Raw genomic sequence first — 72,089 nt, forward strand, 5'->3', positions numbered from 1 at the left:
ATCTAAATATTTTAGCCATGAACCTTTACTTTGAACATACAACCTTACGAAAGGGTTAAGGGTGCCTAACACCTTCCCTTGACCTGATTATAATAATCTTACCCAGATCTTTATACTGCGTAAGGCTTCCTATTCGCCCTGGTAGAATAGGTGGCGACTCTAAAAAAATTTATTTTTAAGGCAGGTTGCTACACAATGTTACCTTTATCGTTACGAATACACCAGCCTCGATTCATAGTCCCTAAACTCTAATTAAAGGCGACATTGACATTCCATTTAAACCAACCATTAGGAGGCGGGATCCAATTAATCAAATCCACGATATCACCTTGCGTTTCCGTTAGATTTTGAGCTGAAAACTAATCTTGCCACTTATGAAAGGCTAGCCAACCAAGCTTAGATGCTTCTTCCTTCTCATTGTGCCAAACAAAGTCGTTTCTATTCTTCCATAACCCTTCCAACATAACCGCAACTCTCCCAGTATTTTTCCTATCCTCATTAGCACATACGTCAAGAATAAGGGACTTGGTATCATGAAAAGTTTGGAGACGTGGATAAATAACATCGAGTAGTCCTTTTGTCTGCCAACAAGAATGAGTTTCCAAAGACCCCAAAAAAACATGCCAATCGTCCTCGTAGTTATTATCACAAAGTTGACAGACTGGAGCATGGCACATGATGATGAACAAGGCGCACCTTCGAAGGGAGGCAATCACTGTAAATTCTCAATATGAGATGTTTGACCCTAGCCGGAGCTATTATTTTCCACAAACTACTCCAATTTAACCCTTCCCTATCTGAATCGACCCTTTCCTGGTGCTTCCTCCAAATTCTATATCTCGACCGAACACTATAATTATTGTTATCATCTTCTTTCCAAACCATACGGTCTTCCCCCACCTCTTCAGCCAATAGAACTAGTAAGATTTCTTTAACAACAGTATAGTCAAACAAGTCGGATAAAACTCACATATTCCATTGTTTAACATTAGGAAGAAAAAGACCATTAACAGTTATAGTATACACACCTTGATTTTAAGGTCCCATCGAGCAACCCTCTCTACTTTCTCACAGCCAAGGTTCGTTCATAACCTTTATGTTTCTACCATCACCAATACACCACCTACAACCAAGAGTTAGGACCTCACCTCACGAGCTTTCCAAATACTTCGCCATACAAAACTAGGATTGTAACCCAACTTAGCATCGAATAAATGAGTTCTCAGAAAATACACTGCTTTAAAGACCCTGGACACTAAAGCATGCAGGTTTGCCATAAGAAACCATCCTTGCTTGGCAACCATGGCCATGTTAAAAGCCTTAAAATTCCGAAAACCCAAATCATCTACCTCTTTCGAACAAGTTAGTTTATCTCAAGCCATCTACCTTATCCCTTTACTATTAGGCATGTTTTAAAAATCACATTAAATAAAATTTCCATGACATTTATCAATATTGATCAATGCCATTAAATACAATGACGTGGTGGTTGCCAGGATTTTGTACGTTATACGCCAATGACGACAACTACGGTGATTTCATTATTGATGTATGAAGTATATCATATTATAATAATTAATTTTTAAATTAAATAGCAATCTGTTACGCACCTAAATTTTTTAAATATAAATATTAAAATATATTGCTCAAACACTACTAGAAATACTCTGTTTTCCTGCGGATTTACCTGCGGATTTGAGCAAAGTTTCCGCAGGAAACGTGTTTCCTGCGGATTTTCCTGCGGTTTCTGCTCCCCAGCTAAAACCTTCGTGGGTAATATCTTCGGCAGGAAAGTCCGCAGTAAAATCCGCAGGTAAATCCGTAGGAAATATCCGCGGGTAAATCCGCAGGAAATATCCGCAGGTAATGTATTTCTAAATTAAAAAAAATCTAAATTATTATTTGTTTCTATCCCTATACAAAGAAAGGTTTATACTAGAAATAATATCTGGTATTACGATGCATGAGATCTAGTATTAACATCTACAATCACATACATAATCCCACCTGAATATCATCATCTAGCACAAAACAACAAGTTCTCATCCAGCTAAAACATTCATTAACAACTCATGTCAAAATTAGGCATACAAACACTCATATTCTAATTCTAATATTCTAATTGCAGAAAATTGAATTTGAACTTGAAACCTCTGAATCATAACCAGCTTTAAACTTGAAATCTTCACCGTAAGTATGCTTGCAGACAACACTCCAATAGTTGGAATCACAATTATACCAGTAACTATCCATAAAGCATTTTAAGAGACATGTCAGCAAGGAGACTAGGTTATTATTTTAAGGGTCTTCACCTTTCTAAATTCTAGCACAACACCTTCTTTCATTCTATCCTACATATGGAACCATTTAATGTCTTATATGATAATAACCCATCCACCAAACCTAATTATTTGGCTGGAATAGCTAAAATGGATGTTTTGGACTCATGTATACATCAATTTTAATAAATTTTAACTAAGTTATATGAGAACTTAAATAAACTAGATAGAAAAATGAAGGTACATGAAAATTAGAAAAGAATTGAATAATCTTATAATTAACTCATGCTCGTTAAAATTACTTAGTTTCTCCCGAGTCATTTTTATTTTTGTCTAACTTACACACTTTTCATAAAAGCATGAAACACTTAACCACAAAAGATTTAAACACCAAATACAGGATTTTACAAAACTATTTCACAATCCATTTAGTTAAACATTTAACATGAACAACAAGGTGCTACATGAGTTTTACTAATAGCCCCAAAAATACAGATAATTAATTTAGAGGAAAATCAAACACGGCAAACTCAAGTTTTCAAGTATAAAGCTCAAACATCCCCTTAACCTTTATTTATGTTGTTTTACTATATGTACTACTAACAACTCAAAGACTCAAAGCATGTAAAATAAATAGAACAATAGAACATATTGATGTCAAGACAAAGAGGAATGAAGAGAAAAACCTGACTCAACAGGTTCCATAAGCAACTTTTAAGATTGAGTTTTGTGTAAATCTTCAACCAACAATTTACTTTGCAAATCTTGAACATAACGTGATAAAAGAAAACCTGCTTCCGAAGCTCCTGAATAGGGATCCAAAGCAGAACGTAAACTATACTTTTTTTTGGGTATATTCTTTCTAAATGGCATCTTCACAATGTAAGGAGGAATAGAATGGAAAAACTACCTGAATCAATAAAAGCTTACAGCTGCTCGACATTTTGCATCAGATATATAAGCATAAAAACGGTCAGTCATCGGGCTTTCTAAATTGTCATGTGAGCTAGACTCAAGAAGATCTCTGCCAACTTCAGTTGTTGAAGCACGCTCATTTCTGTTTTAACAGTACGAGATCATCAACAGCAACACAATCATCTTACCACCATATTCAATACGTTTACGTCAAAAGAAATTAACTTCAAGAGTATCGTATATCTAATTGTTAATAAGTACAATTAACACAAATCTTAAAGATTGAAATTAAATATTTCCTCAAAATAAACAATGCCTAAGGTAGTTAGTAAGGCAAAGAACAGAATCTCAAACAAAAACCATTTAAACAAGTCATTATTGCACCAACTCTGTTTAACAACAGATTAAGAATAACGATTCAGAGTGTATCTAGCAAGTCAAGTAAGTACCTTTTGAGACCAAGAATATTGACAATGGAATCATATCCAAACAGTTCCAGTTTAGATTCTTGCTGGGGTTCATTAGGTTGAGGTTTTTCGAGGAGAGTTCCCATCTTTAGCTTCTGAACTTACATTTATTTTTCTAAGAACAATGACACCAATCAGTAAAGCTGTTCTCCAAAACAAATATACAAAAAAACAAAATCAACTAATCAGAAACACCAAAGCTAATCATACATATTTAAACACATTTTCATCAAGCAACAGAGGTGCAAATAAGTAGAACCATCACCATATAACACTAATCAAATCCAAGAACATGAACCATCACCATATAACACTAATAAAATATGTTAAATAATATATATATTAAGTTATTTTTGGATTTAACAACTAATAAAAAAATAGTTTACATCACCAACAAATTATTCTTTTAAATGAAAAAGATTTACAAATTAAGCAAAATCAATTTGATAAATCTTACTTATTCATTAAAATTTTAATATATAAAACTAATTTTTTTAAAATTTAACATAATTGATACATCACTAACAATTATTTTGATTTGTCTTATTAATTTAAACATCTAACATATCCTCAATTATTCTGGCTTTCTATAAAATGGTGGACAATCTTCAATCATCAAGAGTAACAAAAAAACAATTATGTTCTGGTCAATATTTTTCCAGCATCTCCATGAATAACAATAACCCAATAATGATTGTCAACCTGTATATTCCTATTCTATATATCTACATTTAAAGTGGGCTTAAAACTATCCCTAAATAAAATTATCATAACACAAGATTGTTTAGAAAATAATAATTACAGTTAAGAAACAATTGATCCAAGTTTGTTTTTAAAGAAAAATAACATACAAAAAATAATAATTACTGTTACAAAATTGAATCTACTCTTAAAGTGATGTAGAATGAAAACAATGAGAAATTAGAGACTCATCTCTTTGTTTCCTAACAGACAGTGCGTGTTTCGTATCACGGATTTGCCACCATAGTTTTGTATAAGATACACTCTATAATTTTTGCAAAATCACAGTAGCTCGCTGCTATTCCGTCAAATTCGCCACAAATCCAATCATGCAGAGTCTTAGTATCAATCACATCACACCTTCATCCCAAATCATTTTGCTTGCTAATGCTTTCTATTAGAAAGGCTTCGATCAAACCTTCAGGTTTGCATGCCATTGCAATAGCATTCATACTATTGAAGTTCCTATTAGTAACATGAGATTAGGTTAGATATTAAAATGATTCATGTTTATGGTCATGAACTAAAATGATATGAACGGTAAAATTGATGTTAAAATTCATGTTTGGAGGTAAAAGTTCCCAATCCCAGCATCAAATTAGAACCTATTTTAGAACAAAATCAGTTTTCTTTCCGAAGAGGTTCTAGTTGATAGAGGGGCAGTGAGACTTAGCAAACTACTTAAATATTCCCGACTACAACTTCACAAAATTTTCTAAAGAATATTGATCTTTATATGGACCAAAATTGACCACATAAGTTCATTCCTGGAACAACAATAGCAACAAATTTTAATAATTCTAGGATACCTCTAATGATTTAAAATTGGCCAAATAAGTTTGATCTCCTATTTAGGCGTTCTTGTTCTAACTTGTCAGGAAAGCTGCACATTTTTACTAACAGTTGTAAAAATACAAACGATTGTTGAGCCACAAGTATTCATATGTGCTTTTTCTGTTATTCAGTGTTATACTTAACTATGATGATGCAATGTTATGAATAAATTTATTAAAATTATTCAAACATTGAGAGTGAACAAATTATGTTAAGTGCAGAAGTTGTGCATAACATTTATTGTAATTTTTAACTTGTCCATTCTTAATGTCTTATAAACATATTGAGAAACAAATTGAAGTAAATTCTGATTCATACTTTTTAAAAGGCAGAGAAACTATTTATTAGCTATTGTTGTTTTACGGATTTGAAAAATTTGAGACTGAAAAAATTACCAGGGCGGAACATCTTTTACAGAACAAAAATACACTAAATAAAATCAAAAAATCTAACCCATTTCTGCAGATTTCAACTAACGACCGGACCGTTCAACATCAACAACGTGAATCATCAGTTTTAAAAAACGCAAGCAACATCATCATCAGTCCTCAAAAACACAAGCAACATCATCATCAGTTCCCAAATTGTGAATCATCACCGCCGCCACCGTTAGTGAATCGGAAGGAGAGAAGATGAAACGAAGGTTGAGATCGCCGGAGAAGATGAAGAGAGCCACCATCGCTCTTGAGCTTGAGAGAAGGAGGACAGAAAGGATGAGTCGCCGTTGTGATTTGATCGGAGAAAACGGCGGAGGGTGAGGTTTTTATAGCGTCGTCGCAGTTTCAGTGGTTAGGGGTTTGTTGGAGAATGAATTGTGATGCTCCCAATATTTATAGACTATAAAAATACACTGGAAATAGCTTCCCAATTGATGTCAGATGTAGTGAATCGATTCACCGAAGCATTTGAAAACATCAAAAATTTGATGAATCAGGAATTGGAAAAGAGAAAGCATTAATTTACGGAAGACCCGAGGATGATTGGAAGTAGAAGGGATGGATTCAGTTGTTGATGTCTTCAAGAACACAGGTTTCAAGCGTGCATATTTTCTTTTTGGGTGATGATTATTTGCTTGGAGAAGGTGAATCAACACAACAATATTTTTAATACAAAAGCCAATAATTAAGATAAAGTAATGTAATAACAAATAATTAATAATTATTTTAATAAGATTAATATAAATAGAAACATTTTCTATAATAGAAATAACAAAAATAGAATACTCTCTAAAATGATGACATTTGGCAAACTTGCCAAAGTTCTCATCTTGCTTTTTTATTATGAATGATTCAATTAAATGATCAAATAAAATTAAAAAAGTTAATAAAAATTTTATTTATAAATTAATTTATTCATTAACTTGTTGGATATAAGTTTAAAATATAAATGGAAATTAAAATGACTCATTTCATAATAACGAGAATCCTAATTAACCATCAACTTATATATAAGCTATGGTCCTAATATATCATACAGAAAATAATATCTTATTCATGTCTGAATTGAATTCAAGAAGGAATTAGAAGTACTAGTTGAATAAGAAACATGCAGCCAACAAGTGCCAATAGTTTGTCTCTATAATTTCAATTTAGTACTGCAAGAGATATCGCCATAGATGTATTCCCGCACTCATATCTTTAATATAATGCTATAGATCCTATAATTTTATTCATGTATTTTTTTTAATTTTATTTGCACCAAAACCTCTCATCACTCTCCACTTTATTTCAATTTAATTATATTATAATTAATTATATAATAATTACTTAAACTCTCTTCCCACATTTTTTATTATTTCTTTTAATTTAATTATATTACATTTAACACATATAATAAATAATAATAATTAAATAATACTCTTTCGTCTTACAATAGGTGTCCTCTTTGCATTTTTTACACTTTTTAACATAATGATTAAGTGTATTGATTTTAATGATAAAATGAACATTATTTACTAAATAACCTTATTAATAATACATAGTGGAATAGTTATATGAATTAAAATACAATAAATAAAGGCAAGTTAGTGGAGATAAATAATAAATATTACATTGATATTCTAAAAGGACAAATAATTGGAGACAAATAAAAATTAGAAAGATGACACCTATTGTGAGAAGGAGGGAGTAATTATTAATCTTAAAAAATGAAAAAAAGTTTATTTACACTTAATAACTAGTAATAATAAAATAATAATTATTAACCTTTAAATATAGCAAAATTTATAAAACAAACATAATTTGATAAGTTAAATAAACAAATAATCATAGCCACTAACCACTCTCTTAACCTCTCTCTACCCTCTCTCTTAACCTCTTTCCATATTTCATCAATCTATATGTAATTTTATTAATAAGTAATTAAGAAGTAATTTAATGTTTTATTTTTTGTCATAAAAATTTCCCATACAAAATAATAACATTCCATATAATCCATTATACCTCATGAGTTTGTTATTGGATATAAAATATTTAATTTTACTTTATGAATTTGTTATTAGATATAAAAGAATTTAATTAATAGTTAAAATATAAATTATTAAATTATTTTATAGCTTTTATGATGCCACACTTGAAATTTTACTTATTAAAATATTTAGTGATTCAATTTCATCTATTTTTTATAACATTTATTTATTTACAATAAGTATTAGTGTTTTATTAGAATTATTTATTAATTTTTATTGAAGGCAATTTAGAGGTCAATTCAAGAGAATATTTTACATTTGAGATACACATTTGTTAGAGAGATATCACATATTCATCCACAATCTTAAGGTGATAGATCCATGAATTTTCTCTTATATAATTCTCAATACTCCCCCTCATATATATATATATATACTCCCTCCGTCCCAAATTATAAGAGAAAAAAACAAAATCACGTTTATTAAGAAAAGTAAAAACACAATCATTTAATTTATGGTTTTCTTGAAATAAAGTGTTTTGAAAAATGTAAAAAAAATTCTAATTGGTTGTTGGTTATAGAAATGATGAGAGAGAATGTAAGTTAAATGCAATTTGCATTTAATTTTACCTCGAAAGAAATGAAAGATGATTTCTTCTCTTATATTTTGGGACAAGAAAAATGCATTTTTTTCTCTTATATTTTGGGACGGAGGGAGTATATATATATATATATATATATATATATATATATATATATATATATATATATATATATATATATATATATATATATATATATATATATATATATATATATATATATATATATATATATACTTGATCCGATATACTTAATTACCGTCATTAATACTCCCATATTTCCACAATTTTCTCTAGCTAGCAGTTAATGTCCCACTTAATCCTTCGTCCAGATCTTAAGCAATACGCCACCTAACGCCTAAAAATCAAAGACACAAAAAATATGACAAAGATGCTTTCAAAGTACAGTGACACAAGCAGATGTTTGGACCGGCCACAAAATTAATGTACTGTCATATGTCTTCAATGTCACATGGTCTCTCGGAAAGACAATCCTAAGAAAAAAATAATGCACATGCATTGATCCAACCTGTTGGGGTAAATATAAATACATGATTCTTGTTACAAAAAACCAAACATATTAATATTAATCAAAACACAGTTAACATAAAGTTAACATATAAACACATTAACATAATCTTACACATTCAATTCAACCCCATTATCCACGCGCACTATACTCCTATATGTAAGAAATGTGACTAACCCGTGACCAACCCCATTATTGATTTGTGTGACATAAAAAATTTACTTTTGAAAAATAATAATGAATTGAAACTATAGAATATGCATTTTATTAGAGTCTTGTTTAATTTAGGGGTGGCAAAACGGGCCGGGGTCCGCCGGGCCGCCTGCGCACCCGCCAAAAAATGGCGGATTGGGTTGAGATTTTAGGCTCGCCGCTCGCCAAAGCCCGCCCCACCAAAGCCCGCCGCCCGTCATACCCGCCCCACCAAAGCCCGCCACTCTTCAAAACCCGCTCCTCCTCGAAAACTCACTTTTTTTTTAGTTAATCTAGTAATTGCAATTTTTGATGGTTTATTTTATACATTTATTTATAAATATATGTAATATTTTTTAGAGTAAATTTGTTAAAAAGTTACTTTTATAAAAAATTGTTTTAAAAAATAAGTGAAAAGTTTAATTAAAAGGTAAAAAAAACATATTAATCTATTAAAAAAATATAAATAAAAATAGGCGGATAAGCCCGCCGCCCGCCAACCCGCCATCTTGGCGGGACGGACATGATTTTGATGCCCATTTTACTTGGCGAGCATGCCCGCCCCGCTCGTTTTTTGACGGGCATAAGACGGGGCGGGCGGCTGGCGGGGTGGGCGGCCCCGTTTTGCCACCCCTAGTTTAATTGAGTTTATAGCTGATTCAATGTATATGTAGACCTAGGAAAAACTAAGGAGCTTTATTGATGACCGTTATAATTGTGAGTAATAGAATTAGTTATGACAATTGTAATTTCCATAACAGTTATAAATCTAGTTCAAAATGTTTAGTGCAAGAGTGGAAAATAGGATTCATAGCAAGTATGGCATCACTTATGTTGTCATAGTAGATTATAGGTGGTGTGGAGGATTTGAGATGAAGCTCATACAAAAAGAGATTGAAGCCAAGAGATTTCAGATGAGACACCTGCAAGGCTACGGTATTTATCATTAATACTTGATCTATAAACCACTGGCTGCATTTTAGAGAACCAAGAGACAAGATTGTTGTCCAAGTAAACATTGTAACCCATGGTGGATCTTTTATCATCAATATCTAATCTTAATTAGCATCATAACGGGCTTAAACACTATAAAACATCAGGTAAACTATGGCCGTTTTAATATGGTGGATATGTTAAACTTCCATAATACACAAAAAAAAGTGGAAGTTTTATAAAACGCCAAAATATTCAATAAAAACCAACGGTATAAATGGAAGATTTAAAGACCTAAGGCCCAAGATATACATATCAGATGCTTTTTATAACTTTCTATTTCATATAAGCACTCTTAAATTCATTTTTTTTAGTAGACTGTAAATAAATTTCGACATGCAAAACTGCATCATGACTAAATGTTAGTTGAAAGGGAGTAGAATTAGTTGCCTCTTTATGGGAATTTCAACAAGCTCATAATATTTGGTCTAAAGTCTTATGCGAATTCCTTGGATTTTGACCCTCATGCTTTTTAATCAAACCAATTATAATTTTGTTAGCTGCTTCGACTTGGCCATTTGCCTAAGCATAATAAGGAGTAGAAGTTAAAAATTTGATTCTTGAGTTTGAAGCAAACTCAACCATCTTGTGACCAATGAAAATTTTGCCTTGTTCAGTGGTTAATGTTTCTGAAATCCCAAACCATAGATAATGTGATTTTGAACAAAATAATCATTGCTTCCTAATCGATATTGATCAAAGGAACGACCTCTACCCACTTGGTAAAGCAATCTATACTAACCAAAATTTACATATGACCCTTGGAGGATGTAGGTCAAATTTCACCAATTTAATATAAATCTCAACCTCTAAATGGCCAAGGATTGATAATAAAAAAACAATTCACTCGCATGAACATGTTGAATATCTACATGCTTTTGACACTCTTGATAACCCTTCACAAATTCAATATAGTCTCTTAACATAATTGGCAAGTACAAACCTTGTCGAAACAATAGTAAATTCAACTTGTGGCCTACTTGATGAGCACCACAAGTGCCACTATGGATAATAGAAGTTGCCAAATGGGCATCAATCTCACTATGGCATTTAAGCAAGTTTCTATCAGGAGTTTTTCTAAACAATTCATTCCCAATAATCACATAATTTAATGCCTTTTATTTGATTTTTTCGATCTGTAACCCTTTGTTGGATTTTCCAAAAAATAACAATTGGTTTTCTCCTATCATTTGTCAACAGGTTGTTAGTGGATATAATTTCTACATAGTTTTTAAATTTATCAAACCCTTGTACCCCCACATTTTTGAATTTGACAACTCAAAAGGGAAAGGATTGTTCGAAACCAACTTCTCTTTTACCTGAATTAATTCTTCTAACCTTTTCTTAGAAACTCTGTTGCTAGAAGTAATTTGTGCTAAATTAATTGCTTTTTTGTTTTCAACTCGAGGAACATGTTTGATGTTGAACTCATCAAATCTTATTAATAACAAATTGGCCTTGACAAAATACGTCAGCATATTATCTTTGGTACATTTGTATTCTTTTGTCAAATGCTTCACAACCAATTCTGAACCACCTCTTATTTCAACTCTTTTTGCGCCTAAGTCCCAAAGAATCTTGAGGTTTGCAATCAATGCTTCATACTTAACCTCGTTATTTCAACAACAACTTGTAATTTTGAATTTGAACTTAGTTGTGATTCTTTTAAGGGAAATTCTTAGAATTCCAATACCAGTTCCATTTTTATGCTTGGAACTGTCAAAATATAATTTTTAAGGTTTCTGACCGACATAACCTTGATTTACTTGAACTATTGCATGATCAACAATAAAGTTAACACTAACTTGGCTTTTCACAGCCTTTAAAGGTGTATATGTTAAAGAATATTCAGTTAGAGATAAATCTCATTTCCCAATTCAACTATGTAAAATAGGTTTTGACAACATATATTAAAATTTTGGCACTTGCAATACAGATGTTAAGACTGATGCCTCAATACAAAACATAATGTTAAGACAGATGTTATAACATCATCTGTTGACAGAAAACACTTTGACCAAAATATAAAATATGCAGAATTAGATTGTAGAAGGTAAAACAACACAATTAATTGTTAACCCAAATTGGTGCAACGTCACCTACTCTGGGGGCTACTAAGCCAAGAAGGAAATCCACTATAATAGTATTAGTTCAAAGTTTAAGCAATCCCATTTTACAACTTTTCACCTAATCACTACCCTATACAATTTCTACCTAGGAACCTCCTAGATATGAGAACCCCCTCTCACTTCCCATAATCACCTCAATGATAAAAGAAATCACAAACTTGTGACAAGAACCAAAATATAAGATTAAACTTCCAATAAATAATACTTAGTTTTGCTTAAAAGCTTTTAACTAAACACAATACTTAACTCTTTTCTTAAAATCTCATGAGTCAGAACAATGAAAAAGTCTTTCCTTCACGGGTCTCTTCTCCACTATATCCTTTGTCCCTGTTGGAGATTTTCCATAGTCACTTGACTCTTCAGTCTCGAGAGCAGCTTTTTTTCCCATTGGTTACTTCTCCATTGTGTTATGGTCATGGGATTTTTACCCAAGTAATTCTTAGAAGCATGTGAGTAATTTTTTGACACCTGGGAAATGTCGCGATAAAATGACCCCGCACCAACTTCAATCACCTTCCATTTTGTTGATCAGCATTATGTTTTCCAGTAAATCGAATTCATTCACCAAGAGAAACATTGACAGGTGGAACATAAGTCTTATTGTGACCTCTCCCATAGCATGAAGGTTCTTGATACTTCTTGTAAGGTCATCCTCTTTTTAAAAAGCAAATTAGGGCTTTCTATCATCTCGAGTGTTCTTCATCGGTTGCTGAGGCTTGATATTTTCGAGGCCCATGGTTGCCTCTTTGTCGATCACTAGCTGTAGTGAGTACACATCAATATCTCATAACTTTTGATTTTGCACCTGTAGATGTTTTCAAGTTGGTTGCATTTATGGTAAAACATACCTGGGTGTTTAATGTCTTGACAAATGTCATGACATGCTTTATATGGTATTATACAGGTTGCATATGTTTAAGCTAATACAGGTTTTTTAGTGAATGTCATGAACGATTTCATGACATCCATGTTTGACAGCAGGAGCTGTTATGTTTTACGATTATGTTTCCTGATTTCTCTCAATCTACAATTTAGGAAACATTTTATTGTGTGCTGAATATTTCTCCTTGAAGATTTTGTATACAACATATTCAGTAACAGCCTGATGACGTGTGAATTAGGTTAACTTGGTTAACCCTAATTTGTTTCTTGGAAAGCCCGAGGCCCAAGAGCTGCATATAAGAAGACTGCAATTCTAATTTGGAACGCAAATATTTTTTATTGTGAAGAACCATAGTTTTGTATCTGTGTGTTTAGTCTCTTGTGCTCCAAGTAATTGTATTTTGATGATTGTATTAGAATATGTTGTTTTTGTAATTTGTCACTCTAAGCTTTTAAGCACAAGCGTGTGTCTCTTGATTGAAGCTTTTAAGCAAGATCAAGGTGTGTTTTCGAAGTGTGTCTTCTCCTTTTTTATTAAAGTCTGTTTGTAATCACTGTTGTGATTGAGGGGGAGTGGGTGGAGAAACTTAGGTCTAGGACTAGATTGGAATTGCATTGGGTAGGTCATAAGTGAGGAGTTGTAAACCGGGGAGTTTAGCTCTGAATTAATACTGCTTATATTGGATTCCCTCCCTAGCTTGGTAGCCCCAAGAGTAGGTATTGTTGTATACCGAATTGGGTAAATAATTATCGGTGTTCTTTAGTGTTTTATGCTTTTTTGTTTTAAAGTATTGTTCTGTGTTATTATGGATGTCATAACATCCAGTAACACATCGCGTGTGAGTTACTAGAATTTTCAATTGGCATCAGAGCAGGCACCCTGCCTGTCTATATTTGGGTGAGATATAGGGTCAACAAAATTCTGGTACTATGGAGAAAGAGTTGTTAGTGTTTGGGAATAGACTACCCATTCTGGATGGCTCTAACTATGACTACTAGAAACCTCGTATGGTAGCTGTTCTAAAGTCTGTGGACAGCAAGGCCTGGAGAGTTGTGGAAAATGGATGGAAACATCCTGAGAAGGTAGTGGAAGATGGAACAACTGTTCTAATTCCTGAAGAACAATGGAGCAAGACTGAGGAAGAGCTGGCTTTGGGAAATTCCAAGGCACTAAATGCTTTGTTCAATGGAATAGACAAGAACATATTCAAACTTGTGCATCACTGTGATCTGGCTAAAGAAGTTTGGGATATTCTCAAAACAAATCATGAAGGCACATCCAAAGTGATGATGTTTAAACTTCAAATGCTTACCACTAAGTTTGAAAATCTCAAGATGAAATAGGATGAAACCATTCATGAGTTCTACATGAATATCCTTGTGATTTCAAATAGCTCAGGAGCCTTAGGAGAAAAAATGTCTGAAGAAAAGCTAGTAAGAAAGAGCCTCAGATCAATGCCTAAGAGATTTGCTATGAAGCTGACTTCTATAGAAGAAGCTCAAGACATCAGCAACATGAAGGTGGATGAACTCATTGGTTCTCTACAAACTTTTGAGATGAGTATTTGTGACACTGTTGAAAAGAAGAACAAGAGCATAACTTTTGTTTCCAACACCGAAGATAATTCAAGAGAAAGCAATGGTGGATGTGATGAAAATTTATCAGAATCCATAGCCATGCTTGGAAAACAATTCAACAGGTTAATTAAAAGGGTTGATCAGAAGTCCAGACCCAATGTCAAGAACACTTCCTATGACATCAGCAAGACCTATGACCCTAGCAGAAGATCTAAAGCTGAAGAGAAGCCCAATCAAGGAAAAGGGGTTCAGTGTCATGGATGTGAAGGATATGGACATATTAGAGCTGAATGTCCTACCTACCTTAAGGAGCATAAGAAAGGATTGTCTGTCACTTGGTCTAATGGAGATTCTGAGAGTGATACTAAAGAGAAATGTGCAGCACTAACTAGCTTTTGTATACCTGATTACAAATCCAATAAAGATGAGCCTACCTTTGAAGAACTGGCAACCTCATACAATGAGCTATGTGTCAAGAGTGATGAAGTATGCAAAATAAGGGAGAAGCAAAGGAAACTTACAGAAGAGTTGGAAGCTGAGAAGAAAGAACATCGAGCAACCATAGTCCATCTCAATGGTGAAGTCAACATGCTAAACTTCAAACTAGATCAGATGTCAAGATCGATCAAAATGCTGAACAATGGAACTGACTCCTTGGAAAAAATTCTGTAGCTTGGACAGAAAGCAGGAAACATGTATGGATTAGGATTTATGGGAAAGGCTGAATCCAATTTAGGATTCAAAAGGTCAAAACCTGAAGCTCACCTGGTAAACCAGATGTCAGGACCTATGTCACGACATCATGGAAAAAGAAACAGGAACCAAACAAAGAAGAAATTTCAAAGATGGAGATGCCACTGCTGTGGAAGGTTTGGTCACCTAAAACCTTTTTGTTTCAAACTATATGGTTATCCTTATCAAACAGCTCAAGACAAGCCCAAGCAGCATGATCCTATCAAGAAACAACAATGGGTTGCTAAAGCTTGTGCCTTAATTGCACACACCTCTTTGAGGGTGTCAAACAAAGGAGACTGGTATTTTGATAGTGGATGTTCAAAACACATGACTGGAATGAAGAACATGTTAGAAGATAACAAGCTTCATTCCACTAGCTATGTGACTTTGGGTGATGGAGCCAGAGGAGAGATCAAAGGGGTAGGAAGACTAGGATGTTCTGGAGCTCCCCAACTGAACAGTGTTCTACTGGTAAAAGGACTAGCTACAAATTTAATCAGCATCAGTCAACCGTGCGATCAAGGTCTAAAAGTCAGACTTACCAAAGATGAATGTGTAGTCACTAATGAAGAAAATGTGGAGCTCATGAAAGGAGACAGATCCAAATACAACTGTTACTTGTGGGAACCTAAAACCACAAGTCATTCATCTATATGCTCATTGGCAAAAGAAGAAAAAGAGGTAAGACTGTGGCATCAAAAACTAGGTCATCTACATCTGAGAGGAATGAAGAAGATCATAAACAGGGAGGCTGTGAGAGGAATTCTAAATCTACAGATTAATGAAGGTAAAGTATGCGGAGAATATTAGGCTGGCAAACAAACCAAGATGCCTCATCAAAAGATTAATAAACTCACTACTTCCAAAACTCTGGAACTGTTACTTATGGATCTAATAGGACCAATGCAGGTAGAACGTCTTGGAGGGAAAAGGTATGCCTATGTGGTGGTTGATGATTACTCCAGATACACATGGATAAGCTTCATCAGAGAAAAATCAGATGTGTTTGAGGTGTTCAAGGACCTGTGCACAAGACTGCAAAGAGAAAAGGAAAGTGCTGCAATTAGAATAAGGAGTGATCATGGAAAGGAGTTTGAGAATGCCAAATTTGCTGAATTCTGCTCTTCTAAAGGAATCAGTCATGAATTTTACTCACCTATTACACCTCAAAAAATGGAGTAGTAGAAAGGAAAAAATAGGACCATACAAGAATCGGCCAGAGCCATACAAAAATAGGACCATACAAGGAAAAAATAGGACCATACAAAAATAGAGTTTTTTGTGATCTACTATTAAAATTAAGAATTAAAGTGAATTAACTCGAATAATCGAGATAGTCGGGAAAATAATCGGGAGCCTAACCCTAAAATAATCATATTCTAACCTTAATTAAAATTAATTATATTTAAGCAATATCAATTAATATTTAGTTTAAACATTTAAGTAAATTAAATAAATAAGTAAATAAATACAAAGGACCTGGCAATAATCCTGTACAGCGGCCTCTTGAAGTTCCATGGTAGACCTCCAACTCTTGGTGCGTTAGATCAGATCTGTAGGAGATCCTGTGGCATAGGGGTGAGGACACACGGTAGTCTTCAGGGGCAGCACAGCGCCTGATTTATGACTTGGCCCTAGCAAGCAAACTCAAGAAAATAATTGAGGAAAAAATACATACGACCTGGGGATCGAACCAAGGTCTCTTTGGTTTGCAACACGCATCTCCAACCATCTCTGCCAAATGTCCACGCTGATAAAGCAACATATTCAAAATAATAAATATAAAATATGCGTTTAATGGGGCTAGTTGAACAAGAATGAACCTGGGCCCCACACATCATTGGTAGACGAATGAGGAGAGGAGGGAGATCTGTTTGAAAGTTGACCGTCGAATGGCGTAGCCCCACGCGTAAGGAGAGAGAACAAGCGGATTGACAGGCCAATGGGAATTCTGGAAAGTGCCACGCATGCAATCCTATCAACAACAAACTTTCAGCGCCGCCGCTGGGGGAGGAGAGAACCGTCTTCTCCGACGAGTCTCTTGGTTGCACCTGCGAAACTTAACCAAAACACGCAAACAAATAACCCAGATCCACTGATTTGGGTGCTACGAATCCATTGGTGCAATTAGTTTCGCCTAAAACGGTCTGTAATTATGAGAACGAAGAAGCCGAAGCTCAAGGTCTCAACAATGGCACCACCGGGTTTTTGCGTTAGAACTTAAAAGCGATGACTGTAGATGATCCCAAACATTAATAAAAACATATATGTATGCATAGAAACCAGTTAACGTGCCATGAAACGTAAAAACGAATTCAAGAAGTGTTGCAAACCGGTGCGAGTTAGAGATGGCGTTCTGATATGCTTCACCCTTCAATGAACGTTTGTAACGACTCCTGGGAGTTTCAGGATGATGTTTGGATGCTTATCTTGGCTTCAAACCACTTGGAGAACTGGCCTTTAGTTTTGCCCTAGATCTTGAAAATTTTGAACGTGAGAAACCCTCTTTTTTCCTTTGCGCAGCCACCCCTCTCGTCTGCCCTTGTTCTCAAGTATATATAACATGTCATTAGGGTTATCTTCTTGAAAGAAAATCATTATATCCCTTGTACAAAATTTGGTGAAATCTTTCTTCATCTAAACTTTCCAAAATTGCTCCTTTTTGCCAATTTAAACTCATGCACGAATTTTATGTGTTCTATGAGCTACCTTGGGCCTTTATGTGATTAGAACAAGATCCATGCAATTTAATTCTTTCATTTTACTATTTTCTTTAATTTATTTAATATTTAAATGAATAAAAATTCATATAAATAAGAATAAAATCAAGAAAGGGTAGGGATGGATATATGGGCCTTTGTATGTGTCATGGATGTGTTTGAAATGGAAACCTTGGGCCCATTAGTTCAAAAATCAAGTTTTGGGCAATTAGGGTTTCACGCGTATCTTGGAAATTGCCCAACTTCAATCATGCGCATCTCTCTCAAATTTAATCATATGAATGCATTCTAGGACTTTTTGGAAAGCTCAAAGAGTCCTCTGAATGACCTTTTTGGTTTCGTCTCAATTGAAGCTTCCGCGCTCGAGTTATGAGCTTTGACTCAAAAGGTGTCCTTATTGACTTTTAAGAGGGACCTGTAATGTTTTCGTCCATATCTCCCAAATGGTGCATTTCTTGACTTCGGGCCCAACATCAAAGTTGTAGAGGATGAAATTTCCTTGGGAATAGGCTTTGGTTGGAGAATTTCTGACAAACCATGCGAGAGTTATGACCAGTCAAAGTTGCGTTGACTTTCTCCTGAAGAAACCCTAATTTGAACCTTTTGCATTTGTTCATTTCTGAGTTTCTATTGATGGATCATGATCAACCTTTGATCAAATGATGGATATAACCTCACATACTTATTGTTGACCAAAAATCTTGAAGTTTGACTGTATTTTGACTGTAGTTGACTTTTAGGTCAACATAGTCGATTATTGATCGTCTGAGCCCTTGAGTGAGAAACCCTTGGGATTGAAGCTTGACTTTTGATATGGAGATACTTTGATACATATGAGACACATTGAGATCCATTTGAGGCTTCAAAGATTTGAAATCTTTTGACAAAACGAGAACCCTAGCTTATGAGGCCCTTGATTAGAAGGAAGTGATTTGAACGATCCTTTGAACCTATAGCCATTGAAGATGAATAGAGGAGGGCAAATTTTGGGGTATGACAAAATGGAGACGTGCGTCTCCCTTTTGCTGATGTGGCATAGAGACGTTGGAGACGTGCGTCTCCGCTTACTTGTGTGGATTGGGCTGCTTTCCTTCGTGGGCTGGATTGCTTCATTGGGTCTTTGGGTCTCTTTCAGCACACTTGGGCCTTATTTGCACTCCCTTTTTACTTCAGCACCTATTTTTCGTCTTTTAGGCATAGATATGGGTCGTTTTAGCTTCATTTCTTCTCTTTTTCACAATTAGTCATAATAAGAGTGTAAAACCTGAAACAAAGCAAAAACTCGCGTAATATCATAATAAATCAATATAATAAACGGAAAATGCTATAAATATCTATGAATTTCAAGCTAAATATACGATATAAAATCGTGTTATCAAATTCCCCCAGACTTGAACTTTGCTTGTCCTCAAGCAAAATAACAAGATAGAAATGGGAGGACAGCGAAATGAAACACGCTTCCACCACATCGTTCGGTCATACTCAGCTACATTGTTTCTTGTTTGAAAATAATGTTGCAGATCCAAACAATAAACTTATAGTAGCAACACTAGACAACTCCCAGTATGCATACCAATCCGAATCATGCCATTATAGCTCGACCTTTTTGACTCGTCATCATGTTTTACCCTTTTCATTCGCGCGCAATCACATTAAGCCCATTATCTTGACACGCACATAGCAGAGTAGTCGGTTAGTGACTATGATCCTTCTCATGGAGTTCTGGCACAATATGTGGTATACTCCTTAGCATTCACTTGTAGATTGTGGGGAATCGGGCAATAGTCCTTCCTACCAAGTTCAGTACCAGATGACTTCTGAACCAATCAACAATGAGTTTTTAAATTCTTTGTATTTGAGATTTGCGATCGTTAGGTTAAATGATCTTGTGAGGATCACCTTACTTAGTAGGCACATTTCTTATTATGGTTAAGCACATAATTATTATTATGAGGATCATACACTTATATTCATCGACTCTCTGCGTAGTTTGTATCTAAGACGGTGCCGACTGCTAGAATAAACTACTAAGGGTTACTTCAAAAATTAAAGTCGATGGTTTCGGTATAACGGGTATTCAAATCGGTTACGCATACTTGGGGGTTTTAGAGTGTCAGGACAATAAGGGTATTGACTTGAATCAATTTCTATGCGTTGAGTGTTTGAGTAGCTTCGTATTTCTCAAATGTGTGGGGTTTGCGTTTATCGTTTAAGAGCAAAATTTTTGTTATGGCTCAAGAAAATGGAAGAAATTGAAATAACTACGGAATTATAAAGATAAGACTTGAAATTCCATAAATATTCTTTATTGAATTAGAAAAAACATTACAAGGAAGGGAAATAAACTAAAAGGAAAGGAAATAAACTAAAAGGAAATAAAACTAAAGCAAGTAATACGACTCCCCCAGACTTAGATGATGCAATGTCCTCAGTGCATGAGAACTACTCCTCAGTGTTGCGGTTGCGTGAACTGCTTGCGCCTCTTGTACGAACACGACGACGTCTATCAGTAGGAGAGCCATTCACACGAATGTTAAGATCATGCAATAGTGTAGCAATTTCAGTGTATTGGCCTTCGTTCCTAATAGCATAGTCACGATGCTCCTGTTGCATCTCTCGAATAAGCCTCAGTGTTTCATTTTGATTTGTCTGCATAGCTTGAAATAGGTGGTCTTGTCGTTGAATTGCAGCATACATGGCTTCAAGAGTGATAGGCGGAGGGTTGTTTTGAGGAGGTTGGTTGTCATCAGCTTGTCCTTAGTTGAGTTCTTCTTCATTTGCATCCACAGGTTCATTAGGATGTTCAGGTTGGTTATCTTGAGGATTGTCTTCAATAAGCCTCCAACGCTGAACATAACGGATGTTGATTCTTTCGGGACACGGAAGGATGACATAAGGAATCAGAACTTTGTTGACGACCAAAGTGTATCGACCATCATGGCGGGGTGAAACCAAGTGGGAGTCACGGCAATAAGTGAGGTCGAGTGATTGAGCAGGCATCATGAGATGAGAGAGTGAGAGGAGATCATCACCAAGACCTAAAGCACATGCCAAGGTGGTAATAAGTCCGCCAAACAAAAAGGGGTTTGTAGCGGGGGCGTTGACACAGCTTTGGATGTGTTGGAGCATAAAAGGTGCGGCGTTGAAACGGTGATTGTTTAGCGCACAGTAAAGGAAAAATAGTTCATGTTGATTTACCTTATGGTTGTTGGATCTCGCAAAAATAGTATGCCCCAAAACACGTTGAAAATAACGTATAGCGGGGTTTTGAATGTGAGAAGCATGTAGAGCCCTCCAACCAGTAGGAACTTCGCCAGTGAGATTAAACCACAGGTCGAAAGCATGTTGCTCCCATGAACGACCATTGAGTTCTTGAAAGATAGTGCGGAGAGCATTTGGTGACGTATTAAAGTGCAAGTACGTAGCCACTACTTCTTGATCCAAAGTATATTCACGGTTGAACATCCGAAATTGGATGCTACCGGTTGAGAGCGGTTGATTAGAAGGAGTGTCGTAGGTGAAAGAGCTCAAGAACTCTAAGACGAGCGGCTCGTAAGTAGGTACGGGTTCGGTACAAAGATGGTGTAGGCTAGATTTGGTGAGTAAACGGGTGACACCATCAATGAGACCCAAAGTTTCTAGACATTCGGTGTTCACAAATTTTGTGGGAACAACCGAACGTTCATAGAAAGCGAGGTATTTGGTTCTTTGAGCATCGTTGTCGTCTTCTCGGAAAATAATATTTGAAAGGTCGGGAGGTGGTCTCTCAGGACGCACACTACGGATGATTGAACGTGGAGGCATGGTGAGTTTGAAAATGGAAAATAGAAATGAGAGTAGAATGGTAGAAAATGGTATGAAGGTTGTGAAAAGTAAGAGTGGTGGTGGTGTGGTTTTATAGTGAGGTTTGAGAATGGTGTGGTTAATGTAGAATTAAAATGGAATTATGGTGGTGTTTGAAGTTTGAATGGAATAGAAGATTGGGAAGTGATGAATAATCAAGAGGTGAATGATGGGGGATGAATGAGGTTAATGGTGTTTAAATGGAAGAAATAATGGGAAGAATGAAGAGGAATGAATGTTGAATTTTGAAATTCAAATTCAAAATTCAAAATGGGGAGTAAGAGGGTCTTCTGCATGGTCAAACTTGCAGACTGCTGGCCTTGGGAAGACGCGCGTCTCAGGCAGCCAGTCTGCTGGGGAACAGACATGGAGACGGGCGTCTCCTGTACTTTGCATGCAGAGGCTGGTCCCACAGATGTGGAGACGTGCGTCTCCTAGCCTAGGGAAGTGGTTTCCACGCGTGCAAGGGTGGACTAACTCTGATAGCAGCATTAATACAGAATACCAGCTCAGTACAGTGTAATTGTATCATACTATAAACGACAAAAATATGGTATACAGGAATGCATAGCAGTTTAATAGTGATGTAGTAAAAACACAGCAGCAGTAATAAATAGAATATTGCATTTAAAATTAAACTGGTACTGAGTGTTAGCAGGAGCAGAATGTAAAAGTGCAGAAAATTAAATTCTAAACTAGGAATTTGAAATTACTAAAACTAGAAATAAAATCTAATAATCTAAACGGTAACATCTAGCCACGTCTATTGTTGTGCACATTAGAATAAATGTGTTTGAAAACTTCGTCGAATTGGGCATTAACGGTGTCGATGAAATCGAAGAAATGCATTTGCAAAGTGTGAAGCTCGTTGCGCACATGTTGTACATCTTGTTGCAGTGCAGTGATGGCTTGCTCGTGCGTGTTCAGATTAGGCATTCTTTGATTCACCGATGCGGTGGATGCAGCGGGTTGTTGTGGCTCGAGCTCGACATCAGTCATATCAACGGTGTAATCATCAGCAGAATCTTCAGTAGGAGTTTCAGGCTCATACTCAGGTATAGGTTCATCTACAGAAAGAGGTTCATAATCAGGAATGGGTTCATCTTCAGGATTAGGGTCATAGTATCCAGGAGGAGTGTCAGGCTCAGATTCTGATACGTGCATTTCCTCATCAAAATGTTCATAAGCTTGAGGGGTTTCAGGTGAGGGTTCTCTCTCAGGAATCTGACCGTAGTAAAGCCAGTTAGCAGGGTTGTGCACACTCGTCCTTGGACTTGGTAAAGTGAACTGATCCAATACTTTGTTATCAATGAGTAAATCAAACTGATCAGGTCCAAGGTTACCGATGATACCTCGGTTAAAGCAGAAATGAATGTCCATAGAATTGTGGGAACCAAGAGGTATCAATCTAAGCAAAGGTACTCTCATTCCTATAGCATTAGCAATCATAGTGACAAATCCGCCGATCCTAATAGGTGAAACTTCGTCTTGCGTGATGCGCTCGAAGTTTGTTAGCATGAATGCGATGGCATTGACCGGGCGATTCTGAGAGGAGCAGAACATGATGAATAACTCTTCTCTAGAAACTTCAGTGATATTATCGGGTTTTCCAAAGATGTAGTGAGCAATGATCTTATGGAAGTATCTGAAAGCGGGGTTATGGATGTTCTCAGACTGGAATTCGTTCTCTTCAGGGTTGTCGTTTCCAGTGATCATGCCCCAGTATCTTTCCAACTCCCAGTAAGCAAGACTGTCTTCAGCTACTTTGGTGTATGCATCTGATCCATGAGGTAGCTCTAGCATTTCAGCAAAATCTCGGATGCAAAAATTAAATTCCATACCAAAGAGTCTAAAGAGAATGACTCCTTTTCTCAGTCCTTGTCCACAGTTAGGAAGATAGGTCAGGGAGCTCAAGAATTCCAGAGTGAGCTTCCGGTAGGTACTAAACTTGCGGAACAGGTGAGAACCAGTCCAACCAATTTGGTTTAGCAGGTGTAGAACGCTTTCTTCGATACCAAGTCGTACCATAGTCGGTTGGTGAGGGTAGCAAGTCAAATCCATTTGTCTTTCAGCCAGCTTATCAAATCTTGCTTCTTGTCCTCTACCACGGAACACAACTTCCATATTATCGACTTCTTGCATCTTAGTTAGTAGTTAAGAAAAACCTAGAAGTTGAAAATATTAAGATTAAGTTAGAACTAGGCTAGTGTTTATTTAAAATAGAAATAAAATTAAATAACAAGTTATAATAATAAATATAATTATAAAAGGAAATATTTTCTCGAATTAAGATAGCAGTTATAATTATAATAATTATTATAAGATGTATGAAAAAAAGGTAAAAATGATTAAAATTAAAATAGTTAAAAATAGAATAGATTATTTAAATGAAAACTAAAAGGTTAAAAATAAAAATAAAATAAAATAAAAGAATAAATAAATGTGGGTTGTCTCCCACCAAGCGCTTTGTTTTATGTCGTAAGCTCGACGATTTTAAAAATAGAAAACTATTTTTTCGAAAGAGCGGGCAGCTCGTCAAGTTTAAAAACTTCGATGTTTTCATCGTGTTCGAGATGATGGTAATACTTTAGACGTTGCCCATTTACGACAAAAGGTTTTACGGTTTCTCCTTTGATTTCAATCGCTCCGCTCGGAAATATGTTAGTTATTTCGAAAGGGCCAGACCATCTAGATCGTAACTTACCAGGAAATAATTTTAGTCTAGAATTAAATAAAAGTACTTTATCGCCTATGCTAAAATTTTTCCTAGATATACGCTTGTCGTGCCATTTTTTCGTTCTCTCTTTATAGATTTTGGCGTTTTCGTAAGCGTCTTGTCTAAGTTCTTCCAATTCGTTTATGTCTAGAAGTCGTCTCTCACCAGCGGCAGTGTAGTTTAGGTTTAAGTTCTTAATGGCCCAATAGGCTTTATGTTCTAACTCTACCGGTAGGTGGCATGATTTTCCATAAACGAGTTTGAATGGGGTAGTTCCTATTGGAGTTTTGAAAGCTGTTCTATAGGCCCATAAAGCTTCATTTAGCTTGGTTGACCAATCTTTCCTAGATATAGCAACAGTTTTCTCCAATATTTGTTTTATTTCGCGGTTAGATACTTCTACTTGTCCGCTTGTTTGTGGGTGGTATGGTGTAGCTATTCGATGATTTACTCCATATTTTCGAAGGAGTTTCTCAAGTATTCTTGAAATGAAATGGGAACCACCATCGCTAATTACCAATCTTGGCACACCGAACCTAGGGAAGATGACGTTTTTGAAGAGTTTGATAACTACTCGTGTATCGTTTGTAGGAGAAGCGATAGCCTCTATCCATTTTGAAACGTAATCGACAGCTACGAGTATATATTGATTTCCAAACGACGACGGAAACGGACCCATAAAGTCTATTCCCCAGACGTCAAATATTTCTACTTCAAGAATGCCTTTTTGAGGCATTTCATCACGTCTCGAAATGTTTCCGGTTCGTTGGCATCTATCACAGTTTATTACAGCAAAATAAACGTCTTTCCACAGGTTGGGCCAGAAAAGTCCAGATTGAAGGATTTTGGCGCAGGTTCTAGATGTGCTATGGTGTCCTCCACACGGTGCAGAATGGCAGTGTGTTATTATACTTCCTATTTCTTCCTCGGGTACACAACGTCTAAAGATTCCATCGGGGCCTCTTTTGAACAAGAGTGGGTCGTCCCAATAGTAATGTTTTAGGTCATGGAAGAATTTCTTCTTCTGTTGGTAACTTAGATCAGGAGGAAGCACACCAGCAGCTAGGTAGTTTACGAAATCTGCATACCAAGGTGTGTCAGAGCGGGCTAAAGCTATTTCAGCTAAGTTGTTGGTTTCAGCGTTTGGATGGTATGGTTCGAATTCATTTGCTTCTAATTGAGCGATGAGTCTTTCATAAGGGAAATCATCGTCAATTGGTACTTGTTCGGGTTTTAGATTTTCCAATCGAGAGAGGTGATCTGCTACGACATTTTCAGTACCCTTTTTATCTTTAATTTCCAGGTCGAACTCTTGTAGTAACAAGATCCATCTCAAAAGTCTTGGTTTGGCGTCCTTTTTGGTTAGGAGGTACCTAATGGCGGCATGGTCAGTGTATATGATTATTTTGGCTCCTACCAGGTAAGAACGGAACTTGTCTAGTGCAAATACGACAGCTAATAATTCTTTTTCTGTCGTGGCATAATTCATTTGAGCTTCGTCTAGGGTTCTACTCGCATAGTATATGACATGTAGTTTCTTATCTTTTCTTTGCCCTAGAACGGCTCCTACAGCATAATCACTCGCGTCACACATTATTTCGAAAGGCTCATTCCAGTCGGGAGGTTGCATAATTGGCGCAGAGATTAATGCTCGTTTAAGCGTATGGAATGCTTCAGTGCATTTATCAGTAAAAATGAATTCGGCGTCTTTCATTAGTAGTTCAGTTAAGGGTTTTGTAATTTTAGAGAAATCCTTAATGAAACGTCGGTAAAAACCAGCGTGTCCCAGAAAACTTCTTATTTCTCTAACGGTTTTGGGAGGTTGAAGGTTTTCGATAATTTCGATTTTAGCTTTATCTACTTCGATCCCTCTATCGGATACGATGTGTCCAAGTACAATTCCTTGTTGAACCATGAAATGGCATTTTTCCCAATTAAGGACTAGGTTAACGCTTACGCATCGTTTAAGTACCAGTTCAAGGTTCTCTAAACATGTTTCTAAACTTCCTCCACAGACAGAGAAGTCGTCCATAAAGACCTCCATTATTCCATCTAGGAAGTCGGCAAATATTGCCATCATGCATCTTTGGAAGGTCGCGGGTGCATTGCAAAGCCCAAAAGGCATTCGTCTATAAGCGAATGTACCATAAGGACAGGTAAACATGGTCTTCTCTTGGTCGTCAGGGTGGATAGGAATTTGGAAAAATCCGGAGTATCCATCCAGATAACAGAAATGCGAGTGTTTAGCTAGGCGTTCGAGCATTTGATCTATGAAAGGTAAAGGGAAATGGTCTTTTCGGGTAGCTTTGTTTAGCTTCCTATAGTCAATGCACATTCTCCATCCAGTTTGGGTACGTTGTGCTACAGATTCGCCTTTAGCGTTAGTGATTACAGTAACTCCTCCTTTCTTTGGTACGACGTGAACAGGGCTAACCCATTTACTATCGGATATAGGATATATTATTCCGGCTTCTAGCAGCTTTTGGATTTCCTTTTTAACCACATCGCTCATAATAGGATTTATCCGTCTTTGATGTTCCCTAGAGGTTTTACTATCGTCTTCGAGCATAATGCCGTGCATACACAGAGAAGGGCTTATACCTTTCAGATCTGATATGTTATATCCTAAAGCGGTCGGGTATTTTCTTAGGACATTAAGTAATTTTTCAGTCTCGGTTCGTCCTAAGTTGGCGTTCACTATAACTGGTCGGTTTAGTTCTTCGTCTAGAAATTCGTATCTAAGATCGGTAGGAAGTGTTTTCAGCTCTATAGCAGGTTTCTTAGGTCCAGGTATAGGATCGGGAGTTAAAGCTAAGCATTCACTCAGGTGGTCATCTTGATATTCCTCACGCCAGTTGTCATCTTCAAGAATTGGCGGCATAGGAATTCTTAGGATCTCAGTTTCCTTATTTGGTTCGGATTTTATTTCTTTGACACACTCGTCGATTATGTCAGCAGAACAGCATGTGTCAATTATAGAAGGTGCTTTTAGGAATTGGGAAAGGATAAATTCTATTTTCTCTTCTCCTACTTCGAAAGTAAGCTTTCCTCGCTTTACATCTATAATTGCACCAGCGGTTGCTAAGAACGGTCTTCCTAATATGATCGGGATGTTAGAATCTTCTTGGATATCCATTATGATGAAGTCAGTTGGGATGTAGAATTGACCTACACGAACCGGGATATTTTCTAACATTCCTACAGGGTATTTTACTGAACGGTCAGCTAGTTGAAGAGACATTCTCGTTGCTTTAAGCTCACCTAGATTTAGTTTCTTACAGGTTGAAAGAGGCATCAAACTAACACTAGCTCCTAAATCGCACAAGGCCTTCTCTATAATGGTTTTACCTATTACGCAGGGTATAGAGAAACTACCAGGGTCTTTCAGTTTTGGAGGCATGTTATTTTGGATGATAGCGCTACATTCAGCGGTAAGCGTTACGGTTTCGTTATCCTCGAGTTTCTTTTTGTTTGATAAGATTTCTTTTAGGAATTTAGCGTACGAAGGCATTTCAGTTATGGCTTCTGTGAATGGTATGGTTATGTTTAATTGTTTCAGAAGTTCTACAAATCTTTTAAATTGCGCTTCGGTTTTTGATTTAGCTAATCTCTGAGGATAAGGAATTGGTGGCTTATAAGGTGGTGGTGGAACATAAGGTTTCTCTTTTTCAGGTTCCACTTCGTTATTGTTCTCTTTAGTCTTAGCAGTTTGGTCATCAGTTGATGTCTTTTGGGTTTCCTTTGGCTCTTGTTGTGACATGGGTACGTTTTGAGTTCTAGGATCAATGGGTCCATCGTAATTCGTTCCACTTCGTAGTGTTATTGCGTTCGCATGTCCTTTAGGATTAGGTTGTGGTTGAGCAGGAAACGTGCCAGCAGGGGCAGCAGTAGGTGCTTGTTGTTGGGCTACTTGTGATATTTGAGTTTCTAGCATTTTGTTATGAGTAGCTAAAGCATCTACTTTGTTCGATAGTTGTTTTAGTTGCTCGCTGTTGTGGATGTTTTGGTTCAGGAAGTCTTTATTGGTTTGTTGTTGGGAAGCTATAAAGTTTTCCATCATGATTTCTAGATTTGACTTCCTAGGGGTATTTTGAGCAGCTACAGGCGCTTTTTGGTAGCCAGGTGGTACAGCAGGTGCTTGTCCAGGTGCGTACAACGCATTGTTGTTCTTATAAGAAAAGTTCGGGTGGTTTTTCCATCCAGGGTTGTACGTGTTAGAATAAGGGTTTCCTTGAGCATAGTTTACTTGATCAGATGGGACTCCAGTCAAGAGTTGACATTCGGCAACTACATGTCCAGTCAATCCACAGATCTCGCAGTTAGGTGTTACAGCATCAGCGGTGGCTGAAGGAGTGATGGTTAAGTTCTCGATCTTTTGAGTTAAAGCGTCTACTTTAGCGTTAACGCGGTCTATACCACTTACTTCGTACATTCCTCCTTTGGTTTGGGTTTTCTGTAGAGCGGCTCGTTCTCCACCCCATTGGTAATGGTTTTGTGCCATGTTCTCTATGAGTTTGTATGCTTCATCATGGGGTTTGTCCATTAATGCTCCGCCAGCAGCGGCATCTATAGTCATTTTAGTGTTATATAAGAGACCACCATAGAAAGTATGGATGATCAGCCATGGCTCGAGTCCATGATGAGGGCATATTCTAAGCATGTCCTTGTAACGTTCCCAAGCTTCGAAGAGTGATTCGTTATCTTTCTGGGTAAATCCGTTGATTTGACCTCTAAGCATAGCAGTTTTGCTAGGCGGAAAGTATCTCGCTAAGAATACTCTCTTCAATTCGTCCCATGTAGTTATGGAATTAGAAGGCAGGGATTGAAGCCACGCTCTAGCTCTATCTCTTAAGGAGAAAGGAAAGAGACGTAATCGAATAGCTTCGGGACTAACGTTGTTAGCTTTGACAGTGTCGGCGTATTGCACGAACACAGATAAATGAAGGTTAGGGTCGTCTACAGGGCTTCCAGAGAATTGATTCTGTTGAACAGCTTGGACCAGCGAAGGTTTCAGTTCGAAATTGTTTGCCTCAATCGCAGGTGGTGCGATACTTGAGTGTGGTTCAGCGCGCGAAGGAGCGACATAGTCTCTAAGCGGACGAAGAGCAGCCATCTCTAACTTTGGGATAATTTGATTGATTTGATCAGTAAAAGTCAATTCCTGATTAATAGGAATTGGTGCTACTTCGGGAAGATTGCGAGCTCGACGTTTGACGTTAATGAAACGTTCGATCTCGTTAATTCATTGTATTAAATCTCCTCCTTGTGAACGAGTATTTGGCATACAATCGTTCAGAAAGAAAGGGAAGAATTGTCCTAGTCTCTACGGTGTAACAGTGAGTTACGATATCGACTTGAATAATCCCCGGCAACGGCGCCAAAAACTTGATCGCGACTTTACGTGTCTATAAATCTGATGACTACAAGTGCACAGTCGTGTCGTGTAGTTTTAAAAGATATCGAATCCACAGGGACTATGAATCGATCTACCGTTATCTAAGGTTACTATGTAAAGCTAGGGCTACTAAAATTTTGATTGTTCCTAAGGGAGAGTGATAGTGAGAAATAAAGAATATAATAAAAGACAGGTATCAGTATGTATTTCGTTTAACTTAAGGTAATCCGAAGGTCCATTGGGTTTTGCATAATTTAATTAAAAATCTTTACTAATTCAATTGATTAAAAATCCTCGTCTCAAACTTTCGCTCTGTTGATTCAGATTACTATCCTAATCCTAATGTACGCTTTCACCATCCCATTAGATTTTAGAAGAGCTTTTTGGAAACAACGTAATTAATAAAATGCCTATTTTATGAAGTTGTTATCTATTTAAATCTCCTAATCTCAAACTTTCGCTCTATTGACTCGGAACAAGCTAATATCCCTAACGTACGCTTTCGCCATCCCGCTCGGGTGTAAAAACAATTTTTGAAAATAAATAAGTCCCAATTAGTTTTAATACGCTTTCGCCATCCTTAAAACTAATGTCCTATGTCTACTATCTGGTTAAAGATCTCAAACTTTCGCTCTATTGATTTTAACCTTTGACCGTCTTAACCCCTCAAACTTTCGCTCTATTGGATTTAAGACTTACTAATTAAATTAGACATATAAACCAAAAATAAGTGATATTTAATAAAACATAATTAAGCCAATTTATTTCGGATCCCTCGGTTAACTTACTCTACATACCGACACCTTAGTAATTTAGCCAGACATATTAATATGGTTAAACATGCATAAATAGATTCGGTTTATAATAATAGGCATGTTAATAGGCATACAATATATCATGCAAATAAACATATAAATAAGGCGGTAAATATTAAACCTGAATTAAATAAATGGCAAGTAAATCTTCAAGTATCGAACCTCCACCACAAGTTGGCTGGATCGTTCTTCGGAATTTAAACAGACAGAAAATAAAACAAGGAAATAAAAACGATAAATCTAACGTAAGGCTAGATTTATAAAAAGTTCACAACAATTTCCGGTGTAGAAATCGTTGTGAGAAAATAAGTGTTTGAATGAAAGCAGAATGAAAAATATGATTCGCGGTACAATTTCGGCAGCACTTCGTTAGCAGGAAATCGGACACTTTGGACTGAAGTGACTGCTTCTATTTATAGGGGATGCTTTGCAGTGACGTTGCGTGAAAAGAGGAAGCTCTTCAGACTGGCTTGGAGACGTGCGTCTCCGATTCTTCAGGAAGACTGGGCGCATGACTTGAGACGTGCGTCTCAAGTGGAGAAACTTTAGGGAAATGGAGACGTGCGTCTCCCTTTTGCTGATGTGGCATAGAGACGTTGGAGACGTGCGTCTCCGCTTACTTGTGTGGATTGGGCTGCTTTCCTTCGTGGGCTGGATTGCTTCATTGGGTCTTTGGGTCTCTTTCAGCACACTTGGGCCTTATTTGCACTCCCTTTTTACTTCAGCACCTATTTTTCGTCTTTTAGGCATAGATATGGGTCGTTTTAGCTCCATTTCTTCTCTTTTTCACAATTAGTCATAATAAGAGTGTAAAACCTGAAACAAAGCAAAAACTCGCGTAATATCATAATAAATCAATATAATAAACGGAAAATGCTATAAATATCTATGAATTTCAAGCTAAATATACGATATAAAATCGTGTTATCAAATGTCACCCCATAACAACAAGTGTGTGTGTGTGATCAACAAAATTCTAATAGCTTATTGTGTGTTGATCAATTTGATTGTGTGTAGTATAGCAGTTTATTTCTATTATACTTGACAACTGCTCATCTGGAATGGTTGTAGTGGGAGTATAGCCATGATTATGTGCTTTGATGTTTGCTGTAGAAGTAGCAGTAGTTGTGGTTGATGTATGCATGCTAATGGTAGTAGTAGTCATTGCATGTTTGTGTGGTATGATGTACTGTATTAGCTCTGAGCTTTGATTGTGTGTGGTTGTATGTTTTCTACTGCAAGTGTTTCTCCGATGTAGTGTGATAGGATGTTTTAGCCAAAAATTTGCCAAAGGGGGAGATTGTAGATGTTTTCAAGTTGGGTGCATTTGTGGTAAAACATACCTGGGTGTTTAATGTCTTGACAAATGTCATGACATGCTTTATATGGTGTTATATAGGTTGCATATGTTTAAACTAATACAGGTTTTTTAGTGAATGTCATGACCGTTGTCATGACATCCATGTTTGACAGCAGGAGCTGTTATGTTTTACGATTATATTTCATGATTTCTCTCAATCTACAATTTAGGAAACATTTTATTGTGTGATGAATATTTCTCCTTGAAGATTTCGTATACAGCATATTTTGTAATAGCCTGATGACGTGTGAATTATGTTAACTTGGTTAACCCTAATTTGTTTCTTGGAAAGCCCGAGGCCCAAGAGTTGCATATAAGAAGACTACAATCCTAATTTGGAACGCAGAGATTTTTTATTGTGAAGAACCATAGTTCTGTGTCTGTGTGTTTAGTCTCTTGTACTCCAAGCAGTTGTCTTTTGATGATTGTATTGGAATAGGTTATTTTTGTATTTTGTCACTCTAAGCTTTTAAGCACGAGTGTGTGTCTCTTGATTGAAGATTTTAAGCAAGATCAAAGTGTGTTTTTGAAGTGTGTCTTCTTCTTTTTTATTAAAGTCTGTTTGTAATCATTGTTGTGATTGAGGGGGAGTGAGTGGATATACTCAGGTCTAGGACTAGATTGGAATTGCATTGGGTAGGTCTTAAGTGAGGAGTTGTAAACGAGGGAGTTTAGCTATGAATTAATACTACTTATATTGGATTCCCTCCCTGGCTTGGTATCCCCCAGAGTAGGTATTTTTGTATACCGAACTGGGTAAAAAATTCTCTGTGTTCTTTACTGTTTTATGCTTTCCTGTTTTAAAGTATTGTTATGTGTTATTGTGGATGTCATAACATCCAGTAAGACATCACGTGTTATTTACTAGAATTTTCAGCACTTGTTCAAGAAGTCAATTAACTCATCCTTAGCTTATAGGTATACCGCCTTGATTTTCTCATTGTAATGCACCATACTCACTTCTTCGACATGCATGTGGAGACCTTTAACATTTTCGACCATCATGATTTCCATATGCTCAACGAGTTGTGCCTCCTTGACATGTAAGGGATCTGAGTAAATTTGCATCCTCGGCGTTTATCCCCAAACTTCAATCTTCCATCCTTTAAAGCGTATTGCACTAAGTCCCTGAAATACACTTTAAGAAGTTTTATAACCAAGAAAATTATGATATTTACAAAAACCTCTTTTCTTCCTTTATTCCAATGGTGGCGTCTTTAGGCCTTTCAGAACTATGATTTGACCATCAACAATAAAAAGATAAAAAATTCATCATATTTAGTTACATGAAATGTATATGTTTTTGTAATAAAATTTTCATTTCTACTTGGTTTAACGGGGTTCTTTCCATTAGAAGGTCTTAAGACCATACAAACATATGTAGGTCTGGGTTACAACTCTTCTAGATTAATCTCGTTTTATTTAAAATATTCAAAAAACTATATTAAGTTCTATATTACTACCATCTGCCTCTATATAAGCAACCTTTTCTTTCCTAGGGTGTCGATTTATTCTAGCCTTCTCTAATTTAGCCTTTTCTTCCTCAGGTGTTCGACTTGTCTAACCCTATCTTCTAACTAGGCAAAATACCCTTAGTTCTTGGGTATATAACTTCTTCCTAATGGAATAATCCAGGCGACATGCAGCCCTTTCGGCTAACTCATGTTCAGGAACTTGAGTGAAGAACCTTGACTTCATTAGTATGAACCTATTGAGATAATCATCTATTGGTTCAAACGGTTTTTATTTCACACAGGCTAATTCTTTTAGGCTAATTTTCGACTGACCCATACAAAACTGCTTATGGGACACTCTTTCTAGTTGATTTTTGTTATGTATGAAATTTGTAAGAAGAGTAGTGAACCATGTGAAAACATTCTTGGCCAAAGAATTTGGAAAATATTTAATCTTTAGATTCTCATTATTAACCATATCATCGACTTCTAGAGAAATGTGCTCGACAGTAGACTCAATAATGTCATCTGCAAATTTAATGAACTTTGGGGGTTTTCCAACCCATGGGGAGTTTAATTTGCAAGACATATTAAGATAATGTAGAAGTGAAATTTGGCCTATGAAGACCAACATTTATACCATTTTGAGTTAGAATTTGTTAAACTATATTGGTTATGTTATCCCCCCGCCCCCCCAAATTACTTCGTTCCTATTTACCAACACCACATCTTTGACCAACTTGGGTCTAGATTGTCCGATCGGTTGGGGCACAACTTGTTATTGCACTCGGTTATTAGGAATTAGCTGAATGAATGCTTGAGGAGCACTAAAGAAGTTAGTAACTCGACTTATTTGATGTGCTAATTGTTAGTAACTATGATTGGTATTTTGGATCAAAGGATTGAATGTTGTACCAATTTGTTGAGTAATATAATAACCATATCATGGTTACTATCATCCATTTGTTTCCTTACAACCAAAAGAGAATTATTAGTTAAAGGTGGCATAACATGAGGGATGTATCCCAATCCTCCCTAGGATTAGTGTAACGCACGTTTATTTAATTAATTATTTAATTAAATATTTTCGGGTTATTTATTGATGGATTTCGGAGTTTGTAAATTATTGGAGTTTAAGTATTTTAATTGGAATTAATTAATTAATTCATTAGTGATGGAGATAGAATAAAGTGATTGTTTAATTGGGTTTGTTGTGGTGGTGGACAGTAGTAATATTGGGGGTGTAAGTTGAGCCCAACTAGAAATGTTAAGGTAAGCCCAAAAGGAAATAATAAAGTTGTGAAGGTTTGGTTATAAGTAAGAAATTAGGTTAATGAGAGAAGTTTTGGAGAAAAATTAGAGAATTTGGAGGCTACGTAGAGTTGCAATCAAAGAGAGGAAAAGTTGCAGAAGAGGCAAAGGTTGGAATCTATGGCGAAGCTCGGATTCGATCGGAGAATTATAGAGTGGTCTTTAATCCAAGGTAAGGGTGGGGTTCTGACACTATAACCGGGAATATTATGGATGATATGTGGGGTTTTAGGTTGTTAAAATCATTACTGTTTCTGGTGTTCTTTGTTGTTTGTGTTTAGTGTTGTTTATCGTGATGTTTTTGAAATCGATAAGAAATTGATTCCGGTGCTGCCAATGAAATGTTGTTGCAAGAGAAAATTGTTGAAATTTATACTGTGATTGGTACTGATGTTGTTTGTGTTGGTGTTGTGATTGTCTGTGTTATTGTTGTTATTGTGATGTTCTTTTTAGAAATCGATAAGAAACTAGTTCTGTTAATTAAATGTCGTGGCAAAAAGGAAATTGTTCCATGTCGATTTAGTACCAATTGAAGTCTCTGTAATATAATATCGAGTGTATTAATAATTGGGATCGATAAAATTATGAATCAGATGAAGTCTGGAGATTAGTAAAACAAATAAGAAGAAATGAAAAAAATTGTTTAAAGGAAGAAGATGAAGATATTGCGGGAGCCACCAGGGATAAGGGGTGGGCACGCCACAAGCCAAGGTGGGCGCCCCAGACCACAAAAAGGGAAGGGGCGGGCGTCCTTAAAGGGGTGGCGGGGGCCACTTAGTTTCCTTTTCCTTTAATTGTTTTTTAGCCTAATAATAATGTAGGTAACATATACAATTTAGGGGATACTTTGATATGATTTGGAAAGTGAATAATTGAAGAATTGGTATAATTATCCCAAAAATAATATTTAGTAAGGACACCTTTAGTAATGATAAATAACAGAGTAATGCAAGGTTAGTTAGCAGGAGTAGTATATTAGTAGCATGATAATATATTGGTAATAAGCCTAACTAAGATAGAAGAGAATTGAATGACAGGAAATTTACTTAGCAATAAAAATCACTTTGATGACAGTAGGAATAATAATAGATAACAATTCTTGTAGCAGAGTCAATGATAATAGCAGAGGACTAGAATTAATAATAGGAAATTGATGAAAACAGTACCGCGTATAAATATTATTAATTCTAACTGATAAATTAATTAACCGATTTAAGTCGAAAACTGTCTGACAATTACGAAACGTGTGTACGTTGTTTTGGTTGAATTCGTTGCATTGTGTTTTTGCTGAAAATGTGAATTTACAGGTGGTGATGAATTTAGTTGAATTGCCTCTAATTATTGGCAATATAAAATTGTAGGATTGATAGCCAATGTTGATTTTTCGTCAAATTGTCGTTGAATTATTTGTGTTGACTTATTGAGTTGCTGTTGAGTTATTGTTGCTATTATATTACGCTGTTGTTGTAATGATGTTACGACGAAGATGAAAGAGTTGATAATAATAAACCTGCGACAATGTGATGTTGATAATTTACCTCTATTTACTGGTAAAAATAGTGATATAGGCGTATGCCTCGCGACGAGTTTTATTGTTGTTGAGTATGTGATGTTGCATTCATCGAGTCAAATACATTTGCATATTTTGTGACGGCCTGGATTGGAAAACTGTGATGAAGGCTTATGCCTTGTTTGATTCCTCTATTAGTTGGCAATTAGCGATGGGGGCTGAAGCCCTGGGTACCACATGCATGTGCATTGTTAGTGTCTTATTCTAAATTGCATGAGTGTGAATTTATGTGAAGTGTTGTGACTTGAATCGTGAATTGAAATGGTTATTGAATATAATGATGTGAAGTGATTTGTGATGATAATACCGTGAAGTGGTAGTTTTATTCGATCTATCTCTAATATATTATTTATCATAATCTCAATTATATTGGTAGATATCTCATCCCTTCTGTTTGAATGTCACCCCTATGTTGGTAACACACAACTTAAGAAGATTAGTACGCTTTTGAAGTGGCTTGGAAGATGTTAATCTTCCGTTGCTTACGTCGAGCCGGGTCATGCTATGATATGTAACACTCGGGGAGGGATGAACGTTTGGTTGTTTCATCGTTGAATCTTAATTAGTGTTAAAGTATTTCTAAAGGATGATTTTGAGTAGTGTTGAACGTAGTTGCCATGTTGGCTTATAAATGAGATACATGTTGTGTATGTTGGATGTAAAATGTTTTGATAATAGAACAAGAATATTTTCCGCTGTGCATTAAAATGTGACGTTGATATTTATGAAGGTACTTTGGTTCAACCCCAAGATAAGTGTTATGTATCAATTTGTTTAACTTGAGCGTGTTTTGTTGTTTCGAAGAAAAATGTGACATCATATTCTTATGTTTTAATTATTATACTCTGATTATTTGATTATTTACTGAGGATAGAATTGGGGTGTTACAATTGGCCTATTCCGCAAGGAATGTTTATAGCATACCCTGTTGTCATGTATGGATGAAAAGGGGATGCAACATCCATTACATTTTCTACGTACATTGACGCATTAGTTTGTAGGTCTTCCATCATTGTAGTTGGTATGTCATACAAATACTCCCTACCACTAAAGGAAGTGTAAAACCTAAAAGGAATGAAGTCCTACTACCTCCTAGAGTGGTTTGTGTAACCATGGGATTACCACACAAAACTAGTTGGTGGTGGTATCACTATTTTTGGCGTCATAGTCGAAAATGACATCTGACTCACAATAGGAGCAGTTATTCCAACCGTTGTTGAAGTGCTTGTACCACCAACTCTCATTCCGATTGGTTGTTCTTGTATATTTGGACAGTTGTTCTTGGGAGGAAGAACTCCTTGGGGGAATAACTTTCTTGATGGTCTGGACATACTAACAAATTTATCACTCCTCGAATGCATAAACACTCAACAATGGATAATATTTAGATGCGAAGAACAAAAACAAACATAAAAACACATATTCTCTTTGCAAAAAGATTTAAGTTTCACATGAAAGGGTCCTACTGGGATTCCAATTTGTTTATTGGGGATTTTGGTAAACAAATCATGACTTTTAGTTCACTTGCAGGATCAAAATCGAAAAATCCTAAAGTACAATTTGTGTGAAATGTTTGAGAAAATGTATTAATACTTAAAGGTGTTTTAGAGTAATTTAATAAAAGTTAAGAGAGGTAAATGCAGAAGTACAAAAAGGGATAAAGGAAAATAAAGAACAATGGTAAAGAAATTGGATAAAAATGTTTAAATTAAAAGTGGGACACAAGTTCATACATTTCTCACAAATTATTTATCTCTGTGACTCGGATGTGTGAATTATAAAGAAAAAAGAATGAAAATGCGAACCCCCATTTTAGAAAAGAAATCTACTTATATACGATATACATCAATAATTGTCAACAACGGTTAAATCTCCATAATTCGACATGTATCTTTAAACCGTTCTTATTGTTGAAACTGCCCTCGAGTCACCCTACCATGTCCGTAAAAAATTTCACTTGTCGAATTTTTGAAAAACCTCCTTGGTGTCAAAATCAAGACTTAACTATTTGCACTTAGCATTTATATATACTTAAATCTCATGTCAAAATGCTGAACAAAAATCCTCAAGCTAACACTTCCATAATGGAGGCCAATATTTTTGTTTTTCAAAAGATGACCAAAAATCCTTGTGATGGCCTTCCAATTCTCACTATTTGGATTTCTAGTAAATATACTCATATTACTAACTTCAAATGCTATGCCGGATCTAGTACATTGCATTAAATACATTAGACAACGAATTGCACTTGCATGTTTTGATTGAGCCACAACTCGTCCATCATTATTTTAAAGCTTGACACTAGGATCAAATGGGGAATTCACTTCCTTGAAACATAAGTGATTGAACTTATCAAAAAATTCTCAACATAATGTGCTTGATCAAGTTCATAACCCCCACTGTTTCGCTTTACTTTGATCCCTAAAATAGTGTTAACTAGTTCAAGATCTTTCATCTTGAATGTAGAAATTAGAAACTTATTTATTCCTAAAATTTCACTCATATTGTTGCTAATGATAAACATGTCATCTATATAGACAAAAAGGAATATTACATTGTTCTCACACATTTTTATGTACATATACGTGTCACAAGAATTAGGAACAAATCAATTTGAAAGTATGACAGAGTCAAAATTTTGATGCCAATGTTTCTGTGCTTATTTTAATCCATACAGGGATATAAAAAGCTTGCACACCTTTTGTTCATTACCAAGAAGCATGTTACCTTCTGGTTGTTCCATGTAATTCTCCTTATCGAGATATCCATTTAGAAATGTTGTTTTAACATCCATTTGACGAACTATAAGTTCATGTAAAGAATCAAATACAAATAATACTCTAATTGTCCTCATCTTTGCTACACCTTCTTTTTTATAAAACCCTCTATCACTAATCTATCTTTGTAGGTGTTTAGTGTATCATCAATGTGATACTTACTTCTAAACACCCATTTGTATCGAATGGATCTTGATCCTTTAGGTAGATTGACAAGTTCCCAAGTGTGGTTTGATATTGTTGAATATATTTCGTCTTGGATAACATCCTTTTAAAAGAGAAGTCCCTTTAAAGCTATTGTTTCTTTATAATTTTTGGAATCATCTTCTACTTAAAGAATAATAGGAGTATTGTGAACAAAATTATCACTCTTTCCTTCTACTATATAAAATGAAACAATTCGAGAATCAATTTCATACGGTCCTGGGTTCTTATCATTTTCAGACTCTTTTGCTAATCCCATGCTTGAGTTATGTTTGAACAATTTGTTAAGAACTTTTGGTTTGTGTTTCAACAACCCGTGGACCTCTTCCTTTGTGATAAGGTTCTCAAAGAATTCACATCTCGAGATTTAATAATTACATTAGACTCCAAATTCAAAAATCTATATATTTTACTATTAGATTCATTAGGTGTTCTAATGTTCTTGTGAACATTACTTTTCAGATGGAAGAATCAAGATATGGATTTCTGGAGATTTACATCTAAAAGAAGAAGTTATTCTCCAAGAGGTCTTAGGAGTTTCATGCTCCTTCAACAAGTTCAAAGACTCGGACAAGGGAATTCAAGTAGGAACGTGTGAAGATCATTGCAGATGGAATCTTGGAGTGCTTTGATTTAAGAAGGTGGATCAATTCTAGGTTGTAGATCTCAATGAATTTGTAGCCTAGTGAGTTATGTGCAGCTGAAGGAGAATCAATATTAACATATGGATAGCTTCGTTGTTAGATCTAAATTTTAAGTATGAGTGATTATGAGTTATACAAAAAGACACTTGTAAATTTTCTACTAGTATAAATCTCAGCTTACATTTTCTTTATCTCTTATTGTTTTAATTTTTTTATAGACTTTGCATGTATGTAGGTTTTTTTTTGCTTTTTAGTTCGCATGTGGTTAGTTTATGTTATTCACAGTTTTTTAGAGTTTAAGCGTAGGTCTAAGATAGATCTAGTTTACTAATCATTTCTTTTGGTGATTATTCTGGAAAACTTTAATATTAGATTGCTGTATAACTTAATCAAATTATATTCAAACCTCCATGTTTGTATTTAATTGAATTAAATGCACTATTTTTTATTAGTTAATTCATTATCATCTTGTAAATTTTTAATTTTTTGTACATTCCTTTTATCACTTAATTCTTCAAAAACTCTTATAAAAAACTTTTGCTCCCGCATTTTTTAACTCTGATTTTGAAAACACAATTTATAAGAGGAAAGTCTACTTTCCTCTAAGTTTTTCACTAGAGAACATTGATATATAGTATTGGACTAGACATCTTTGTGAGAGACACACCACTTATTTACTAAAAACTTTAAGGTGATACGTGAATGGGTTCTCCCACTTATAAATGCCCAAGTCACCACATTCTTATCCAATGCGAGACTATTTCTTCACTACTCACACTTGCTATATATTCTCAACAAGAATGAAATGAATACCCGAAACTAGCGCGTGCAAAGATTATATAGAGTGAATAGTTAAAACCATTTATGTCTCACCCGTTGCATCGTGGAAATCATTGTTAAATTAGATTCAATAGTGAGAGATAGACTGGAGGCCAAATTCACGTGCTCGAGTGAGGTCTTACCTAATCCCCGTGCATTCTATACTATGATTGTGAATGGCCTTTGTATGTGAGACTTGCCATCGATGCATCAAATCATAATAGCATCCAAATTAGGGATGGCAAGCAAACCCGCACCCGCGGGGCCCACCCGCACCCGAACCTGAGTCAACGGGTGAAAACCCGAGTTGACTGGGTTTGGTTTCGGGTTCAGGTGCCACCCGTTATTTCGGGTGCGGGTTTGGGTAGTGTGAAACCCACACCCGAAACCCGAAATCACACCCGCTTACATATATATATATATATATATATATATATATATATATATATATATATATATATATAATATATATTTATATATATAATATTATATATATATATATATAATATATTATATATTTATATATATAATATTATATATATATATATATATATAATATATTATATATATATATATATATATATAAAATATAGATTTATATATATATAATATTATATATATATATATATATATATATATATATATATATATATATATATATATATATATATATATATATATATAATATTGTGGAAAGTTGTAGGAAAAATGTATTTTTTTATGTATTTTACTGCGGGTTCGGGTTTGGGTGAAAAAACCCGAACCCATCGAGTGTGGACGTGAGTGTTATTTTGCCACCCGAACAGCATTTGGGTTTGGGTTCGGGTGCCAATTTCGGGTGCGGGTTTGGGTAGTGTGAAACCCGCACCCGACCCGACCCATTGCCATCTCTAATTCAAATATAACTAGTAACAAACCCGTGCGTGCGCACGGGTTATGTTACGGGACACATATTTGTTTCAAATGTATATTTTTTATTAGAAAAATATTTGGTACATGTGAAAAAATAATAATAGAATGTATAGAAAAATGTCTGGTATCCGTGAAAAAAAAATTGAATGTATAAAAAAATGTCTGGTACCTGTGAAAAAAAAATAATAATTGAATGCATAGAAAAATTTTCGTTATCTGTGAAAAAATAATAATTGAATGTTTAAAAAAATGTCCTGTATCCGTAAAAAAATAATAATTGAATGTTTGAAAAAATTTCTGGTACCCGTAAAAATATAATAATTGAATGTATAGAAAAATGTCTGGTACCCGTAAAAAAAATAATAATTGAATGCATAAAAAAAATTTTGGTACCTGTCAGCTTATTTTTTTATATTGTAGATTCACTTTAAATTCAACTTTATAAGAATAAATTTTACAGCATTAATTAACTTGAAATTAAATTTTTTTCACTCCAAAACAAAACAAATCCTAAATTGATGTGTGAAAAAGGCTTCATCACTCTTGCCTGACATAATATATTGAAGTCTGAACACACGACACGGAATATTGCTAAGGATGCATCTACGACAACTTACTAAACATATAACATGGGACAAAATTAGCAGGTGGCAACGTCGTGCGTTCACCACCGTAGCACGAACTCGAAGCAATGAAGATGGTGTCGAATCTCTTCCCAAAATCCCCCACTTTAGTCACACTCCTGCTCCCTACAATGGCCCTTCAGCATCCGATCTCTCCAAAAGAAGAAAACAGTATCTCCCGACCTTCGTTAGCACCTATTACACTCACCCAGTAAGCAGTTTCGTACTCAGAAGAGTGTTCTTTAATCAAATGTTTTTGCACAAAAAACTATACTTAGTTTGGTTTCAATGGTTACATGCAGTTAAATCTGGTGGAGGGTAAAATGCAATATGTGTATGATGAAAATGGAAGAAGATACCTTGATGCATTCGGTGGAATTGCTACTGTTTTGTGTGGTCATTGTCACCCTGATGTTGTTGAAGCAATTGTTAACCAAACTAGGCTTTTACAGCACACTACTGTTCTTTATTTGAATCATGCTGTTGTTGATTTTGCTGAAGCACTTGCTGCTAAAATGCCTGGAGAACTTAAGGTTGTTTTCTTCACAAATTCCGGGACAGAAGCCAATGAGTTGGCTTTGATGATGGCAAGGCTGTACACTGGCTTCCATGATGTTATTTCCATAAGAAATGGTTACCATGGAAATGCAACCTCAACTATGGGTGTCACTGCTCAGTTTTTTCATAAGTTTAATATTGTACAGGTGCCGATTTTCGTCTCTTATTATAATTATGGTATTTGTTTGTGAATATTTGATCTCTTATCCTTGTTATTGTGTATATGGGCTAGTAGACTGGGATTCACCATGTCCTTAACCCCGATCCGTATAGAGGAGTTTTCGGTTTGGATGGAGCAAAATATGCGAATGATGTTCAAGATATAATTGATTATGGAACTTGTGGTCGTGTCGCTGGCTTTGTTGCTGAGGCCATTCAGGTAATTCTACTATATGAAGTACTGATACAAACCAAGATAGGATAATGACACAGACTCAGACACAAACACGTGAAAACCGATAATAAACTATGACATAAAAGAGTTCATATTATATAGTGAAAGGTTGATGCTTGACACAGGGAGTGGGTGGAGTGATAGAATTGGCACCAGGTTACTTGCCTGCAGTTTATAGCATGATCAAAAAAACAGGAGGACTCTTTATAGCTGATGAGGTTCAGTCAGGCTTTGGTCGAACTGGTAGTCACTTTTGGGGCTTTGAGGCGCACGGAGTTCTCCCTGACATTGTTACAATGGCAAAGGTAAACGCGTTTCTTTAGGATTAACCAACATTGGTTTGGAGAAAATGCTAACATTATTATCTATGCTCGTCTCAGGGAATTGGAAACGGTGCGCCTATTGGAGCAGTGGTAACGACTCCTGAGATTGCTAAAGTTCTGAAATATGCATACTATTTTAGCACATTTGGAGGAAATCCTGTGTGTTCTGCTGCAGGATTAGCTGTTCTCAATGTAATTGAGAAGGATAAACTTCAGGAAAATGCATATCTTGTTGGATCGTATTTAAAGGACCGTCTTAACTCACTAAAGGAAAAGCATGAGAGTAAGGTTCTTTTCTCTTTCGTCGTTTGTTTGTTTGGATCATCAATACTATTAGTACTACTAACATTATTTTTTTATGGCAGTAATTGGAGATGTAAGGGGAAGGGGAATGTTGCTAGGAGTTGAACTTGTGAAAGATCGGCAGCTCAAAACTCCTGCGAAAGACGAAAATCTGCATATCCTTGAACAAATGAAAGGTCTAGCTCTAATGGTTCTATCTTTTTTAAGACACTCCACGCACCAACCACTTGCGCTTGACTCAAGTTGTTATATCTCGTTCTCGTGTTTTTTGTATTTCAGATATGGGAGTACTAGTTGGGAAAGGTGGATTTTATGGAAATGTTTTAAGGATTACACCTCCACTTTGCTTCACTAAGGAAGATGCAGGTTGATTCTCATAACTCATCAGCATCACTATTTTCTTTTGATTTTTCATACTCTTTTTTGTTCTTGTTTTGTTTGCTAATTCAGACTATTTTCTCCATAATTGTAGATTTTCTAGTAGATGTGATGGACTACACAATGTCAAAGATGTGAAGCATATGCAATTCTGATTCCATATTTGTAGGATCAAAGTGATACCTTGTGTAAGCCTAATTAACATCTGTGCAAATGTAATGTAAAAGCAAAATCAGAAAAAATATCTTCACCTGGCAACTTTTTTTTTTCTACAATGATTGATCAATTGTCAAAAACTCTTGTAGTAGTTGGAAAAGATAAGGGTCTTTTCTTATTCAATCTTAACAATGAGAGAAAAAAAAATTGTTTTCATAAAATTCCTACCTCTAAACTTGGTAGCCGTGTCAATGCTATTTGTTGGTGTTATTGTCTAAGAGGACCGGGGTACCCAAGTTATCTAAAATTGTAAATGTGGTTTTATTTCTCAAATGACAAATTTGTGAACTTTATTGCATTATGCTTAATGATTTGATCTATTATAAAGCCATGGCACTTGTATTTATTCAAGAGATGCAATCATGCTTCTCTACTACACATACACATGCATGGTGCACTGCACTTTATTGAATTTCTACTGCACATATATGATGCAACTCTATACATGCATAAAATAAAAATGGTGTAACTTGAGAAATTTTTTAGTATTCCTCCACAAGTTCAAGGAGGGATCTAGGAAGCATCTTTGAGCTTGGTGAGAAGGTCACTGAAAACTCCCATACCAAGAGGCTTAGTGAGAGTGGCTAAACTTATACACGGCTGATCTTCAACTTCTTGTATGACTCTCTCTTAGACGAAATGAATGTGGACCTTAATATGATTCGTTATGGCATGAAAAATTGAATTATGTGACAAAAGCGCACTAAGATTGTTACAAAGAAGAGTAAGAAGAGAGAAAGGCAGTGCAAGCTCAATGAGTAGAGATTCCATCTAGAGTAGCTATAAAGTGGTGATAGCCAAAGCATGATATTTTGCCTTAGTGCTAGATCAAGCAACAAAAGATTTATTCTTAGTGTTCCATTTTTTTTTATTAAGCAACACTTGTATTGACATAAAAGGTACTAGGGGCATGGTTTTAAATTGCGGTTGCGGCTGCGGATGCGGTTGCGATTGCGGGTGTTGTGGTTGCGGTCATTGCGGTTGCTGCGATGCGCATTGCGGCCGTTGCGGTGTGAATTTTTATAGGGAATGTTTGAAACACAATGATAAAAAACACTTAATCTTAAGTTTTTTCAGTAAATTAAGTTTTAAAATTCTAATATATTGTTCTTTTGATAAAAATACTTGAAGAAACATGATTGAAATTGTCTATGTGGTTTCAAATATAATTGGAGACGTAATTTTAAAATCACACGGCAATTGCGGTCCGATGCGGTTGCGGAGGCAACCGCATCCGCAATATTGCGGGTGCAATTGCGGTTGCGGACCGCAATTTAAAACCATGACTAGGGGTACCTCAACCCTTACAAGAGGAGAACCGAAACAAATAAAAGCAGGGAAATTAAATACAAACCGTCGGATTTTTAAACCATTCGTAAAAGTTACAAGAAATTCTATCCATTGATTCAATAGCAAGCCACCACCATGAAAACCACAAAGTCGCAAAAAACAGTTCTTCTTAGTCCAAAACTGCGTTATTAAACACGATATCATTTCTGACTTTCCAAATACACCAGCAAATTGTCAACCAAATAGCTCAAATTCTGCAGCCAGACATGTTACCCCTAAGCAAATCAATACACTTCAGTAAGTGGCAGCAGCAGTCTTGCATAACCAGAATATACACATTCAGCCAAATATGGATTTTCCTCCAAAAAGACTTCAGCTTAGGACAGTTCAGCATAATGTGAGTTAAATCCTCCTCCTGCATTAGGCAGAAAACACAAACCGCATCATTGTTCTGAGTTATAATACCTCTTCTCAAAAGCTGCTTCCTAGTAGCCAATCTGTTCTGCAAGAGTCTCCAGCCGAAAATCTTCAATTTCGAAGGAACGTGAGCTCCCCAAATAACGCTTAATCCAAGTTTCGTCGCTGCTCCTATTTCATTCTCTTCGACGGGCTGATTACAGTTGGCATAGCAGGACCTAACAGAAAAGATTCTAGAAATATCAAAGGGCCAGATAAATAATATCGTTAGAATTCACAACGGGATTTATCCCTTGGATCATCGCCGCCAGTTCCTGATATTCTCCATAAGCCTCCCTCCCAAGCACTTCGTTCCCACGTAAGATCTTCCAGCACCACACCAGGAGTTGAACTTGTGAAAGGTGGATTTTATGGAAATGTTTTAAGGATTACACCTCCACTTTGCTTCACTAAGGAAGATGCAGGTTGGTTGTTATAATTCAGCAGCATCACAATTGTCTTTTGATTCATGATACTCTATTTTGTTCTTGTTTTGTTTGCTAATTCAGACTATTTTCTTCATAATTGTAGATTTTCTTGTAGATGTGATGGACTACACAATGTCAAGGATGTAAAGCATATGCAGTTCTGATTCCATGCCTTATGTAAGCCTAACATACGTGAAAATGTAATGTAAAAGAGAAATCAATAAAATAAAAAAGTTATCATAGTATGTGTTTGTACACTTTGTATTTCCTCATTGATATGTATATTAATATTAGCCTTAATTAAATCATAATTCTTTATTTTGGCCTAGTATTTTCTTCGGTGTCTTAATATCCTTGTCTTGTTATCTAGCAACTCTTTTTTTCTACAATGATTGATCAATTGTTAAAGACTCTTGCAGTAGTTCCGAGTACTTGCTAATTACAGGTCTTTCTTTTGAATCAATGGTGTTTTTGTTGCATTGAAAAGCTAAACATTACTATTGAAAGATCACTCATAGTAAAAGAAAAAGAAAGTATAAATTTGATATTTGGTTTGCCTTTTTTCTTCTGTTTATAAGCAGAAATTTGTTGATTGATATAGTAGACTAGGTGATGTGATATGCTGCTTCTGTTATTTATTTGGTTAAAGATGTGCTTCTAGGGAAAATGTGCATAGTTTTAGTAAATAAATACTATTGTATTCCATATAAGAAAATAATAGATTGATACTTATAATAAATAAAAACTATATTTTGATCATTCCAAATTAATGAAATTAATATTGTTAACTTAATTAAACGTGTTTGATTATACTCTCATATAATTTGTTTTAAGTTGTTAAATGTAAAAGTTTATATTAAATTTAAGAGAATAAAATTTTGATTTAATTAAATAATTTAGATTAAAATTAAAACCCATTAAGAACCGATTTTAAACGGATTCGAAACTTGTTATAAATTCCAACCTGGCTTTTGTGACAACAGGTTTGGTTTATAAACCATAACCATGGTTCCCATTAGTTGGTTACCCATGCACATCCCTAAATACATTTATGTAACATATGATATATATATATATATATATATATATATATATATATATATATATATATATATATATATATATATATATATATATATATATATATGCTCTGTTCAAGTTCAATGAAGGTGCTGTTTATATGGTATGCAGGGCTTGTGGGAAGAACGCTGATCATTGGAGTGAAAGCTGTCCATATATATCTGTTGAAAGGTTTGTTGATATACCTCCAAGGCTAGTAGATGAGCCGTATCTGAGTTGGAGGAACTATAAGAATTCTCTTCGGGTAACCAACCTCTCGGAGGACACAAGCGAGGGTGATTTGTTTGAGCTTTTCAGTTATTTTGGTACAGTGGTCAGGGTCTATGTTGACATAGATCAAGAGACTGGCATTTGTAGAGGCTTTGGCTTTGTTAACTTTGTCAGCAGGGAAGATTCTCAAAGGGCTATTAACAAACTCAACGGATATGGCTACGATAGTCTCATTCTGAGAGTTGAATGGGCCACCCCTACCTAGAAGGTCCTAGTCTACAAATTTCTGCTTATAAACTGAAGAAAAAAGACAAACCAAATACCAAGTACTTTCTTTTTCTTTTACGATGAGTGATCTTTCAATAATAATGTTTAGTTTTATCACATATTGCACACCATTACATGCACTCCCATATTACTTAAAACAGAAACATAAACTCTCTAAAATTATTACATAACTGCAACATAAAAATAAACAGAAAGATAGACTCTCTAAAATTGAAACACATGCAATTTCAATTTTTAATAGATTTTGCAATTCAAATTTCAACTAATAAATCTTAATGACTCAATTTCCTCTTTAAACCTAGGCATGGCATCAACCGGGAGTGATGTGAAAAGATTAACTCCTCCTTTCATCAATGGATCATTCTCATCATCAATTTTATTAGAAGACGTAAAAATGCTCATATCCAAACTCGCAAACAAGTTGCATGGTGCTGGTACTACATTCACCACTTCATTCCCACCAAGTTCTACACTTTCACTAAGAAAACCCAAATGCCTCCACTCTGTCAAAACTGTTACTGCTCCACCACTTTTCATTTTCAAATTCTCCTTATGATTCTCCCAAGAGTCGATCGAGTTTTTGACATACTCGCTAGTAGAAGCAACATTTTTAGTCTCTTTGATGAGCTTAACAATTTCATGGAGTGGCCTTTCATTGAGCTCGTTCACTTTCATCACAAGGTTTGCATCCACACAAGAGTTACCATAATATCCTTTAGGTAAGGGTTCAAAATCCTTCAAGTTGCGTCTCATACCGACTAGCAAAGATAACATTGTTTCCCCGTTGTTGTTAAGTTTTAAAGCTCTTGCTCTTGACCTCCACACAAAACCAGCTAGTGATTCAAAAGTTGTGAACCCTAGATTTTCATTTTCCTTCATCAAACTCAACTTTAGATTTCTTATCATTTCACCCTCCACTTTAAAACAATATTTCTTAATAACTATATTACTGGTTTCATCTATAAAAGGTGAAAATGCAATATTGTTCATGGGACTTTTTGGAAATGGTTGTTTAGTTATTGATCCAACTAGTCTCTCTCTTTCCCACACAGGTATCCCAGAGGGCTCGGTTCTTCCCCTTGAAAGTTCAACAATTGATTTCAAGAATTGAGATGCACCAAATCCATCACACACTGCATGCAACACTCCCATTCCAATTGTGAAGCCACCGCAAAGAAATCTTGTTACCTTGAACACCAAAGGGTAACTTTTATCTTGAGGATCAAACACCAAATATTTAGCAATTTCTAAGTCAGTATTATCCAAATAATGAAGAGAGGAAAGGGTGCAATTAGCAGTTGCTTCCAAGAACGGAACACCGTAATTTTTTGCATTAGGGTTACAATGGACTTTACGCTTTCCATCATCAGCTGATTCCACTAGTTTACCTACAAGGGCATAGAGGTTGAATTATAAGAAGCCGTGCTCAATAAAAATATTTAAAATATTGTCGGTTAATCAGAACTATTGATTTGTTTGGAATGTTTGACTTTTATTTTAATTTCTAATATAATACATTTAAATGATTACGATGCATTAATGGTGTAAAATTTTTTAAAGTGACACTAGTATAGAAATTAAACTCATAAAATATAATATATATATATATATACATATATATATATATATATATATATATATATATATATATATATATATATATATATATATATATATATATATATATATATATATATATATATATATATATATATATATATATATATATATTAAACAACTAAAACAAAAGCTAATATATTGTATACCTGCAAGAGGATAATAATAAAACAAAACCTTTGAAAGAGCTTCTTTGAATACATGAAAAATGTCAAAACTGGAATCATGAGTTGGTGATGATCGGTATACATGAACAGTTTGACAAAGGTTATTATAGATATCTCTATTGTCAATTGTAGAAAGAGAAAGAATACAAGAAGGAGTGGACTTTGATGGTTTTACAAGCACAAAATTTTTCATTTGAAGGTTTAAGGTTTCTTCTGCAAAAGCCATATGGAATAGGATTATGAGAAATATGGGAAGGATATACTTGAAGCTATATATTTTTCTGAGGATGTATTGTTGCATAGGGCAAGGCCTCTATTTATAGGGAAGTGATGGAATGAGAAATCGGTATTCACTTTTTCATCAATTGTTGCAGCAAAGTATTGTGAAACCTGTATAAGATGTTTTTCTACAACATCTGCACCGTCATCCATAGCTATGCTTTTATCTTTTGTTTGACTAATATGTAGTTATGCTAAAGATACGGTTTTTACCTTTTTGCATTTAATGCACGAGAAAAACTTCTGCATGACAATTTGCTTAAGCAAAGTTTCTATGGCTGGAAACAAACCACATGTTGTAGTGTTGACCTTTTGTTTGAAATATTGTAATGAAAAGGTTATAAGTCATCAGAGTTGACCTTTTTTATAATTGTCATTTTGGCATTACTAAATAAATAATTTTAATTTATTACTAAGAATTATTTATAAACTATAAATAAGTAATTTTATTTTATTATATATATATATATATATATATATATATATATATATATATATATATATATATATATATATATATATATATATATATATATATGAATAGGATCATATGATTCAAGGTCTCAAGTTTAATTTAACACCAAATATCAACCATTAATAATACTCGATCAAACGATCATATAAATAACCTATTTTTTATAGAAAAATAGGCTATATATATTTTTATTTTATTTAATATGACCGTTTAAATGAGATGATAAGAGGAAACTTCGCCATCCATTGTGATTCAAAAATAATGCATTATAATAGATTTATATTGAACTTTAAAAATTTGCATTAATATTACTTTGATTATTTTAAATTTTTTTTTAATAAAGTAGTAATTATTTATTGATTTTTTAAAATTAATGTCACATTTTTCTAATTTTTTAAACAACTTTCTTATTTTAAATTCTATTTTATAATTTATGAATTAAATCAATAATTTGTTTTATTATCTTATCGTGTTACTTTCTAACACGTCTCAAATTAATCATAAATTTTCATATTATACGATGAATTTTAATTTATCATATGTGTCCTAAAATATTAGAATGAGACAAATGAACTCTCAAATGGACCCTAATTTAGAGCATCTCCAATTGTGCAACTTACATTTGAGTTCTTTAAGGAACTCACTATGCCACATCATATTAAAAGAATTTATTTAATTTTAACTTTAATAAAAATTTGATATGGGTCCCACAACTTTACCTCATAACTTGATTTGATTGGGTACTACAATCTTTTAGTTGTTGCATTGCAATGCAACTCTATTATGACATGGTAAATTTTTTAAATATTTAATTATTAAATTAATGGTACATGTAAAGAACTCAATAGTAGAAACTACCATTGGAGATGGTCTTAGAAACCCCGCCATATGATTAAAATAGAAGTGGATGATCAAAAGATAAATTTTCAGATATATCTAACCTTTACGTAAGCCACGTTACTTTTACCTATGTACTAATCGTAGTGTGATTAATTTATAGAATTCTTTTTAAGCCTATGGTAGGTTATATTATCAAATCTTATGGTATGTCTATACATATTGAATTATCTTATTATTATGCAAAAGTCAATCTTCATTAAAACTTTTGTTAACATTAATCTGTATAAGACATTATGGTTCTCTAGAGGTTGTGGTACAGGAAGGATTGTGTTTATAAGTATTTGTGGGTCGGTTTGGTTTGGTTTTGAGAGAATCTGATATACAAATTGATTAAAATTAAATGGATTGATTTGTATTAGATTTGTAAATTTTTGCGAAACAACGAGTTGGTTTGGGTTGAATTGATCGGGCAGATAAAAAAAAATACAAAAATATTTTAAAAAAATAAATTATTTACGAAAATTAATTTTTCATAATAATATAAAAAAAAATATAGTATTAATAGTGTTCTATTCTAAATATTAGACTAACATTTTTTTCCGAATAGATTCAAAGTATCTAATTAGAAAAATATCGAACATAAAGACTTTTAAATCTATAACTAGTCTTTTGAGTTAGTATGATGACGAATGTGTTTTATGGCTCAATGCTCAGTTACCACATTACACTAACAATTTTCTAATAACAAATTAAAATAGCATAACTTGTCCACATACGATATTTCACTTTTTTGTACTTGAAGTTGAATGCTTGGTAGCAATTTTCATGATAATTAACTATGGTTGGTTTGGGTTGAGTTTGCGGGTAGAATATTGAAAATCCAATGTCCGAATCAATTGTCATTTGATTTCATTGATTTGCATCGGTTTTTGCCCGAACTGAAAAAATATCCAACCCAAACACTTTAGTTTGGTTCGGATTTGCTCCAACCAATGAGCACCCCTAATTGTATTTACTTTATCGCCTTGGCTTACTCATCCCTTCTTGAGACAAGTCTTAGTATGGAAAAACTCAAAGGAGTGTCGATTATGTGGTGTCTTTTATTTAGAAGGACTTAGTTCCCTCAAAGGTGGTCATATTTTACTGGCATCTTTTTCATAATAGTGTTTCTACTAGACATAACTTTTTGGAGTGATGAGTTATTACTGATGCATAAATTATCTCTTATACTTTTTGTCTTGATATTGTTGAGAAGTCTTCTCATCTTTTTGTTTTTTTTAGGTTGCTTTTTATTTGTTGTATAAAATTTTTAGGTGATGTACTTGTCATAAAGTATAGGTGCGCATGGTATTTTTATGTGTGATCGAGATATTCAAAGACCTTAGTAAATTAGGGTGGTTAGGGTATGCCGGCAGCAGCGAGATATCTTATATGATAATGTTTATGGTGTTTACGGTGGTATGAGAGGGCAGCTCACATGAGGTGAGAGACTCATTATTATGTAGTATTATGTGTAAGTTATGATCCCCTTTCTAGGGAGAAGTATTTATAGAGGCTCTTGGACATATGATTTAGGAAACTCTCAAAAACAGTAATTTCTCCCCCCTGACTAGGGGAGACTATTGATAACCTATTTTTCAACGAGTCATGGTATAACTTAGTCTACATGTCTATATGAGGGATAATGGTACTGTACATGTGTTTTATTTTGAGAGCGAGCCCCCATGCTACACAAAAGTAGCTCTCATGCAACACCTCACGAGGCGGGGACCCTTATGTGCCGCTTAATTGGGACTCTCGTGAATATAACACTACACATTCACTCAAACATCAGGGTTGTAAAAGACTAAGTGCTGTAAGGCTTCTCTCAGATTGTGTCCCCGAGATTTGGGTGAGCCCTTTGATGGGAGAGAGGTCCCTTAACTTAGGGCGAGTCTCTCAATTGTAGATGACCCTTTTTTAAATAGGAGGCGAGTCCCTCAACATCAGGGTGAGTTCATCATCCGAAGGTATCTTTTCTATTGGGAGGCATGTCCCTCAATTTGGGGTGATCTTTTACATGATAGGTGAGTACTTTTTGAATGGGAGGCGAATCCCTCAGCCAAAGTGGTGGATCCACAAACTAAAGGTATCTCTTTTAATGGGAAGCTGTAGCAACCTGCCCTAAAATTAAAGTTTTTAGAGTCGCCACCTATTCTGAAGGGCGAATAGGAAACCCTACGCAGTTTAGAGATCGGGGTAAGTTATTATAATCAGGTCGAGGGAAGGTGTTAGGCACCCTCAACCCTTTCCTATTGGCTTTGAATCTAAGGGTCAAGTTTTATGGCTAAAAGTTTAAGGTTAATAGCTAAAGAATTGAATAGGGGAAAAATTGAGATTTTAGGGAGGGGGACTCGCCTTGGTTATCCAAGTGCCTACGTATCTTCTTAGGGAGAATCAGAGTCAACGTAGTTCGGGCTCAAGGATTGTATGCCTTAGAGTTAGAATTTTATTGTATTTGAAGTTGTTTGAAATTGTTTTGAATTTGATTTGAAAATCGCAGTTAAATGGACGAAAATCCGTAGTATCGTGGTTTAGTGCATTTTGAATGTTTATTTGGGCGTACAATCCCGGTTTGATCTGGCACCGTTAGATGCGGTGACCAATGGATTTGGTCTGTATAGCTAACGGATTAAGGGCATTGCTGATTACTCAGATCGATAGATTGATCATCGCGGGCAGCAAATTGAATATGTTTTAATTTGTAATTTTATCTCTCGTCTAAAGCGACTGATAGCTTCAGTCGGGTCGAGGAGAGAATTGATTTAGAGTTACTTAAATTATGAATTAATCAGAATAATTTATTTCTCGTCTAATACGACTAATGGATTTAGTCGGCTCGAGGAGAAATTAAGTTATCAATAAAAACAATTAAACGAATTTTAGAACTTTGATTTATTAGCCTATCCAAAAGACAATTAACACACTTTAGAATTTTAATAATAAAAAAACATTTAAACATTTTTTAGGAATTTAATTAATTAATTTTATTTGCTTCATAGGGGGTGCATATTGCTCTTGGACAGTAATTTTAAGGGGTGTAAGGGTCTGGCCCATGAGGTTGTTAGTCCGTTAGATTGTATGTGATGAGGATGCACAGAATGTGGTGTGCGTTCAAGATCACACGCGTTAGATCTCATACAAGATTATCAAGAGGCCTGCATGCGTTTAGGATGAGGGTGCATGGGATAAGGTTGCACATAGAATCACGTTCTATAGTGCTGCCAAATGGCCATGGTAGGCCAAGTGGCGCATATCGGACGGTGAGGGTTTGTTTGTTGGACACAAGCAAAAGGAGAAGAAGACTTCTCATTTTTCAAGTCCCGTTCCCTCTCCTTCTCGTTCTCTCTCTCTCTCTAACACTCTCGCTCTCTCACTCAAGTAGAACCCAGAATACGAAACCCAAAAGAACAAGCTTCCGGCCACCGCTCACACCCTTATTCCCACTGTGTACCACCGCCGGTGCTACCCTACACCACCGTGAATTCAGAAAACCAATGAAGATCTTCATGATCTTCATCGTCCCGAACCCAAACCTTCAAGGATCTTACCCAGAAAACCCAGAATCATGAGCAATCTGCAATTTCACGAACCCTAAACCCCCAATTTAAACCCAGATCGACCCAATAACCCACATGCAAACATGAACCATGACACAATTTAAGAGCTAAGCGTGATACCAACCTTTCTCTGCCGTGAAATCCTCTTCTGTTTCTCTTTCTCCCTCGATCTAATCCCTTCACCCTTCTTTTGTTTGCAGGTATGATGAAGACGAGTGAGTTCCTCTTCGCGGCGCGCTTCAATCTCCAGCCAAAAACCCCCTCCTCATCTCATTTTCTTTCTGATTTATACTTAGGGTTTTGTTTTAGTTTAGGCAAGATTAGATCTAGGATTCAATTAGTTATTGATTTGATTCGTTTTAGAATTAGTTGTAATTGATTCAATCTTTTAATAAAATCCGATTTGATTTCGTTCGTTATTTGTTTCTGAGATTTAATTCTTCTTTCTTTGTTAAGATTTGATTGAATATTTGATTCCTTCTTGGGCCTGGATTGTGAAGTTTAGGGTTTGTGTCACAGCGGCGCCGCTGATGGAGGTGAGGGTTAGGGCTTCGTGTGTTGGCTGCGGCATCGAGAGGAAGGAGAACGTGAACAGGACTCGGGTCGGTCCTGACCCGGTCCAAACCCTGATCCATCTTGGCCCAAAACTCTTGACCCAGTACACCAATACCCGGTTCCCTTTGATGTTACTCTGTGGCCCAAAAAGAACGCCAAAAACGAAGAGAGAAAAAAAACCCAATGACTTATTTGATTAATTGAATAATTGACTAATAATATCCCTAACAAACCAAAACTAATTAATAATATTCTGATAATAGTAATTAACACCAATTAATCATGTTAGTTTTAATAACAAAACTTGATTAATCTTAATAATCCCAATGTTAGTTTTTAAAACTAATATCATGAATTAATAACATTAATAAATTATGATTAATATAGATGATTAGAGGGTGATAAACAAATGGGCCTATTGGGCTCCAAATTTTCTATTTCTAAAAAAAACACCTCTCTATTTTCTTTTTTTTTTCTAAGAAGCAAAAAAACAAAACAAAAGGAGTGGGATAAGTGCTAATTGGATTTAGAGATTTTGCTATTTACACCCTTACTTATTTTGAACCAATTTATACGGGAATTTTATAGGAGAGCGAATTTAATAATAGGTATATTAAACCCTATGGCTCCTAATTTTTAACGCCCTTAATAAACTGACAGATGAAAATAATGTCGGGTAAATTTTGGGGTATGACAGAAGCAAGTCACTCAAGCACATGGGCGAGTCTCTCAATGAAGATATCTGTTTTAAAGGGAGGCAAGTTCCTCAGTCAAAGGTTTGAGTCTGAAGATATCTCTTTTAATAGGAGGTGAGTTCCTCAGTCTTAAACATATAATATCAACAAATAATAAATTAATACAGCATATGATATATAATATTAATAAACAAATAAATAAGTAGTTGGATTCGGTTTGAATCAATTTTAAAAAATTAAACCGAAATTCAACTCCAATCAAAACGGAATTTATAATATTCAGATTTTTAAAATCCGTATACAGTTTTTATTTTATTTGTTTGAATGTAAACACCTCTATTGTTTGGATTCTGCGGTGGAAAGATGGTAGACGTGTGTCCAAGAAGGTAAGAGTCCCATCTTCTTAAAATGACAAGGATATCACATCTAACACCAGACCAATACATACTTCCCGATCTCATACTTTTGTTACAGCTAGCCAACATAATATAGCTTCCTTCATGACTTTCTGGCGTCCATGGGACCATATAGAAATTGAGGCTTTGAAACTTAGAATTGCAGTGAGAGTGAATCCTACGGATCTTGATTTCATAAATGTAACTAGACTTCTGTCTCATGCTTTCTACCAAGTTAGTTAGATAGTTGAAAAAAATTTCAATGATAGTAGGACTTTTATTTCAAAGTACTTCCAATTATTATGGTGGCAAGGCAAACGGAAATCTAGTGAATGAGGTGGCGTTTAGGGTGGTATTTAGTATCCATCAATATAGTTTTGGTTTATCATGTTTTTCATAGGTAATTATATATATATATATATATATATATATATATATATATATATATATATATATATATATATATATATATATATATATATATATATATATATATATATATATATATATCACTACTAGAAATTTGGCCTACGGCCACGCTAAAATTTTCCACAGCTCAGAAACTGTGGCCACATATATGATTTGGCCATGGTTATCAAAGCGTAGACGTATGTTATAGAATATTGAATCTGGAGTGTAAAACTGTGGCCTGTACTTCAATTGCCACGGTTATAGAAGTGCAGATATTTTAAGCCGCAAGGAAAAACCGCGGCCTTATAATTTTGACTAAAAACTTTGGCCCAACTCCAAAAATTTAGTGCCCGCCATGTTTTCCCTCTTTTCTTTTTGTTTCCCTCTTTCTCTTGTTTTATACTTATTTTATTTTTTTAAAAACTAAAAAGAAAAAAAACTAAAACAAATAAACATAAAGGGGGATTAGGGTTAAGTGACCTTTGGGATTCTTCTCTTCTCCCTCTCACGATCGTGAAGCAGCAACAGCGCCGCGGAAAGCCTTTCTCCTCCAACGGAACCGACATCACCACACAGCCACCGTGAATTATCACCTCTCATCTCGACTCTCTTCTATCTCTGGTCTCCACGCGTTCTCAATCTCTCTCTCTCTTCTCAAATCCCATGTTCTCTCTCGGTTCTCTCAGATCAATCGAAATCACGCCTTTACTGATCAGAGAAGCTTTGACGGCTTCTTCCACGGCGGCGAGACAGAAGATAAAAAACAAAGGTCACCACTCAGGTACGTCTTCGACTTTTACGCTTTGTTTTCTCCATATCAAATTTCCTCCTCTTTTGCTTCTGAGTTTGAATCGTCATTTTTGTTTTTTGTCTTTGTTCCAGTTGTTGATACGTGGATGGAGTTGATGCGGGTTGAAGGTTCCTTCTGAGTTTGTGAAGACTTGAAGGATCGATCGAAGAAGATGAAGAGGGTATGCCGTTTTCTTTTTCTTCTGCAAATTGATGAATGGTGACTAAAGGTTAAAGAAAAACGGTTATGGCGAAAGGTTGAATGAAGATTGGATCGAGAGAGATGGGGTAAAGGGAAGGATTTCTGTTAGAGGTTGTTATGAGGTGAATTTGAGAGAAGGTGTGAAGTATGAAGAAAAGTCAAGGTTGAAGATGAGAGAGAGCAGAAGAATCGATGGAGGGAGAATGATTCGGTTACAGGTTCTCCTCTCAATTTTCTTTTTCTGATAGTTTTTCTTCAAATTTTTGTTATGCTGATTTTTTGTACAAGGATTTGAGGGAACTGAATCAAAGTTGAGGGCCTTTTCTGTGTATTTTTGTAGGTGAGTGTGTATGAAGATTTTTGTATGTTTGAGAAAAGTTTTTGCAGAGAGTATCATCTGTTTTTCTTCTCTGCAGAGGTAGGGTTTAAAAGGAAGTTTTGGTGTATTGTGTGTTGCAGATTATGAAGTATGGTGTTTGAATATAGTTTGGATTTTTTGCAGATTATGAAGTATATGGTGTTTGAATGTGGTTTGGATTTATGTTAGAGGACTTTCCTTGTCAAAGGTGATGAGCTTTACCTGTTCTATTTAAAATCTTTACATGCTTAATTAGATTTCAAATAATATTCTAAAAGTCATAATGCTTATTTTTTCTTTCAATACCTCTCCATAGGGAAACAAACTTGTCCTCAAGTCGTAGCTGACAAAATTGTCTTTGAATGTTGAGTTTATTCTCCCATGTTGCACCTTCTACACCCTGTCCTTTCCACTTAACTGTGATTTTCTGAACAGAACAGCCTCCTTGCATCACTATCCTTCCTTTCAACAATAGTACCCCCTCTTTGTAGCTGAACCATTTGCGTGTTTCCTGATATTCTTTCATAGCCTGAATGATGCGAATTAACTTGACATCTCAGTGAACCTCATCGATAATATTTTGACAGTGGAGTTGACATTGGACATTGGTAAACAGTTTCTAAATGTGATATAGAAAACCAGGAACTAATCAGTCACCCGTTACAAAGACTCAACTGCACGGGTGAGCATCAAGTGTGATAATTGTGTTGTTGTATAACTGCAAAATTTGTTTGTGTCTGTGTCATGTGTAAACTAATTCTTGCAGATATTTTGAGTTGGTCTGTTATTTATTTGTGCTTTTCATATATAGGAGCATTCTGTTTATAGAAAGGGCCTTATTGTGGTGTTTGTCTCTTTCAGACTAACAAGCCTAGCTGAGTGGTTCTCATGCTAGGCTTTGTCAGGACGTGGTTCAGCTTGAGCGGCTATGTGAAGTGGCTAAACTTCATCAGTTGAGTCCAGGTATAAAAATACTTATACATCGTGTTCTAAATAACTACTTAGTCAACTACTCGTAATATGTCCTGCACATACCTTAATTGCAAGGACATAAATCATCAAATGTTGCGGTGTTAAACCTCTATTAATCAATGTGATACTGGAAGGTATTAAACCTCTCTTAATCAATGTGATATTAGGTGGTATTAGAAATCTTTTTCCAACTGGTTTATTAGATAATCACTTGGATTTCCTTTTGTAAAAGGAGCACTTGGTTCTGAATTTGACAGAAGCACAATTCATTGATTTTCTTATCCATAGTTATAACTTAAGCTTTGTCTGTTAGTGTAGAATGAACCATGCACTCTAGAAGAGTATAATCCTAAAAGGAAACTTCCCTTCAAGACTTAATTGTTGATAGCATTTAATGTACTTCCCTTCAAACAATACATGAAATGATTTTAAAATTGTTAATTGAATTCTTTGGTTAGGTATTTGATATATTACTGGCGCCATTTATGAGAACTGTGCTGAACACATACAAGTCAAAATTTACCCAGGTATACTTTTGTTATTTTTTGTAGTGTATCTAACTTGCCTGTATTATGTTCCTTGTTGGTACCATAAGTTGCTATCTTTGTGGAGCAATGGATTTTAGATTATGAATGAGTAATCTCTGAATGCTTTTGTATGGGGTTGGTATGTTTTTTTTTTGTATTGAAATATATTTGTTATTTAAGTTGTATTTTGGATTTCGAGTCTTGATGTCTTTTTTTCATGTCATTAATCTGCGTAGTCTTGGCATTATGTGCTTAAATTCAACTCAGCTGCCTGCTGTACTTGTCTCACAGTTCGTGTATACAAGTATTTATGTGTATATCTATATATAGATGTTTTATATATGTGTGCATTTCAGATTCTTTATGGGATATCTGCCTTTTAGTTGTTGAAGAGAGAGACAGAATGATAACATTTTAAAGAGATTCTTTATGGTATATCTATTTACTGTTTTGATTTGAACCTGTGGTTTTGATTGGTTTTGTGGAGATGAATTGGGCATTAATCATAAGCTATTGTAAAGAGATTGGTTGAGCTGTGTTTCTTTTTACAGGTAGCTAACCAAGGTAGGGTAGATGATCCAAATATTGATTTTTAATGTGCATATCAGTTTCATCTCCTTTCATATAGTAACTCAGTATTATTTTTTGTGTGTGTTCAAGTGTAGACACCAACCATGAAGTGTAGACATTAATGATGAAGAATTGAGTCTTGAGGAATAGAAGACAATCAAAGAAATTGCTCCAATAAGGTAGATATAGATTGTTTTATGGCCTAAATGTTATATAGAAACCATGAACACATTTTTCAGATATGATTGTTATGGTATGAGATTGTTATATCTGAACATTTACATCTGTAATGCATTGGTACAATATATTTACTAGCTCTAATGAATGAACTGATTGTATTGATGACTCAAATACTTAGATCACATAAGAGTTTATCACAAAAGAGTAATGTGTGCCCATGAACAGATTATGACCTTAGAAGAGGCTATTGATTGTTTATGATGATTGAAAACGTTATTTATCTATTGATTGTTTATTGTTAATTATATATATATATATATATATATATATATATATATATATATATAAAATAACTTATTTATGTAATGATACAGAAATAAACAGTGGCTACATAAATGGTTTAGAATGCATAACATATAACAACGGTTTTAAATAGGTGGTCATAACTAAACCGTGGCTATATCTTGAACTAACACTGTGTCGTAAACGTTAAAATGAAACCGTGGCTTTACCATACAGCCACAGTTTTTAAGTCATGGCAAATACAAACCGCGGCCTTAGTCAAGCTACCTAAACCGTGGCCTAAAAAAGCCACGGTTGTAAAAAAGGCGTGGTCTATACCAAAAAACCGTGGACTTTACTTTTGGCCACGGCCGTATACTCCACAGTTGGATTTCCGTGGCCTCAGCGTTACGCCACGGTTATTTTGCATAAAGCCTCGGTTTTCTAGGCGTGGTAGGAGGCCTTTTTTTTCTGTAGTATATATATATATATATATATATATATATATATATATATATATATATATATATATATATATATATATATATATATATATGGGATGTATCAAGTATGAGGGATTTTAAATAAGAGATAGGAGGATTCATTAATAACTATTGGATTTGATAAATGGTCTTGATGAACATTTATGGACTTAACTTCATCAAGATCATTTATCAAATCCAATGGTTATTAATGAATCCTCCTATCTCTTATTTTAAAATCACTCCTACTTGATACATCCCATATATATATATATATATATATATATATATATATATATATATATATATATATATATATATATATATATATATATATATATATATATATATATATATATATATATATATATATATATATATAATCTATGTTATAAAAAATAATTTAATTTGTTTTCTTTTTAATCAAGTTAATCAATCAAGGGGAAACTCGGACTTTGATTACTCTTTCTTGGAATCAGAGGGTATGTCGGGAGGTATTCTCATTTTGTGGAAAGCTAGTTCCGTATCGGTTGTTTTCAGTTTTTGAGGACGGGCTTCTTAGGTATTAAGGTTAGTTGGAAGAATAAATTCTACAATTTTATAAATGTTTATGCGGCTTGTTCCATGTCCATTAAGTGTTCTATGTGGAAGGAATTGGTGGATTTGAAACAAAAATTTAAGGATGGGGATTGGTTAATTGGAGGTGACTTCAATGTTATTAAGAACAGAAGCGAAAGAGTTGGTAGTTCTTCGTTGATCTATAAAACGGAATGGAGGGAGTTTTCTAACTTCATCAATAAGTGTGGTTTGATTAATGTTTCGTGCAAAGGGAAAAAATATAGTTGGTTTAGCAGGGATGGAAAAACGAAAAAGTAGGTTGGATCATTTTCTTGTTGACGGTAACATCATATCCTCGTGGGGAGTGGTGGGGCAATTTATTGGGAAAAGAGACGTGTCGGATCATTGTCCGGTGTGGTTGGTCGTTGATAAGGAGGATTGGGGTCCCAAACCTTTCAAGTTTAATAATGAATGGTTTAATAATAAGAAGTTTTTGCATTTTGTGGAGATTTAATGGAAGGCGATTATAGTTCGAGGTAGAGGGGATGTTGTCTTAAAGGAGAAATTTCGAATCATTAAGGATATGCTTAGATGGTGGAACAATACGGTGTTTGGCAAGTATGATTTGGAAGTGGAGGAAGGGGTTAGAGAGTTGAATGAGGCAGATGATTGTGATGTTTTGGGTGAAGAGATTCAAGCTATCAAAAGAAAGGCTAGTAGTAGATTTTGGTTGAATCTCAAAATCAAGGAGAATATGCTTATTCAGAAATCTAGATTAAAGTGGCTTAATGATGGAGATTCCAATAGTAAATACTTTCATAGACTTATGAAAGAAAGGAGGAGAATGAATCATATTTGTTATATTACCACAAGTAGTGGAATTATTGATAAAGTGGAGGAGGTTAAGGAAGAAGTGAGGCGTCACTTCAATAGAAAGTTTAAGGAGGATAATTATAGTTGACCGGTTCTTGAGAATGTTTTGATTAATTCTTTGTCCACGGAGGAAAGCGTTTCCCTTGAGTTACCTTTCACCAAGGAGGAAATAAAGGAGGCGGTGTGTGTAGCAACCTGCCCTAAAAATCAAATTTAGAGTCGCCACCTATTCTGAAGGGCGAATAGGAAACCCTACGCAGTTGAGAGATCGGGATAAGATTATTATAATCAGGTCGAGGGAAGGTGTTAGGCACCCTCAACCCTTTCCTAAGGTTTGTATCTAAGGTTAAGGCTTATGGCTAAAATATTAGGATAATAGCTAAAGAAGTGAAAAGGGCGATTTGAACTGAATGGAGGTTTTAGGGAAGGGGACTCTCCTTGGTTATCCAAGTGCCTACGTATCTCCTTATGGAGAATCAGAGTCAACGTAGTTCGGGCACAGGGTTGTACGCCTTTGAATTTGAATTTGATATGGTTTTAAGGCTTTTTGAATGGCCTATCGTAGTTTTAGAAGTTGTGATTTGAAAGGTATTTTAAATTGCCTGATTGACAAGGATGAAAATCCGTAGTGTCGTGGTTTAGTGTGTTTTAGGTTTGGGCGTACAACCCTGATTTGATATGTCACCGTTAGATGCGGTGACCAATAGATTTGGTCAGTATAGCTAACAGATTAATGGGGCATTGCTGGTTACTCAGATCGATAGATTCGATCGTCGCGGTCAGCAAATTAAATGTATTTTAAATTATATATTTTTATCTCTCGTCTAATGCGACTAATAGATTTAGTCGGGTCGAGGAGAGAATTAATTAAAAGTTAATGTTCTTTGCCAAATGGGCAGTAGGATTGGGCAAACCCTAATAGTATAAGTAACTTCTCTAGTGTTCTTGTGATTTATAATAGTTTAAATCGATTAAATAAATTAAATCAGAATAATCGAACAATCGAGAAAATAATCCTAAGCCTAATCCTAATTATATTATTAATTTAATTTTAAACCAAATTATATATATACAAAATATTGAATTTAATTATATAATCATATACATAATATATAAAAAATAAAAAGAATAATAAAACCTGGGCGTGTTATCCTGTGATATGAGGATTTGGAGATGCATGATGCACCCTCAAACTCTGAGTCGTAGGATCTTGCCTAGTGATGATCCAGTGGCAGAAAGATGAGCGCCTACTATGAGCTTGCGTTGATCGAGAGGTACCGGATCTGAAAGCATGATGGTACAGAGAATTATCTAAAAATAATATCAGACGCTGGGTTTCGAACCCAGGTCTTGTTAGTTATCATCCTCATAATCACACCAGTTGCACCACAAATTGGAGTTGTCAACGAAGCCAACGTGGATTTATAAATATTAAAACCAGTTTCTAAGCATAAAATTAAAAATAAAATTCAAACGTGGGGCCCTTGTATCACGCAGTGACCACTCGTTTGCGGAGAGAGAATCTGCCAATTTTGACCAACCACCCATAATCGCACGCGTGGTCCAGGAGAGTATTCATCTTCTTCTTCACACAGCCAAGCGTTTAGCTACGATTTCTGCCTCGTTTTTCCCCCCAGTTAGCTACGAATGTGTCCGTAGCAAACCTGCAACAATCACAAACTAAACAAGAACGCGTCAACAAGGGCCAAGAGCGTCCAGATCACATATTTGAGATCCCCTGAGTCCATTGGTCGTGTTGTTTCGGGCTGAGACGGCATGGACATTTATTTTCGAAAGTGCCAAGTTCAAAACCCTAGCCATGGTGGTTTATGCTTAGGGCGTTAGAACTTCACTCCAAAGGTTCCTTCATGTCCTAAACGCTATCAAAGATTCATGCAAAGCGTTAGATTCGAGTAGAACGCGCTGAAACCTAATAAACGAAAAATCCACAAATATATAAAAAGTATGAACACGGGGATGCATGTTTATGCAGCATGGAACCTGCTCTTGGACTCCTACTTACCCTTTGACCTCTTTTGAATGCATTGGGACGGTTTGTAAGGTTTGATAGTGGCTGCAACAGGGAGAACGAAAATTCCGCGTGTTTGGAGATTTTTTTGGAACCTTGAAGGGATATCCTAGAGGCTGCCGACGTCCTCCTTGTGCATGAGGCTGTTATGAATATATAATGGCTGTATTTAGGGTTGAAAATTGAAGAATGATCAATCAAATGAGTGACATGGAAATTGAAAAAAGATTTTGAATACAATCTTTCTTAATTTGGTCACAACACGATTTTATGCATATTTCTCATTCAATCCTAACCATTGGATGATATTTGGGTTGATTAAAAAAGAAATATCATCATATAATTATTTTAGGATTTTATTTGATTTTTTTATTTGAAATTACTTGAATAAAATCAAATACAAATAAAATAATATCACCAAAATAATTATATTGGACCAATAGACCTCTCTTGGGCTTACTACCATGTGGAGAATTGAAATTTATAGGCCCAATACTCAAAACTTTGAATTTGATTATTTAGGCTTTCACGCTTTTCTTGAAAATCGACCAATTTGTACCAATCATATCTCCCTCATTTTTAATCATATGAATGTATTCTAGGACTTTTTAGAAAGATTAAAGAGTCCTTTAAAACCTCCTTTTGGTTTCATCTTAATTGAAGCTTCCATGCTCATGTTATGAGCTTTGACCCAAAAGGTATTTTTTTTGTTGACTTTTTGGAGGACCTACAATGTATTGGACCATATCTCTTGAATGAAGCATTTCTGGCATTGGCTTGTGAGAGACAAAGTTGTAGGGAATCCAATTTCCTTCAGAATAGGCTTTGGTTGGGAAATTTTTGATACTCCATGTGAAAGTTATGACTAGTCAAAGTTGAGTTGACTTTCTCCTATAAAAACCCTAATTTGAACCATTTGATTTTAACCATTAAACCTTGAACCCTTGAAGATGAAATAAGGCGGACAAATTTTGAGGTATGACAGTGTGGAATTGTGATGGTTCGAAGAGTCCGAGACCGGATGGTTTTTCTCTTCTCTTTGTGAAAAAATGTTGTTTTTTTTAAAGGATGACTTTATGGCTTGTTTTAAGGAGTTATATCCGGGTGGAGCGATTTCGAAGTCTATTATTTCTTCGTTCTTATCTTTGATTCCTAAGTCTTCTAATCCATTGGGGTTGAACAACTATAGACCTATTTGTTTGGTTGGTTGTATTTATAAAATTATTTCAAAGTTATTGGCCAGAAGGATTAAAAGGGTTTTGCATTCCATTGTTTCTTCTAGCCAAAGCTCATTTGTTCTGGGTCGTCAATTGCTTGATTAGGTTCTAGTTGCGAATGAATTGGTGGATTGTTCTTTGAAGGAAGGGAGGGGTTGTCTTCTTTTTAAAGTGGATTTTGAAAAGGCGTACGATAAGGTGAGTTGGAATTTTCTTATATTTATGATGAAAAGGATGGGATTTGGGGAGCTTTGGATGAAGTGGATGGAAGTTTTAATTTTTTCAAGCAAAATGTCGGTTCTTGTTAACGGTAGTCCTACTAAAGAGTTTGCGTTTGAAAGGGGGCTTCGGCAAGGTGATCCTCTATCTCCTTTTCTATTTGTTATTGTAGTGAAAGGGCTTAAAATTATGGTTAATAAGGCGGTGGAAAATGGGGATTTTGTCGGTTGTAACGTTAAAGGTAAATAATTTGTCGATGTCCTTCAATTTGCGGATGACACTTTATTGGTAGGAGATGGTAGTTGTAAGCACTTATGGGCCATTAAAGCGGTGTTGAGAGGTTTTGAGATTGTGTTGGGTCTCGGTATTAATATCAACAAGAGCAAGCTTATTGGCATAAACATTAATTCTCATTTCTTGGATGTGGCTACTTCCTTCCTTTATTGTAAAAGGGTGGAAAAAGAGTTTTCTTTTCTCGGTATCTGTATTGGTTCTAATCCTAAAAGGATAAAGTTTTGGAGCCCTTTGGTAGAAAATATTAGGAAGCATTTTAGTACTTGGAAAGGGAGGTGGCTTAGTTTGTTAGAACAAGATTTGTTCTGATCAATTATCTTAGTTTTGATGATAACAATAATATGAATTTTGCTTAAGATAATATGGTACTCTAATCCAATGCAATTTCCTTTTCAGGAAATATATATAAAGAGTACGCATAATTCAGCGCTCAGAAGCTTTGTCTCAAAGGGTTCAGCATGCAACATCAGAACATGGTCTGGCAAGACATCAGAAGATGGTCGAAGCAGAATCAGAACATGGGTCTATGGAAGCATCAGAAGAACAAGAGAACAGAAGCACTGAAGTTCTGATGGTATCACGCTCAGAAGCACTTCAAGGTCAGAAGATCAGAAGATGCTTTGCACCAAGCTGTTTGACTCTGATGATATTCAAACGTTGTATTCACAAACATCAGATCAGAAGGAAGTACAAGTGGCAAGCTACGCTGACTGACAAAAGGAACGTTAAAAGCTATTAAAGGCTACGTCAGTAGACACAGCGTGAACAAGGCTCGAGGTAGTTGACAAAAGCGTATAACATTAAATGCGATGCTGTACGGAACACGCAAAGCATTAAATGCACTCAACGGTCATCTTCTCCAACGCCTATAAATATGAAGTTCTGATGAGAAGCAAGGTTAACGATCCTGAACAAAACAACGTCTATCAACTTGCTGAAACTCTGTTCAAATCAAAGCTCAGAATCTTCATCTTCATCAAAGCTCACTACATTGCTGTTGTAATATATTAGTGAGATTAAGCTTAAACGTTAAGAGAAATATCACAGTTTGTGATTATCGCTTTTAAGAAGCAATTGTAATACTCTTAGAATTGATTACATTAAGTTGTAAGGAACTAGAGTGATCGTGTGGATCAGAATACTCTAGGAAGTCTTAGAAGTTATCTAAGCAGGTTGTAACTAGAGTGATCGTGTGGATCAGTATACTCTAGAAAAGTCTTAGAGGGTATCTAAGCAGTTGTTCCTGGAGTGATCAGTGTGTGATCAGAAGACTCTGGAAGACTTAGTTGCTGACTAAGTGGAGAACCATTGTAATCCGTGCGATTAGTGGATTAAATCCTCAGTTGAGGTAAATCATCTCTGCGGGGGTGGACTGGAGTAGTTTAGTTAACAACGAACCAGGATAAAAATAACTGTGCAATTTATTTTTATCTGTCAAGTTTTTTAAAGCTACACTTATTCAAACCCCCCCTTTCTAAGTGTTTTTCTATCCTTCAATTGGCATCAGAGTGCCGGTTCTAAGGTGCAAGCACTTAACCGTGTTTAGAAAAGATTCAGGAAGAGAAAAACGCTTCAGTAAAAGATGGTTGATGAAAGTGAAAAGTCTACACCTGCATCTACATCTGGCTCTGCTGAGCAATACAACGGTAACAATGGTTATACTAGACCGCCGGTATTTGATGGTGAAAACTTTGAATACTGGAAAGATAAACTGGAAAGTTACTTTCTTGGTCTAGATGGTGATCTATGGGATCTTCTGATGGATGGTTACAAACATCCAGTAAATGCCAGAGGCGTAAAGCTGACAAGGCAAGAAATGAATGATGATCAGAAGAAGCTCTTCAGGAATCATCATAAATGCAGAACTGTTTTGCTGAATGCTATCTCTCATGCTGAGTATGAGAAGATATCTAACAGGGAAACGGCCTATGACATATATGAGTCCTTGAAAATGACTCATGAAGGAAATGCTCAAGTCAAGGAGACTAAAGCTCTAGCTTTAATCCAGAAGTATGAAGCCTTCAAGATGGAGGATGATGAAGACATTGAAAAGATGTTTTCAAGATTTCAAACTCTTACTGCTGGATTGAGAGTTCTTGACAAGGGATACACCAAGGCTGATCATGTAAAGAAGATCATCAGAAGCTTACCCAGAAGATGGGGTCCTATGGTGACTGCATTCAAGATTGCAAAGAATCTGAATGAAGTTTCTCTGGAAGAGCTTATCAGTGCCTTGAGAAGTCATGAAATAGAGCTGGACGCAAATGAGCCTCAAAAGAAAGGTAAGTCTATTGCATTAAAATCCAATATCAAGAAATGCACTAACGCTTTTCAGGCTAAAGAAGAAGATCCTGAAGAATCAGAATCTGAAGAAGAAGATGAACTGTCTTTGATCTCCAGAAGGCTAAATCAACTCTGGAAGACCAAGCAAAGGAAGTTCAGAGGCTTCAGAAGTTCAAAGAAATTTGAACGTGGAGAATCTTCTGATGACAGAAGATTTGACAAGAAGAAGGTCATGTGCTATGAATGCAATGAGCCTGGACACTTCAAAAATGAATGTCCAAATCTTCAGAAGGAAAATCCCAAGAAGAAGTTTCATAAGAAGAAAGGTCTTATGGGAACCTGGGATGAGTCAGAAGATGATTCAGACTCTGAAGATGAGCAGGCTAACTGTGCGCTGATGGCGACAGAAGATGACAGATCAGAATCTACATCAGAATCAGATTCTGAAGAGGTATTTTCTGAACTTACTAGAGATGAGTTAGTTTCCGGTCTAACTGAACTTCTGGAACTCAAGTCTCAGATCAGTCTCAAATACAAAAAGCTGAAAAAGCTATTTGAATTTGAAACAAAGAAGCTTGAGTTGGAGAATTCTGAATTAAAAGAAAAACTTTTAAAATTATCCAATAATGTTGGATCTCCTTCTGATTCAGAAAAATCCACTCCTAGTCTAAACCATATTCTGAAAGAATATGATTTAAGTTTCAGGAAGTTCTTATCTAGAAGTATTGGCAGAAGTCAGCTAGCTTCTATGATATATGCTGTGTCTGGAAACAAAAGAGTTGGCATTGGTTCTGAGGGTGAAACCCCATACAAACTTGAACCTGTTGATGAAATGAAATTCACATACAAGCCATTGTATGATCAGTTCAAGTATGGCCACTCCCATGATATTAGGCACACTTCACATGCTCAAAGTTTTCACATAACACACACCAAAAAGCATGTGACACAACCTAGGAAATATCATGAAACTCACATTAAAAATTATCATGCTGTTCCTCCTATTGCTTACAATGTTAAACCCAAGTTCAATCAGAACTTGAGAAAATCTAACAAGAAAGGACCCAAAAAGATGTGGGTACCTAAGGATAAGATTATTCCTATTGCAGATATCCTTGACTGCAAAAAGGACAAAGCACAACATGTCATGGTACCTGGACTCTGGATGCTCACGACACATGACAGGAAGAAGGTCTATGTTCCAAGACCTGGTGCTTAAGTCTGGAGGGGAAGTCAAGTTTGGAGGAGATCAGAAGGGCAAGATAATTGGCTCTGGAACTATAAAGTCTGGTAACTCTCCTTCCATTTCTAATGTACTTCTTGTAGAAGGATTAACACATAACCTCTTATCTATCAGTCAATTGAGTGACAATTGTAACACCCTTCTAAACCCCGCGGAAATTAATAAAATAACTCAGAGTAAAACATGAAAACAAGGGTGCCACAATTCCAATTATAACAAATTTTCATACATCAATTGTCATGCTTCACTTAGGGGAAAATCATCCATTTAACAGAATCATGTTTCTATACAGCGGAACAATAATCAACAGATAAGCATAACATCATCTATGCAATATCTCACAAAATTACTCCAATAACAACAAAACAGAGTATCATCATCAACTCTAAACTAGCGTTCCCCCAGTGTTACAATATCAGAGCATGACACCGACACCATACTTAACAAACTGGCCTATGAGCTATCCTCACCAGAGCCAAAAGCCGCTACTCGCCATTCTGAAATCATCAAAGTAAGGGTGAGTCTCATTCTCAATTAATCAATGTTATGCATTCATAAGCAACAAAACATCATAATATATCATTCACCCAATTTGTCATATATTCAGATTCACATCTACTATTCATCAATTCACACAATAAAAGAATACATTACCAAAAGACAACACCATAACAATTACACCGTCATCAAATATTATAACATTGGACAATCTTCCATTCATGTTATAATTATACACAACAACCTAATGCAAATGCAACTATATGCATGTGGTACCAAACATGGGATAACCCATCTCACCGATCCACCACCATAAAGATTCGGCTACTTCTCTCACCAATTCCACACAATGGGAATTAGCTACCGCTGTCCCACCACCATAAGGGATACAGCCCACAACATGATTATGAAATGCATGTATCAACCATAACATGCTCACCATCAACATTAAACAACCAAACGTCATAATCATCAACCACCACGATAATCAATAGCCACACACAGTTATGCTATTTCTCAACCATAAATAAATACATATTTTACATCAACAATATATGTATATCAATTACCATTTACAACCACGACATCATAACAGATAAAACATTCACCACACAGTGCAACAACAATAACACCCCTCACAATCGTGTACCAAGTACAACAAATCAACCCAACAACAACAGAGCATTTACATCATCATTCATCAAGACACATGATAACCATATTTACCATGAACAACACCCATTTTGCATAACAAGCAGAAGCAATCACATTATAACAACACCCATCATTGCACCTATTCAATTATGCAAACAACAAACCATTGCACCTCATCAACCATACAAAACAAGAATAAACCACATTTGGAGAAAACGATACTTTTCAAAAGAAAATCAAGTTATTGTTGTTATATTTATTTTATATGGTAGAACATTCAATTTAAGGAACAACGTCCAAAACGGCGTCTAAAACGGACTTACGGTTTGAAAGTTACACATTTTTACATTTTTCAAAGAAAATAATTACCGCTACAGCACGCGGCGCCAACCGGGTTCGCGGCGCGAAACGAGAGAAACTTACGCCTTCGCGGCGCCAACACATGGACGCGGCGCGA

General features: G+C 35.4%; 5 protein-coding genes, 1 long non-coding RNA gene and 1 other non-coding gene across 12 annotated transcripts; 6 read left to right on the plus strand and 1 right to left on the minus strand.

The window, feature by feature from the left end:
- The first annotated feature begins 29,192 nt into the window (after positions 1 to 29,192).
- Positions 29,193 to 29,299, plus strand: LOC131634680 (small nucleolar RNA R71). The gene has a single exon (XR_009293615.1). It is a non-coding gene; the product is annotated as a small nucleolar RNA R71 (small nucleolar RNA).
- Positions 29,300 to 42,350: 13,051 nt separating this feature from the next.
- LOC131634669 (alanine--glyoxylate aminotransferase 2 homolog 2, mitochondrial-like) lies at positions 42,351 to 46,973 on the plus strand. Of its 2 annotated transcripts, none has more exons than XM_058905315.1 (8): positions 42,351 to 42,656; positions 42,748 to 43,149; positions 43,239 to 43,382; positions 43,523 to 43,702; positions 43,778 to 44,003; positions 44,086 to 44,199; positions 44,303 to 44,389; positions 46,895 to 46,973. In XM_058905315.1, the coding sequence occupies exons 1-8, from the start codon at positions 42,420 to 42,422 to the stop codon at positions 46,936 to 46,938; spliced, it is 1,434 nt and encodes a 477-aa protein (XP_058761298.1). In that variant the 5' UTR covers positions 42,351 to 42,419; the 3' UTR covers positions 46,939 to 46,973. The 2 variants fall into 2 exon arrangements, with proteins under 2 accessions (XP_058761298.1, XP_058761297.1); XM_058905314.1 differs by lacking the exon at positions 46,895 to 46,973 and adding an exon at positions 44,496 to 44,853.
- Positions 46,974 to 47,971: 998 nt separating this feature from the next.
- On the plus strand, positions 47,972 to 48,346 carry LOC131634662 (eukaryotic translation initiation factor 3 subunit G-like). The gene has a single exon (XM_058905308.1). It carries the CDS (start codon positions 47,972 to 47,974, stop codon positions 48,344 to 48,346), a length of 375 nt encoding a protein of 124 aa, XP_058761291.1.
- Positions 48,347 to 48,386: 40 nt separating this feature from the next.
- Positions 48,387 to 50,627, minus strand: LOC131634667 (spermidine coumaroyl-CoA acyltransferase-like). The gene is made up of 2 exons (XM_058905313.1): positions 50,136 to 50,627; positions 48,387 to 49,757 (listed from the first exon to the last, which is right to left on the minus strand). Exons 1-2 carry the CDS (start codon positions 50,452 to 50,454, stop codon positions 48,628 to 48,630), a joined length of 1,449 nt encoding a protein of 482 aa, XP_058761296.1. The 5' UTR covers positions 50,455 to 50,627; the 3' UTR covers positions 48,387 to 48,627.
- A 7,237-nt stretch (positions 50,628 to 57,864) lies between these two features.
- Positions 57,865 to 61,240, plus strand: LOC131634673 (uncharacterized). 5 transcript variants are annotated; one of them, XR_009293610.1, is made up of 8 exons: positions 57,865 to 58,183; positions 58,285 to 58,611; positions 58,734 to 58,811; positions 58,896 to 58,959; positions 59,613 to 59,714; positions 60,182 to 60,250; positions 60,738 to 60,814; positions 60,916 to 61,240. It is a non-coding gene; the product is annotated as an uncharacterized LOC131634673 (long non-coding RNA). The 5 variants fall into 5 exon arrangements; XR_009293608.1 differs by having other exon boundaries at positions 60,182 to 60,814; XR_009293609.1 differs by having other exon boundaries at positions 60,738 to 61,240.
- A 1,338-nt stretch (positions 61,241 to 62,578) lies between these two features.
- LOC131634664 (uncharacterized) lies at positions 62,579 to 63,283 on the plus strand. The gene is made up of 2 exons (XM_058905309.1): positions 62,579 to 62,734; positions 62,843 to 63,283. Exons 1-2 carry the CDS (start codon positions 62,579 to 62,581, stop codon positions 63,281 to 63,283), a joined length of 597 nt encoding a protein of 198 aa, XP_058761292.1.
- Positions 63,284 to 66,732: 3,449 nt separating this feature from the next.
- LOC131634665 (uncharacterized) lies at positions 66,733 to 67,263 on the plus strand. Its single transcript, XM_058905310.1, has 2 exons — positions 66,733 to 66,901; positions 66,953 to 67,263. Exons 1-2 carry the CDS (start codon positions 66,733 to 66,735, stop codon positions 67,261 to 67,263), a joined length of 480 nt encoding a protein of 159 aa, XP_058761293.1.
- Positions 67,264 to 72,089: the final 4,826 nt, after the last annotated feature.

Source organism: Vicia villosa, unplaced genomic scaffold (genome assembly GCF_029867415.1).
Source record: "Vicia villosa cultivar HV-30 ecotype Madison, WI unplaced genomic scaffold, Vvil1.0 ctg.001325F_1_1, whole genome shotgun sequence".
Taxonomy (NCBI): Eukaryota; Viridiplantae; Streptophyta; class Magnoliopsida; order Fabales; family Fabaceae; genus Vicia; species Vicia villosa.

Coding starts and splice junctions, on each gene's coding strand:
- LOC131634664 (XM_058905309.1), top strand. CDS start 62,579: ATGTTTCGTGCAAAGGGAAAAAATATAGTTGGTTTAGCAGGGATGGAA. Junction 62,735..62,842: donor ACGTGTCGGATCATTGTCCG/GTGTGGTTGGTC, acceptor ATTTAATGGAAG/GCGATTATAGTTCGAGGTAG.
- LOC131634662 (XM_058905308.1), top strand. CDS start 47,972: ATGGTATGCAGGGCTTGTGGGAAGAACGCTGATCATTGGAGTGAAAGC.
- LOC131634667 (XM_058905313.1), bottom strand. CDS start 50,454: ATGCAACAATACATCCTCAGAAAAATATATAGCTTCAAGTATATCCTT. Junction 49,758..50,135: donor TTATTATTATCCTCTTGCAG/GTATACAATATA, acceptor ATGCCCTTGTAG/GTAAACTAGTGGAATCAGCT.
- LOC131634669 (XM_058905315.1), top strand. CDS start 42,420: ATGCATCTACGACAACTTACTAAACATATAACATGGGACAAAATTAGC. Junction 43,150..43,238: donor ATAAGTTTAATATTGTACAG/GTGCCGATTTTC, acceptor ATGGGCTAGTAG/ACTGGGATTCACCATGTCCT. Junction 44,004..44,085: donor ACTAAAGGAAAAGCATGAGA/GTAAGGTTCTTT, acceptor TTTTTATGGCAG/TAATTGGAGATGTAAGGGGA.
- LOC131634665 (XM_058905310.1), top strand. CDS start 66,733: ATGTCGGTTCTTGTTAACGGTAGTCCTACTAAAGAGTTTGCGTTTGAA. Junction 66,902..66,952: donor TGTCGGTTGTAACGTTAAAG/GTAAATAATTTG, acceptor CTTTATTGGTAG/GAGATGGTAGTTGTAAGCAC.